At 36.8% G+C, this 72,089-nt stretch overlaps 5 protein-coding genes across 5 annotated transcripts; 3 read left to right on the plus strand and 2 right to left on the minus strand.

The window, feature by feature from the left end:
* Positions 1–887: 887 nt before the first annotated feature.
* On the plus strand, positions 888–1,287 carry LOC114078675. The gene is made up of 2 exons (XM_027919727.1): positions 888–914; positions 1,012–1,287. The coding sequence occupies exons 1-2, from the start codon at positions 888–890 to the stop codon at positions 1,285–1,287; spliced, it is 303 nt and encodes a 100-aa protein (XP_027775528.1).
* A 24,110-nt stretch (positions 1,288–25,397) lies between these two features.
* LOC107031564 lies at positions 25,398–26,542 on the plus strand. Its single transcript, XM_015232981.2, has 4 exons — positions 25,398–25,713; positions 25,808–25,989; positions 26,060–26,129; positions 26,211–26,542. Exons 1-4 carry the CDS (start codon positions 25,551–25,553, stop codon positions 26,363–26,365), a joined length of 570 nt encoding a protein of 189 aa, XP_015088467.1. The 5' UTR covers positions 25,398–25,550; the 3' UTR covers positions 26,366–26,542.
* A 119-nt stretch (positions 26,543–26,661) lies between these two features.
* Positions 26,662–36,149, minus strand: LOC107031565 (the record flags this gene model as incomplete). The annotated part of the gene is made up of 5 exons (XM_027911772.1): positions 26,662–26,920; positions 27,011–27,069; positions 32,866–32,916; positions 33,514–33,693; positions 36,029–36,149. Coding segments are annotated over 5 exons (468 nt in total), but the record flags the coding sequence as incomplete, so codon positions are not given.
* A 3,553-nt stretch (positions 36,150–39,702) lies between these two features.
* On the plus strand, positions 39,703–43,393 carry LOC107029657 (RPA-interacting protein A). Its single transcript, XM_015231090.2, has 6 exons — positions 39,703–39,822; positions 39,893–39,979; positions 41,229–41,454; positions 41,767–41,852; positions 42,489–42,596; positions 42,972–43,393. Exons 1-6 carry the CDS (start codon positions 39,715–39,717, stop codon positions 43,131–43,133), a joined length of 777 nt encoding a protein of 258 aa, XP_015086576.1. The 5' UTR covers positions 39,703–39,714; the 3' UTR covers positions 43,134–43,393.
* A 774-nt stretch (positions 43,394–44,167) lies between these two features.
* LOC107031243 (auxilin-related protein 1) lies at positions 44,168–58,488 on the minus strand. The gene is made up of 8 exons (XM_015232535.2): positions 57,781–58,488; positions 52,417–54,067; positions 52,137–52,275; positions 51,942–52,039; positions 51,723–51,788; positions 45,829–45,918; positions 45,180–45,356; positions 44,168–44,751 (listed from the first exon to the last, which is right to left on the minus strand). The coding sequence occupies exons 1-8, from the start codon at positions 58,290–58,292 to the stop codon at positions 44,713–44,715; spliced, it is 2,772 nt and encodes a 923-aa protein (XP_015088021.1). The 5' UTR covers positions 58,293–58,488; the 3' UTR covers positions 44,168–44,712.
* Between the last annotated feature and the right edge of the window lie 13,601 nt (positions 58,489–72,089).

The raw sequence follows: 72,089 nt of genomic DNA on the forward strand, positions 1-72,089 counted from the left end.
TTTAGTATCAATTAAAGCAAAACAATATTATATGTCAGTAATAGTATAGAAATTGTTTATATCCGTAAGATATTGATAAATATAATATATTTAATTGCAAAATATGATTTATGTAATTAAATGTATTCCAAGGAACGCTCTAAAGTTTGGTCCAACCTACAACAACAATTATATTGAACATTTAGTATCATCAATAAAGGATCAAGGTATGAAGTTATTCAAGGAGACCATATTTGTCTCGTACCTAAATATCCCCAGATACAACTATGAAGGTCAGATTACCAAGTGTTTATATTTGTTAGAGATTGAGCAGGGAAACTTAGATAAAAAAATTCACATTCGTCATGCCAAAAGGAATGTGTTGAAATTTAGTATCCTTGAGTTTGCTATTATTATTGATTTGAGATGTAAAGGTAATGTCAAGGATTTTACTTATCCGGTTTCAAAAAATAGTAGGTAAGTGCAAAGATATTTTCCTGATACTACCTATAATGTAAATAAACAACGCCTGGTAGACCGTTTTATGCTAGGTGATTGTGAAAAACACGATGATGCCCTTCAGATGGCTATCTTGTTTTTTGTTCATACATTTGTGTATTCCCAGCTTAGTGATACAACAATTCCTATTGAAGATTTCTTCAAGGTGGAAAAAGGTAGTTATGGATAGTACCATTGGGGACAAGTTGCTTTTGAAAATTTAATGAAATCTTTTAGAAAAAAGTACAAACCCACCAAAAAATGTATCGTTTGAATGGATTTTCGTACGCATTTCATGTCTGGATTTATGAATGTGAATCCATAATAAATAACGATATTGCTGTCAAAGAAGGAATGGTATACCGAGGATTTGCAACTGGCAAGTTGTGGATTTAAAACCCAAACTTGAGATGTTTATGGAATCAATTTTTACTGAGGTAATTACTACAATACAAAAGTTTTACTTCATTTATTTGAGTATGCAATACATTGTTAATTTGGTTATTGTCATTAATTCTTTTTTTGTTTGTTTAGATTGATTGTTGTAACATTCAGCCAATTCCCGAGGAAATAGCATCACTTGATTTACCATATTACAATTATGTACCTCCAACTCAACCAGATTCATCAATTCCAGATGGTGAGGATGTGCATCCGGAGGAGGTTCCTGGTTTAGAAGACTTCTCAACAAAATCTCCAGAGAATGTTTTAAGGAGATCATCAAGAGGTTCTAGTGCAGGAACTACCCCACCACCTCGCAAGAGAGTAAAGGTTGTACATCCACATAAATATGATTTGTCAAGACTCTAACAACCACATAAGCAACCAAAATAGTCATTTCAAACTCCATATTCACATTTGACAAAAACTGATAATGTATCTGGCATTGATGTTTCTCCTAAACATTCACTGGAAAACAAATTTGGGCAGTGAAATAATTGAAGATTTGAAGACTTTCATGAAGTTTTATGTAAGTAAACAATTCATTTAAACATTTATATGTTCACTATTAACTATTTTTTATATGTTTAATTTGATTCTAGGTTGACAACAAATTTAGAACTCTTGATAATAAAGTTGAAGCTCTTGAGGCGTTAATAAAGAGAAATCATTTTGAATTGTTGAAAGTTGTTAGTGCGAGAGATAACAACCAATGAAGGTGTTATTTTGATTTTTTAATTGTTTCTGATTTTTATGTGATATTGACTATTTTTCAAAAAAACAAAGGATACAAGAGGAGTTTCATCGCCATACATGATGGATGATTTTGTGGCGAAATATAATGTTGGTCCACAATCCAATTCTGATAACTTTGAACAACAAATCATTTCACCCATGCAAATGAATTTTGCAATTGTTGGTGATGTTGAAGAACCTGCCGTGGAGGTTGGATACAAGAGGGTTCTCTTGAAGATGTCCCAAAGGTACGTAAGTATCTGATACTCAAATTAGTATCAGATACATTATTATATTATTTAATATCAGAAGGTGCTATTTTGATTTTTTTAATTGTTTCTGATTTTTATGTGATATTGACTATTTTTCAAAAAACAAAGGATACGGATGGATGATTCTGTGGCGAAAGACAATGTTGGTCCATAATCCAATTATGGAAAATTTGATCAGCAAAAAATTTCACCCATGCAAATGGATTTTGCAACTGTTGCTGATGTTGATGAACCTGCCGTGGAGGTTAGGAAACAAGAGGGTTGTAACACCCGTATCCACAAAAGTACAAAAAAAGCAGATTTTCAAAAGTTGCTGGTGCCAGTGACGGAGCCAACTACGGACCAACAGTCAACTTACAGTCCGTCAGTCGACTCCGTCGATGGGCCAGCTGACTCCAAGTTCCAAGTCACAAACGACGGTCGACTAGTACGGACCGTCAATCGACTTACGGTCCGTCAGTCGACTCCGTCGATTGATCAGCTTACTTCCAATTCTCAGTCACAAAAGACGGTCGTCCAGTACGGAACGTCAGTCGATTTACGGTCCATCAGTCGACTCCGTCGATTCACCCATTAACTTTCAACTCTAAGTCACAAACGACAGTCGACTAGTACGGTCGGTCAGTCGACTTACGGTCCGTCAGTTCTCCGTTGATTCGCCAGCTGAATTTCAACTCTCAGTCACAAACGATGGTCGACTAGTACAGACCGTTAGTCAACTTACGGTCCGTTTGTGACTCCGACGGCTTTTAAGTTAGGGATCTTTTGGTTTTTTCCTACTTTGTTTAAGCCCTAAGATACATCGTTTTGACCCTAAATCATCATATTTTAGTCGGTTTAAGACTAGAAACATAACAAGTACTTACCTAAGTCAAAATCATAAATCAAAACTTAAAAATTAGAAGCAAGAAAGGAGAAAATGGTCAAGAACCCTAGTTTAAGAACGCAGTAAGGTTCCATCAGTTCCAGCCCCAAAATCTAAATATTTCTCCGTGGATTTCATCACAAGGTATGTGGGATTTCACTAGTGGGTTCATTTAACCCATTGGGTCCCTAGTTTTCAGTCAGATTCTTGATTCCCATATCAGGATTAGGCCTAGGGTTTCTAGATCTTCAACAGAACTTCATGAATAATTAGTTATATGTTCCAAATCAGATTTCCGTGTTATTCAGATTATTGCATGAATTTCATAACTCTAGCTATGTATTTCTTTAGTTCTTAAATTACTCAAGCTAGGTCAGATATTTCAGTTACTTCAAATATACATGCCTCAGTTTTAAATGCTTAATTACCAGATTAATTGTTGCATTCTCAATTTGCATGTTCAGTTTTGAGCTATCCAGTATTTATAGAAACTCAGTCATAATTAGTTAATTACATAATTCGTTGGGAGTAGCATAATACCGAGTTAGACTAGGATTCAGCGTACCCATTAGTCGCAGAACTACTAGCCAAGTAGGTTGTAAGTCCACTCTGTGGGCAATCAGTTTAGTGATCACGCCAGCATGTCTTTATACCTTTGGTAGAGTATATTGGACCCTCTCAATGGGGCGTACACATCGGACTCCACATTTAGCTCATGTGGTTTTATTATCGGTTATTAGTAGCTCCCATAGTTTAGTCAGACTCTCTTGCATTGACCATTTATCAGTATATTCAGTATTGAGTTTCAGCATGTTATAAATTAGTCATTGCATCTCGTTAGCTCATAATTTAGTATATCATGTTCAGATTATCATACTTGCTTTTGTGCTTGTTCAGTTATGTTTTATTTCAATTTTACTCTATCCTACATGCTCAGTACATTGAAGTACTGACGCATACCTGCACTATATATTCTCGTGATGTAGGTTCAGGTTCTCAGCATCCAAATCACGCTTAGATCGATTCCCGGTCTCCAGTTCAACAGATTCAGTGGTGAGTCCTCATTCTCCAAGGACAATAGTTATGAGTTCATTTCAGTCTTTTAATCATTTAGTTTTAGTTTTTGCTAGACTTAGATGGGGCTTGTCCAAGTATTTCTAGTCATTTAGAGGCTTACTTCAGACATAGTTAGTTTCAGCGTAGTATTGAGTTAATAACTTCTTTTTATTAAACTCATCAGTATTTCATTTATCTCAGTTATAGTGAATGGGTATTGCCCATTTTTTAAGTTTAAATTATGATTTATCTTCCGCATCCAGTTTATTATCTTTAGTATGCTCATGATCATGCCAACAGGGTTAGCTTATCACTTGTGGTCCTCGGTTTTACGTCCATTTCTCAGGGGTAGATTGGGGCGTGACAAGGGTTTTGTTGAAGATGTCCCAAAGGTACGTAAGCATCTGATATTTAAATTAGTATCAGATATATTATTCTATTTTTATTCCATTGAATAATTTAACAATGTATCTTTTTTTATGGTTGATACTTTAATTTATGAATGTAACAACCCTAAAAATGGATTAGATAAGAAATGCTTAATGTGTCAAGAATGCCTATGATTAGACCAGGGTTCACACGGATTGATGCGCGTAGAACCAGACCTCGGAACCCTTTCTACAGACAATCCAACTAACTTTGGGAGTTATTTAAGCTTGGAAAGGTTGGGTCCAACCATGTAGGGCTCTCAAATACGAAGATTTACTCGAAGAAGTCTTTACCGGACTTAAAAAGTGGAAATCTTAGGTTTGAAGGGTCTAGGGGTAAAATGGTCTTTTTCCTGGATAAGGTTAGTATCGTAATTATCCTAAATATATCATTAATTATTTAATTAATAAGGTGGAGGGGCAATTTGGGGAGAGAGGGCCGAAATTGGGCTCTTGAAGTGAAGTCTTGCTCCACCCTGGTTCGAACCTAGGTGGAAGCAATGAATTGAAGTGATTTTTATTTAAGCTATTGAATTAATGTAATTAATTAATAATTATTATTCATTATCTGATTTAAAATGTAACAATAATCAGATTTTTTTTAAATAAACAAAACCTTATTGTCTAAGTCCTAAAACTAGACTCCTAAGCGACCTACAACTCCCACTCTCTCACGTTTATCTCTCCACTCTCACGCTCAATCTCTCTTATTTTTCTCACATATTTTCTCTACCAAGATAAGATACAAAAGCAGAAAAATAAACCAAGTTCTTCACACTTGAAGAACTCACACGAAATCACAAGAAAACAAACGTTAATCGCATACTAGGTTAAGTGAGGTTGTCATTCGAGTGGAGTTGATATTGAGGAGGCTTAGACGTGTTCTTGGGTGAAGTTTTTGGGAAGCAAGTCAAGAGTTTAACGTCAAAAAGGCATGGGTTATCTTCTCTCTTGGTACCTTTCCCAAGAGACCCCTTAAGGTTTAGAATATTCATTCCAAAAACTAGGATTAATCCCCGTTGCATGTCCCTGTCACTAGCTCCCATTTAATCACAGGTTGGTTATGTTTGCTGGTAGAAAACTAGGGATGAAATGTGAGGCGTGGGAATCGAACCCACGACCTCTAGGCACTGAAGGAGAGTAAAAAAAATGAAAGAAAAGAAATGTGAGGCGTGGGAATCGAACCCACGACCTCTAGGCAGTGAAGGAGAGTCAAAGGAAATGAAAGAAAAGAGATGTGAGGCGTGGGAATCGAACCCACGACCTCCTAGACAGATTTAAGGAGAAAAATTAAAAGAAATTAAAGAGGGTTGTGGGGGTTCGAACCCACAAACCCTCGGCCAAAGGAGAGAAATTTAAAGGCAATGAAAATAAAAAGTAAATGAGGTTGTGGGGGTTCGATCCCACATCCTCTTAGTTCTATTAAGCGAAAAATGAAGAGAGAATTTTAAGGGAAAAATAAAATAAAGGCATTGGGGCTCGAACTTGGGTCCCCAAGCCGTATGGATCAAACCAAAATGAATAAAAAAATGTAAGTGTAGTTCAAGAGATTTGAAACCAGGTTCCCTTGCCCAAATTCCGTATTGATATATAAGTCATATGTGAATTAAATGTTCAAGAATAACGTTTCCTACTTAGATCGAAATAGAGATCTTGGTATACATACAAGATGCATCAGTCTTGTACCACACAATCTTAGAAAGATATGAATCACTTAAACGAACTATGAATAAAGCCTCATGGCTTGTATGTATAGATCCATAAGTCGAACATACGTTTAAAAAAAATAAGTGAACCTAAGATGTATGTAATGAAATGATGTAACCCTAGAAGGGTTAAGTAAGAATGTAAAACACACTAAATGGCAAACTGCATTGGCATATGATGAAACGAATATTATGTATTGAAATGATGAAACCCTAGAAGGGTTAAGTAAGAATGTGAAACACACAAATGGCCAAGTGCATTGGCATATGATGAATTGAACATTCACGTAAAGTAATTATGAAGAACAAATGTGCTAATATTAATGAATGTAGTGACAACATAATATGAGGATAATGTAAAAAGTGAGAGCAATCTCAAATGAGCCTAAGTAAATATTACCAAAACATACTCACCTATGAGAGTGTAAAGTTAATGAAGAGACCAGTATCTATGAACACTCTAATGAAAGTATTTAGATTAACACACTTATTACTAATGATGAGATGAGAAATCATCTATTGAGCTATGATGTCCTCATACTAGAAGCCAACTTCCATGACGTATGAGTTGAATGTAATGGAACTTTATACTGAGCACTGATAGACTAGCTATGAGCGGTGATGCCTTCTTTCAGGAAGGGCAGAGGTTCACGAAACTCTCATGAGATGAGACTGTCCGGCATATGCTGGGTATGGGTTTCCTTATATCTCCTAGTCTTCGAACCTATACTGCCAATATAGGAATCTGGCGAGGTTCAATTCCCATGTACGCATGTTTTGGCTCACTTTGCCCCGTGATTCCACCTCTTTTCGGTGTGGGGTTTCATGACACTGGATTTCATGATGCTCACATGATCTATGTCAGTTAAAAAGTTCCCAATGAATGAATGAGGCCAGCCTCAAATGATGCACATAATGAAACGAATGATACCAAAGGTGTTAGGATAGGATAATCAAAAGGTGAGTTAGACTCAAGTAATGACATTAGGTTATTCTTGGTCATTGCACAACGAACCCGATGAAAGCCTTAAACTACATCCTAGGTATAGCTGGTGTTTACACTGGCCCATGAATGAAATGAAATGTACGTATGAATGAACGAAGCAGACTCTGTGTTTGCTAAAGCAAACTCCCTAGTTGAGGTCCCATATGTTGAGCCCTCATTTTGGGAAGTATTAATGTCAAGTCCATGATTCCAAGGTCTCATGGCATACGAATAAATGATATGAACAACGTTATGTGTTATATGAATTATTATATGTGCTATGTGTACGCTGTTGTGTGCTGTGTGCAAAATGTTAAGTATGATGATGCATGTTACTCTAATGGCATAACTTTCCTAATCCAAATTTTGAAAGCTCACTCACTTTCCTAATCTCAATTTGGTAAGTCCACTGACTTGACCTTCTACAATCATGTTTTTTGAAAAGAGCTATTCTTAATCATGCATATCCTTGGTGTGTGCTTGCATATACCCATACTTAGTACAAGTGTGTTCTAACCCTATACAACTCTAAACTTTTAGGTGCAGGCACAGGTGGACGCTAGATCTACAGGGTCAATGCTGCAGCTATCCGAACGTCGAGCATTCATCCGGACTTGTAGGCCCTCATGCTTTCGAGGATGCTTCCCATTTACATTCTAGCTTAGATTGTAGAATTGAGCTAGTGGAGTATGTTCCACTAGCGTTTCTTTCCCGTTTTTGTTCAGACATTGTATTGGTGCCATTTTGGCAAGTACATATTTATCGTTATAATAAACTGCTTCTTTCCTTTGATGATCTTAATGTTAGATGGTCGATGGTGAACGATTATATATGTAATAGAATGTTTAGTAAGCATGTTACGAAACAAAAAGTTTCAAATTTTCCGCTAAAGTTAACCTAGATGAAGTAAGAATGACGTATGTAGGCTTGTCTGCGACCTCTGAAAGCTCAATGACGCCGGTCTCGTCTGGGGTCTAGATTCTGGTCGTGACAAAGTTGGTATCAGAGCACTAGGTTAAATTTCGAGAATAATAAGTTCACATCAACCACATTGAATAGTTTCTAAGTCATGGTAGTGAAGTGCACCACTAACCTAGACTAGAGAATGCATGATGCGTTGGAAAATTTCCCTTCTTCTGATCTTATTGTGCCTTTTCTATTGTCTGATTTTCTTGGTGTTATGAGCGTGTCTAAAAAAATTCTTGTTGTTTACAGAGAATGAACACTAGGAGATCTATTGGTCAGAGGAGAGGAGTAGCAGCTGCTGGGGATAATCAACTTCCACCCCAGGCTCCAGCTGAAGGAGTAGCCATGCCAGTTAACCCTGCAGGGTTGACTGATGCTGAGGTGAGGGCATCTTCGGCCCAAATGGCGCAGGCCATCGCTTTGCAGGCCCGGGCCATGACTGCGCAGGTCAACTGGCTGAATGTTCAGAGGGAGAACCCACTGGTTCGTAGCATGGCTGAAAGGCTGAGGGACTTCATGAGGATGGATCCTCCTATTTTCACAGGGTCCAAGACTTCAGAGGATCCCCAGGAATACATGGATGATGTAAACAAGATTTTGGTGGCCATGGGGACCACAGATACTAAGAAGGCTGAGTTTGCTTCCTATCAGCTCAAGGATGTTGCACAGACTTGGTGCAAGATGTGGCAGGATAGCCGAGCTTTGGGCGGAGTTCCAGTCAAGTGGGAGCTGTTTAAGACAGCCTTCCTGGAGAGATTTTTCCCCAGGGCGATGAGAGAGTCCAAGGTTGAGGATTTTATCAACCTTAAACAGGGATCGATGACAGTCAGGGAGTATTCCCTGAAGTTTGTGAAATTATCAAGGTATACCACTTCTCTTGTGTCTAACAGCAGAGACGAGATGAGTAGATTCTTGATATGGATTGTTGAGGATCTCGAGGAATAGTGTAGGGCAGCAATGCTGCATGACAGCATGGACCTTTCCCGGCTTATGGTCCATGTCTAGCAAGTGGAGGAAAGCAGGAAGAGGAAGCACACTAGGGCAGGGAACAGGTCAAGCAAGCTGAGGAGAATTTTTCAAGGAAAAGTAGTACTGGACTCAAGGATAAGCCCAGGTTTAAGAAGGGACTCTCCCACCAAGGGGAGTCAAATTCATCCAAGGGTCGCTATGATAGGGATTCCGGTCCAGAGTTAAAAGAAACAATGAAGTAGATACACCTCAGGAGAGACCACCCTGCAGGAAGTGTGACAAACTACATGGAGGAGAGTGTATGATGGTCACTAACGCTTGTTACAGTTGTGGTAAACTGGGTCACATGGTGAAGGATTGTCCGAACAGAAGAAATCAAGAACAAGGGAAGGAGAGAGCTCATCCTAATGGTCCAAGTGAAGAGGCTCCAAAGAGGCAACGATTCTTTGCACTCAAGTCTAGGGTTGTAGGGGAGGCACCTCTGGTGAAGTCTCGGTTGAGTAGCCTTAATTAGTCCTTCAGGTATTTGATTGTGTATGGTGTTTATGCACTAGTATGAGGTTAATATATTTGAGTCATCTTGTTGGTTGTTGATTTGTATGACTTACATGTTTACTTATGTTGTATTCTTTGATGAGATTAGTTTAGGAAAGAGTTCCTTAGTCTATTAATGTGAAGCTACTAGTAGGTTTCAAGGATGTGCACCATCATGTTAATATGTCAATCAGATATTCACCGATGGGGAGTATTGAATTACCTATGTATGAATACATTCTATAGATGACTTACTTATTCTTAGTAAAGAGTAGTGTCATTCGGAGACGAATGTTCCTAAGGGGGGGATAATGTAACAACCTTAAAAATGGATAAGATAAGAAATGCTTAATGTGTCGACAATGCCTATGATTAGACCAGGGTTCACACGAAATGATGCGCGTAGAACCAGACCTCGGAACCCTTGATACAGCCAATCCAACTAACTTGGGGAGTTATTTGACCTTGTAAAGGTTGGGTCCAACCATGTAGGGCTCTCGAATACGAAGATTTACTCGAAGGAGTTTTTACCGGACTTAAAAAGAGGAAATCTTAGGTTTGAAGGGTCTAGGGGTAAAATGATCTTTTCCTGGCTAAGGGTAGTATCTTAATTACCCTAAATATGTAATTAATTATTTAACTAATAAGGTGGAGGGAAAATTTGGGGAGAAAGGGCCGAAATTGGGCTCTTGAAGTGAAGTCTTGCTCCACCCAGGTTCGAACCTAGGTGGAAGCAATTAATTAAAGTGATTTTTATGTAAGCTATTGAATTAATGTAATTAATTAATAATTATTATACATTAGATGACTTAAAATAAAATAATAATCAAATTTTTTTAAATAAACAAAACCTTATTAACTAAGTCCTAAAACTAGACACTTAAGCGTCCTACAACTCCCACTCTCTCACGTTTATCTCTCCACTCTCACGCTCAATCTCTCTTATTTTTCTCACGTATTTTGTCTACCAAGATAAGATACAAAAGCAGAAAAATAAACCAAGTTCTTTACACTTGAAGAACTCACACGAAATCACAAGAAAACAAACGTTAATCCCCGTTTCATGTCCCTGTCACTAGCTCCCATTTAATCACAGGTTGGTTATGTTTGCTGGCAGAAAACTAGGGATGAAACATGTTTTCTTGATGATTATGTGTTTATATGTATGTTTGGAATTATGTGACTTATGTTGATGATTTCGAAAATATAACTACGTGTGTATGTGTGTGTTGTCGTGGCTATTGTTCATGGTTTAGGACTTGAAAAGGCATGATAGTTCTTTATATTTCATGTACACATGTTGATGTAAATGTGATGTTCATATGAGTTGAAATGTGGTTGATTTTAGGTATAATGTCTTGGCTAAACTAATACATGAAGACGCACCTAAAACGTTCTAAATGCACTACGAAATTCCCCGAAGAACTAAGGTGTAACTTGATGAAAGGATGCTGAAAAATTAAAAGAAAATTAACAGCTTCTATTGATGAATTTCGGTCAGCGAAGAGGGTTCAAAATGTTGAAAAAGATGAATTAAAACAAGTGAGGTCATGGAGGATTGAACCTGTGACCTCACCATGTTAAAAACCATGAAAATAAAGAAGTAAAAAGAAATGTGGTGAAGGGGATTCGAACCATGGTATTTGCTGGAAAATGTAACTTAAAGAAAAAATAAGAAATAAGAGGAGTGGGACTCGAACCCACCACCTCTCAATCATATTTAAGGAAGAGTAAAAGAAAAAAAATAAAATGTGAGGCGTGGGAATCGAACCCACGACCTCTAGGCAGTGAAGGAGAGTAAAAAAAATGAAAGAAAAGAAATGTTAGGCGTGGGAATCGAACCCACGACCTCTAGGCAGTGAAGGAGAGTCAAAGGAAATGAAAGAAAAGAGATGTGAGGCGTGGGAATCGAACCCACGACCTCCTAGGCAGATTTAAGGAGAAAAATTAAAAGAAATTAAAGAGGGTTGTGGGGGTTCGAACCTACAACCCCTCGGCCAAAGGAGAGAAATTTAAAGGCAATGAAAATAAAAAGTAAATGAGGTTGTGGGGGTTCGATCCCACATCCTCTTAGTTCCATTAAGCGAAAAATGAAGAGAGAAATTAAGAGGAAAATAAAATGAAGGCATTAGGGCTCGAACTTGGGTCCCCAAGCCGTATGGATCAAACCAAAATGAATAAAAAAAATTTAAGTGTTGTTCAAGGGATTTGAAAACCAAGTTCCCTTGCCCAAATTCCATATTGATACATATGTCATACGTGAATTAAATGTTCATGAATAATGCTTCCTACTTAGATCGAAATTGAGATCTTGTCATACATACAAGATGCATCAGTCTTGTACCACATAATCTTAGGAAGATATGAATCACTTGAACGAACTATGAATGAAGCCTCATGTCTTGTATGTATAGATCCATAAGTCGAACATACGTTTAAAAAAGAATAAGTGAACCTAAGATGTATGTAATGAAATGATGTAACCCTAGAAGGGTTAAGTAAGAGTTAAAACACACTAAATGGCCAACTGCATTGGCATATGATGAAACGAATATTATGTAATGAAATAATTAAACTTTAAGTAAGAGTGTGAAACACATAAATGGCCAAGTGCATTGGCATATGATGAATTGAACATTCACGTAAAAAGGAATGAGTAATTATGAAGAACAAATGTGCTAATGTTAATGAATGTGGTGAGAACATCATATGAGGCTAATGTAAAATATGAGAGCAATCTCAAGTGAGCCTAAGTAAATGTTACCAAAACTTACTCACCTATGAGAGTGTAAAGTTAATGAAGAGACCAGTCTCTATGAACACTCTAATGAAAGTATTTAGATTAACACACATAATACTAATGATGAGATGAGAAATCATCTATTGAGCTATGATATCCTCATACTAGAAGCCAGCTTCCATGACGTATGAGTTGAATGTAATGGAACTATATACTGAGCACCGATAGACTATCTATGAGCGGTGATGCCTTCTTTCGGGAAGGGCGGAGGTTCACGTAACTCTCATGAGATGAGACTGTCCGGCATACCGGGTATGGGTCTCCTTATATCTCCCAGTCTTTGAACCTATACTGCCAATATAGGGATCTGGCGGGGTTCAATTCCCATCTACGCTAGCATGTTTTGGGTCACTTTGCTCCGTGATTCCACCTCTTTTCGGTGTGGGGTTTCATGACACTTGATTTCATGATGCTCACATGATCTATGTCGGTTAAAAAGTTCCCAATTAACGAATGAGTCCAGCCTCAAATGATGCACATAATGAAACGAATGACACCAAAGGTGTTAGGATAGGATAATCAAAAGGTGAGTTAGACTCAAGTAATGACATTAGGTCATTCTTGGTCATTGCACAACGAACCCGATGAAAGCCTTAAACTACATCCTAGGTATAGCTGGTGTTTACACTGGCCCATGAATAAAATGAAATGAAGTACGTGTGAATGGACGAAGCAGACTCTGTGTTTGCTAAAGAAAACTCCCTAGTTGAGGTCCCATATGTTGAGCCCTCATTTTGGGAAGTCTTAATGTCAAGTCCATGATTCCAAGGTCTCATGGCATACGAATAAATGATATGAACAACATTATGTGTTATATGAATTATGATATGTGCTATGTGTACGCTGTTGTGTGCTGTGTGCAAAATGTTAAGTATGATGATGCATGTTACTCTAATGGCATAACTTTCCCAATCCAAATTTGGAAATCTCACTCACTTTCCTAATCTCAATTTGGTAAGTCCACTGACTATACCTTCTACAATCATGTTGTTTGAAAAGAGTTATTCTTAATCATGCATATCCTTGGTGTGTGCTTGCATATACCCATACTTAGTACAAGTGTGTAATATCCCTATACAACTCTAAACTTTTACGTGCAGGCACAGGTGGACGCTAGATCTACAGGGTCAATGCTGCAGCTATCCGAACGTCGAGCATTCATCCGGACTTGGTAGGCCCTCATGCTTTCGAGGATGCTTCCCATTTACATTCTAGCTTAGATTGTAGAATTGAGCTAGTGGAGTATGTTCCACTAGCGTTTCTTTCCCGTTTTTGTTCAGACATTGTATTGGTGCCATTTTGGCAAGTACATATTTATCGTTATAATAAACTGCTTCTTTCCTTTGATGATCTTAATGTTAGATGGTTGATGGTGAACAATTATATTTGTAATAGAATGTTTAGTAAGCATGTTACGAAACAAAAAGTTTCAAATTTTCCGCTAAAGTTAACCTAGATGAAGTAAGAATGACGTATGTAGGCTTGTCTGCGACCTTTGAGAGCCCAATGACGCCGGTCTCGTCTGGGGTCTAGATTCTGGTCGTGACAAAGTTGGTATCAGAGCACTAGGTTAAATTCCGAGAATAATAAGTTCACATCAACCACATTGAATAGTTTCTAAGTCATGGTAGTGAAGTGCACCACTATCCTGGACTAGAGAATGCATGATGCGTTGGAAAATTTCCCTTCTTCTGATCTTATTGTGCCTTTTCTAATGTCTGATTTTATTGGTGTTATGAGCGTGTCTAAAACCAATTCTTGTTGTTTACAGAGAATGAACACTAAGAGATCTATTTGTCAGAGGAGAGGAGTAGCAGTTGCTGGGGACAATCAACTTCCACCCCAGGCTCCAGCTGAAGGAGTAGCCATGCCAGTTAACCCTGCAGGGTTGACTGATGTTGAGGTGAGGGCATCTCTGGCCCAGATGGCGCAGGCCATCGCTTTGCAGGCCCAGGCCATGACTGCCCAGGTATACTGGCAGAATGTTCAGAGGGAGAACCCACTGGTTCGTAGCATGGCTGAAAGGCTGAGGGACTTCATGAGGATTGATCCTCCTATTTTCACAGGGTCCAAGACTTCAGAGGATCCCCAGGAATTCATGGATGATGTAAACAAGATTTTGGTGTCCATGGGGACCACAGATACTAAGAAGGCTGAGTTGGCTTCCTATCAGCTCAAGGATGTTGCACAGACTTGGTGCAAGATGTGGCAGGATAGCCGAGCTTTGGGCGAAGTTCCAGTCAAGTGGGAGTTGTTTAAGACAGCCTTCCTGGAGAATTTTTCCTCAGGGAGATGTGAGAGGCCAAGGTTGAGGATTTTATCAACCTTAAACAGGGATCGATGACAGTCAGAGAGTATTCCCTGAAGTTTGTGCAATTATCAAGGTATGCCACTTCTCTTGTGTCTAACATCTGAGACGAGATGAGTAGATTCTTGATATGGATTGTTGAGGATCTCGAGGAATAGTGTAGGGCAGCTATGCTGCATGACAGCATGGACCTTTCCCGGCTTATGGTCCATGTCTAGCAAGTGGAGGAAAGCAGGAAGAGGAAGCACACTAGGGCAGGGAACAAGTCAAGCAAGCTGAGGAGAATTTTTCAAGGAAGAGTAGTACTGGACTCAAGAATAAGCCCAAGTTTAAGAAGGGACTCTCCCACCAAGGGAGTCAAATTCATCCAAGGGTCGCTATGATAGGGATTCCGGTCCAGAGTTAAAAGAAACAATGAAGTAGATACACCTCAGGAGAGACCACCCTACAGGAAGTGTGACAAACTAAATGGAGGAGAGCGTATGATGGTCACTAACGCTTGTTACAGTTGTGGTAAACTGGGTCACATGGTGAAGGATTGTCCGAACAGGAGAAGTCAAGAACAAGGGAAGGAGAGAGCTCAGCCTAATGGTGCAAGTGAAGAGGCTCCAACAAGGCAACGATTCTTCGCACTCAAGTCTAGGGTTGTAGGGGAAGGCACCTCTGGTGAAGTCTCGGTTGATGAAACCCTAGAAGGGTTAAGTAAGAATGTAAAATACACAAATGGCCAAGTGCATTGGTATATGATGAATTGAACATTCACACAAAGTAATTATAAAGAATAAATGTGCTAATGTCAATGAATCTTGTGACAAAATAATATGAGGCTAGTGTAAAAAGTGAGAGCAATCTCAAATGAGCCTAAGTAAATGTTACCAAAACATACTCACCTATGAGAGTGTAAAATTAATGAAAAGACCAGTATCTATGAACACTCTAATGAAAGTATTTAGATTAACACACTTAATACTAATGATGAGATGAGAAATCACCTATTGAGCTATGATGTCCTCATACTAGAAGCCAACTTCCATGACGTATGATTTGAATGTAACGGAACTTTATATTGAGCCTTGATAGACTAGCTATGAGCGGTGATGCCTTCTTTCCGAAAGGGCGGAGGTTCACGAAACTCTCATGAGATGAGACTGTCCGGCATATGCTGGGTATGGGTTTCCTGATATCTCCTAGTCTTCGAACCTATACTGCCAATATATGGATCTGGCGGGGTTCAATTCCCATGTACGCTAGCATGTTTTGGGTCACTTTGCCCCGTGATTCCACCTCTTTTCGATGTGGGGTTTCATGACATTGGATTTCATGATGCTCACATGATCTATGTCTGTTAAAGTTAAAGTTCCCAATGAATGAATAAGGTCAGCCTCAAATGATGCACATAATGAAACAAATGATACCAAAGGTGTTAGGATAGGATAATCAAGAGGTGAGTTAGACTCAAGTAATGAAATTAGGTCATTCTTGGTCATTACACAACGAACTTGATGAAAACCTTAAACTACATCCTAGTTATAGCTGGTGTTCACACTGGCCCATGAATGAAATGAAATGAAGTACGTATGAATGAACAACAGACTGTGTGTTTGCTAAAGCAGACTCCCTAGTTGAGGTCCCATATATTGAGCCCTCATTTTGAGAAGTCTTAATGTCAAGTCCATGATTTCAAGGTCTCATGGCATACGAATAAATGATATGAAAAACGTTATGTGTTATATGAATTATAATATGTGTTATGTGTACGTTGTTGTGTGTTGTGTGCAAAAGGTTAAGTATGATGATTCATGTTACTCTAATGGCATAACTTTCCTAATCCAAATTCGGAAAGCTCACTCACTTTCCTAATCTCAATTTGGTAAGTCCACTGACTTGACCTTCTACAATCATGTTGTTAGCAAAGAGCTATTCTTAATCATGCATGTCTTTGGTGTGTGCTTGCATGTACCCATACTTAGTACAAGTGTGTACTAACCCTACAACTCTAAACTATTAGGTGCAGGCACATGTGGATGCTAGATCTACAGGGTCAACATTGTAGCTATCCGGACGTCAAGCATTCATCCGGACTTGGTAGGCCCTCATGCTTTCGAGGATGCTTGCCCATTTACATTCTAGCTTAGTTATAGGATTGAGCTAGTGGAGTATGTTTTACTAGCGTTTCTTTCCCGTTTTTGTTCAGATGTTGTATTGGTGCCATTTTGGCAAGTACATCTTTATCGTTATAATAAACTGCTTCTTTCATTTGATGATCTTTATGTTAGATGGTTGATGGTGAACAATTATATATGTAATAGAATGTTTAGTAAGCATGTTACGAAACAAAAAGTTTCAAATTTTTCGCTAAAATTAACCTAGATTAAGTAAGAATGTTGTATGTAGCCTTGTCTGCGACCTCTGATAGGTCAACGACGCCGGTCTCCTCTGGGGTCTAGATTCTGGTCGTGAAAATGAATTCACTTCCGCTATTTATGCATCACTGGTTGCACTTTCTACATTAAAACTATATATGATATTTTTATTCTTGACTTTTTTATATACTTTAATTTATGAAATAGATTTTGTTATTGAAGTATCACTGATTGCACAGTATACATTAATATACTAACAGATACTTTAATTTTACTACTCACAATGAAGGACGACATATCCAGTAAGGAACAGGCAATGGAACAGTCCATTGTGCTTCTATCCACAGCATAGCAAACAATCCTTCGGTAAATGTTAAATATTCATGATATTAAGGTGGTACGTATTAAGTTTTTAAATTATTACATTAATTATTTTAGTAAACAAATAGTATAGTATATGATATTCTCTTTATTATGATCATGGTGTCGATAAAATTAAAAAAAAAATCAAAAAACATTTTTCAAATTCAGTATTTGTTGATACATCAATAGGTTTATAAAATTATATACTACATTTTGACAACAGTTGCATCCATTTAACCCCAAATAATTTAATTTTTTGATGTTGCATACATTATTTATATAAATTTTAATATTTTTGCTACCTCATCGGTCTCCATCTCATTCGAAACCGAAGCAGTGATAGATGCACTTGCATATGGACTTCCAAAACCAGTTAATTAATGTGAATCCATTGAGTGTATTCATTCCACTACAGATTACCTGGAGTGAGGATTTTTTATCGGACAGTCAGCTACCCACCCAACTTGTTGTCAATGATCGAGCACCAAATATCGATACTAAAACTCCGGCTCAGCATAACAGGATGCCTTCAAAGGTTTTGCAGTCTCCCTATGTGAATTCTTATGGATCAACTGATAAAGGCAAGGGCAAAATAGACGACCATATCCGCTCATACACTCCATTTGATGATTATCGCATCACATCTCAACTATCGTCAAGTTTAATGCAAGAGTTCTTAGAGTGGATTCAAAAGGGACTCCTCAAAACACATGCGAATAAGTAGATTTTTATTATTAAAGTATCTTTATAAAATAATTTTTTTATTAAAGTACTTTCATTTTGACTTTAATAATTCTTATAGGAAACCTAATGAGGATAAATATAGAGGCAAATCTGCTAATTTTGGTTTTGAATATATGGATTTTTTAAAGAATTGATTTTATACCATGTCACATTCAATGAAATGTTGAAATGATCAGGTACATTATGCATTCCAATTACGTATATGATACAAATTAAAAATTTGTCTTATAATATAGACATGAACTTACAAATTTATTTTTACTTTTCTTCAATCTATCGCTTTCTTTCAAAGTGTGAATTTTATAAAAAAAAATTCCTATTTAAAAGCACATAGATGTAATTTTTTACTATATACGCAAGAAGTCAAAATCAAGAGGCTTGGATCAACATAGATATAATACGGTCAATTGCTTGTTTAAGTCATATATCAACATTGTATACAAGAGATATTATTGTGCTCTCGCAGATGAAACTCTTACTATACAACAACATATTGGTCGTGGTGTTACTATATCTGGTTATGAAAAATCTATAAAAGACATCATAAATGGATTTTTTATCCATGTTGCTTTACCTTGGCATTTAGTCGATCAGGTTTATATTCTTGTAAATTGTGAAAAAGATTTTCATTGGGTGTTGGTTGTGGCTGTTTTAAAGAAAAGTTTAGTACGAGTGTATGACTCATATATGGGATCAAGGAAAAGAGTGCATTCCGAAGAGATAAACTAGTTATCTGTAATGCTTCCAAACTATATACATGATAGTGGTTTCGTTGATAAAATGGAGAGAACTAATTATTCGTCATTGGAGAAGTTCCAAGTTACGGAAACTGATGAACTGTTGGGTCCACAATAGTCCTTTGCGGTGGAATATGCTCAAGACATTATGCAACAACAAAGCGATAGCCTGTTATTATTAATCAATTTATTTACTTACATATTCAATTCTTTTTTTAGTGTATCTTCATTTGTTTGCAGTGATTGTGGAATGTATATAGTTGCTTTTGCAGAATACTTGAGCGACAAAATCAACATTTCATCTGTTAGTTTTTTGGTGTGACTATCTTCGCAACAGATAAACACCGTTATGAAAGTATGGTACGGACAAAATCAAGGCTGGATATGTTAGTGATATCGACGACCTTACAAGGCCAAAGAGTGGCTACACTACATAGACAGAAGATGGAGTGGATAATGTAGACTAGTTAGGTTTTTATTGTGTTGAAGTTATGTTAATTAGTATTTTCTATTATCACTTCTCCTTCCAGCATAATCTTACTAAGTATTTATTAATTTGAAAGAATGTGTTTTGTCAAGAAATGTATCAATTTTAATTTTTGTTTCCAAATATATAATTTAATTTACAGCAACTCGCTATAAATTATTTTTTAAAAGTAAGATCACACAATTACTGCTGATACACTATAAACTTTGTATAACAGTATACCTGACACTATATTTATACAATTGTTACATAAACTGATACAAAATAATTTTCTTAACAAGTCGTAGTCTTGCAGTAAATCACAACGTCTGATACTATATTATCATCATATACACAATATCCATAGAATTATTGAGTATATGATACAAATTTTACTATCAAAAATAAATTTGTGTATCTTTAACAGTTGATACAAAAAATTAAATTAGTATATTTAGAATCGTTGATCAGATTGAATCATATAACACTCTATATATATTTAGTATCGTTTACCAGGTTGTTTCTGATAACAAAAATTTGTTATCAGATCCATAATATTTTTACTGTTTAGTGTTAAATGAGACTAAATAAGTTATCAATATCATTACACTTGATATAAAACAATCAAAGTCGATATATTTAGTATAACTACACATTCTGTATCTTGAAACATTCATATTAAGTTAAAATCACATCAAATGAAAAAGTTCAAATCTTATTAGCAAATTCAAAATATCCAGAAACATTATTACACATGAAGCATAAAACAACAAAAAAGAAAAATCATCAAGAATCTTTTGAAAAAAAGGTACATGTTCTTATAATATGACCGTCTTGTCCACAACGTCCACAACAATTAGTTTTTGTTGTTAGCTTTTCATCTGAATTTTTCTTTCTCTTTTTTCTTGGTCTACCAGGCATCTTTTTGTATCTAGGTGGCAAGACGACTTCTTTCAAAACACAGTCCGGAGCTGTCCAATCACTTTTGTCTGGCATTGATTCCATTAGAATTGCATAAGTATTTGTTAATGCATCGTGTTTAAAATAGAGTTGTAGGGGTGTACATCTGTAATATTTTTCTTCTTCAGAACGGCTATTGCATGCGGACAAGGTATCTCATCATGTTAAAATCTACCACATGAACAAGTTTTCCTCTCAAGACAAACAATGAATCTATTTCACCATCATAAACTGAAAAAATAAACTCAGAAGATTCAACAACCTGCAATTGTTTACAAATTAGAGATATTTAGCACGTTTTTTTTTTCATTTTGGTTAAACAATAATATAATAAAGGGAAAAGGGTCTGATATACCCCTCAACTTTGTCATTTGGAGCTGATATACCCTTCGTTATAAAAGTGGCTCATATATGCCCTTACCGTTATACAAACGGCTCACATATACCACTGCCATTACAAAATGGCTCACATATACCCTTCATTTAACGGAAGTTAATAAATTAGTTTAAAATTTATATTTATTACTTCTAATTTTAAAAAAAAAAAAACTATTTAGGAGTATATATGATTCTTCTATCAAAGTTCAAGGTATATTTTAATTTTTTTCATACATAAATTATTTTTTGACTTCTTTTATTATAACTATTTGAGTTTCTTATTCTTATTTTGTTTTTTCTTTCATTCCTTAGTTCAAAGAAAAAAATTAAACTATTTTTTTTGTGTGTATTGTAATTTAATTTCGTATTCAAAGAAAAAGTTTGGTCATGTACAATAAGTTTTACAAGAATATTAGTGAAACATAAATAAATTTGATTATCAAAATAATAATTATAAATTAGTCATTGAAACAAAAAAAAGTCAAAAAAAAATGTTTGACGAGGATTAAATTTACTCATATGGGATTATATTTTTTGGAAAAAAATAATAAAAATTTAGATTAAAATTATTATTTTTCATTTCCGTTAGAGGAAAAGGGTATATGTGAGCCATTTGTTTACAAGTAGGGGTATATATGAGCCACTTTCATAACAAGGGGTATATCAGCTCTAAATGACAAAGTTGAGGGGTATATCAGACCCTTTTCCCTATAATAAAAGATAATACAGACATGTACCTTTATTTTTGCATTTTTTGACGCGTTTGAAACCAATATTTCTTCAAATTTTCTCCCCAATGTTTCCTTTGTATAAGAAGCTATTTCTCTATTTTTGCAATTCCAAGAACCAAATAGAATTTTAGCCTCTTCCAAAAAGTCTAAAATACGTAGTTGTCGTGCATCAACAAGGAAACATTGATACATTCAGCTATATTTTAAGTCATCACTCTTCCCCGCTTCACTGTTGCATGAGACCTAGACCACCTTTCATACCCAGGATCTTGAAGAAACTTTTTTACTCTTCCATCTATTTTATCCAATTTAGCCATCAATTTTCAAAATCCTCTTTTCTATAAGCCTTTGTCATTGAGTAAAACAGATCACTTAGAATGGTCCTGCTTCTCCTAAAGTTTGAACAAACATTTTTACAGAGGTGTCATATGCATGCAAAATGAGGAACATTTGGATAAACAATATTTACACCTTTCTTTATGCATTCGTTTATATCAGATACAACACACAATTTATCCTCTCACCAAATGCATTCTTAAAACTATTGAAAGAACTATGTCCATGAACAATCATTTTTCGTCTCAACAATTTCGTACGCCAAAGGCAATATGCAACCTTAACATAGAAACACAAAACAATATAGAATAAACAACGTCTTACTATTACGTTAATAAATAAATAAATAAATTCATAAACAACATGTCATACCTGCTCCATCGAGTGTACTAGCAGATACAAATGTCCCTCGATAACCTCCACTAAGATGTGAAGCATCAACAACAACAACTGGACTACAAAACTCAAATCCTCTCATCATCGGCCTTAATGATATGAAAAGATACATAAACTCATTATATTCGGACTTGTGCATCCTTATATATGAATTTAGATACACAGTTTCCAACATATATATGTATCTTGGCATTTTTCTATATCCATCAGCAGGTTTACCCTTTATCATTTCGAATGCACGCTCTTTGCCCGCCATGCTAGCTGGTAAGAAATCTCAATGCCGTACATTTCCCTAATATCCTCAATTATATCGTTTAGAGTATGTTTCCTTTTATGATTCCCTAATTTTTGAGTTGTCACACCACTAACAAACCCAACAGTAGCTTGGACCTTACTTAATACCCTATCCCTCAATGGACATGTATGTTTACTATTAAAGTATCACACTTTGAATGTCTCAGATTTTTTCCTAACAGAGGCCTTCAATTTCCAACAGCAATCATGTGAATAACAAACTAATATGTAGCTGCAATTACATAGCATATATTAGTTATTTGGTCAGGTTACTAATACATAAATAAAAATAAAAGTACATTACGATACCTTATTTCAATTACAAGATCGAATTGATACTTTCATAAATACATTTATCACATTATGATACTTTATTCTGTAAAGTAATCACAAATTTACTCTTAAACATTTTTCATCTACCATTATTACTTTATACATTAATACCCAGAAAAACATCAAAATGAACAAGATACATTATACTACGACTACACGTAACAGATATTATTAGTGTATCGTGGTAAACATATTACAAACAAAATATATATTATTAGAACATTATCATATAATTGTATAACATACCTTTTGTTGCAGATCTTTAAACTTTAAAATTGAAGCTATTCTTTATTTGTAATTTTCCAATACAGCCTTTAGAGTTGCTTTATCTTTGTACAATTGCTTCTCTTCCACAACAGAAATATTGGTATCTGATATATAGTTTTTCACCTCCATTTCTGGTATGTAATATGTATCACCAATTTTTTATTCAACAATGCTTAGAGCCTTTGCGTCGTTTTTTCCACCTTTACACACACAATTGCACCTGTTGTTGCATCGAAATTTAATATCTCTTTAACACATTTATCTGATGTATCAATGCATAAAGGATACATTCTAAATTCCACCTCATGTTTCTTAATTTTTATGTACAATTTCAATCCCATATCAGTCCGAATACACAATGGAGACGAATTACCTTCAACAACGTATCTAATTTCGATATCTTTTTTTGATTCAACAATACCCAACCCAACCGCAATTGCTGAAATAAAATTCATGAACAAAATATTTTCCCCAACCATTATCCCGTCACTTTTGTATCGCTCGTATATAACATCACTTTCCCATGATCCAGAATGTCTTAACAAGATTGAAATATTCATTCTTGAATCTTCACAAATTGCGTTCCAGACTTATATTAAACAAAATTTGGTTGTTTTTTTCGAAGAACAATGTGAAGGTTTCACAATTTGAAATACACGAATGCCCAAATCAATTAGAGTTTTGTGCAGATTGGATGCTAAATTTGTTAAACGTCCGCGTGAATCGTGGGATAAATGTAATCCCTTTTTTTACGCTGTAACTGATAACAACAAATTAAATATTAAAGTATTTGTCCGCTCTAATTTAAGTATCGTTCTGCAATATTAAGTATCCGAATTAATATAAAAAAAGGAATTTTGGTAAATAGTGAAAGTAAGGATAGAAAGTAATTTGTCCCTTAGACTATGTGATTTGCCTAACTTTTACTAAAAAATAAGGAAAAGTAAAATGTGGGCTCTTAAATTAGCTCCCTTCGTTCAAAAGACCATCTGAAGTATATGCCTATGTTGGAAGTTATGCTAGTATATGTATATATATTTTTCTAATATTAATTGGAATCTTCCAAGTTATCGGTGAAGTGTTAAATAAATAAATTACATAGATTAGTTTATTTCATTTGACTCAAGATGAATTTAGTAACTGGTTAATGCTTCAAGCCTAGTCCTAAAAGATAAAATATCTCGACACGACTTGAAGCAGGGGACATTTGTAATCATTTAAAATTTATTAAATATAAATTTATAAAATGATTCGGATCATATTAAGTTCATAAGTATATTAATCCAAATAAATAATATGGATTAATATAAATATTTTAGTCTAATAAATATAGACTTAATTAAAGTCTAAATTAATTGATTTGGGCTACAATGGATGAGTTCAATTTGTTAAGCTCAATTTCATCTCATTCTAGAGGCCCATCTTGGCGCCACGTGTGCAAATGATGTGGCATGCCAAGTCAAATAAGAAACCAATGGAATCATGACATGTGTCCAAAATGACAAGCCCGCTCCATAAAGTTCATATGTCATGTTACTTAAATCTGATTGGCCGAAAGGAATCTTGTTCCAGTCGCAACTCTCCTATTCTAAAACTATAAATAGGGGTTCTCATGATTCAGAAAAGAGACAGAAAATTCTAAACAAAAAGCTAGAGAAAATTCGTGGTATAAACATCATTTGATTCTCTATAAAGCTACAAGCTTAAGAATTCAAGCATTAACGATCAAGATCAAGACCATCGAATTCAAAAATAAGCTAGAAGCTCTTGAATTCAAGTAAAAGTCAAGATCAAGATAAAGTTTAAGTTCATTAGAGATTTAAGAACAACTTTAAAGCCCTTGAATGTATATTTGAAAAGGCGAATTCAAAGGAATCATAGAGATTGTAACACTCGCACTTGAAATTATAAATCGATTGTTGTTATAGTTTTCCGTTCTTGATTATTATTTTCTCGACGCGAATTTTATTGTCTACAGATGTGACAAGTAGAATGAGGGTAAATTTGAAGTATTTTGGATTGAATAGGTAAAAGAAAGGACAAGTTTGATCAAGTAGATGAAAGGGTAATATTTTTGTAGCATTTCTAATAAACTGAGAGTATTTTTGTAGGTTCTCCATTTCTGAGTGAGCTAGTAAGCTTTATTTGGTGGTTGAATTAGTAATTCGAAAGTATTGTGTCCATGTATGATAATTTGTATGTTTTTCTATATATTGTAGGAGGTGATTTCTATAGCTACTTAAGATTCTAACTGACTAACCTTGAAGTTTATGCGATACTTTATCCTCTGCATATTAGCTTTGTCGTTGTTTGACTTCAAATGTAATGCTAATATGGAGTAAGTTGTTACAAATCGGTTATCAAATTACTAGCCGGATATTGAATTTATAAAACTTGTATGAAATAAGAGCAGGGTCAAAAGAGAAATTTTACAAGGGGCCGCTTCACAAGTTTAATGGGCTAAATATATATAAGGTGCTTCAAGTAGATGAGGGAGCAATATTCAGTGGCATCCCTTCTCCTAACAGTGTGTGGATGAGAAAGCAGCTTCTGTTTCTGATGTTGCCACTGCTTCACTCTCTAACCAACCTCTGCTAAAAAGGATATAAAAAAAAGATATGCAATAACAATATCCCATACATGGCAACAACAGGAGGTTCTATTTCACTTTCTAGCTTCCCTTCATCATCTTTTTGCCGTAAACCTAAACCCATATTGCCTGCTGATTCACTTGAACTAAGACACCTCAAAACATGCAAAAATCTTGTCTGCTTTGCAGCCCAAGAATCTTCATCTCTAACTGGTAATTTTTCACTTCTTTTTTTTATATATAATGAAATTGGTCATTTTCATGACGTCCTCTTATACATACAATTGATAATTGACAATACAACTAGTTGCTGAGGAGAAGAAAGAGGCTCAGACTGCTGAAGAAAAACCAAAGCCAAAGGCAAAGGCAAAGGCTCCAGACAAGCCTCTACATCAGATGATGGAGGAGAATGTTATACCTTCACTCAAAGCAATTCTTGAATCTCAAAATGACATCCTTGAGCTTGAGCTATCGTTTAATGAAAACAAAGTGAGTATCCTATTAACTTGTCTTTTGATTGTACCACAACTTTCATAGTGCATTGACTTTGTTGTTGCAGCTGGAGGGCTCATTTCTAAAGAAGGGCAATCCATATTCATTTTGGGCATTCTTTCCAGATGGACTCACAGGTATGTCTCGACCATTTTCTCTTGAGAGTTCAGATTGCTTGAAGGATTAGGAAACTTACAAGAGTTATTGTTTGATGGCAGGTCCTAAAGGTTTCTCTTTGTCCTCCTATGGTTCTGGCGCGAGCACTGTGGAACCTTTTCTCGTTGATGAGAAAAAAATAACAGCAAAGCATGTTGTTTTCTGGGTAGAGAAGCGCTTAGCTGCCCAAGGAATTATTCCTGTCTGGAAAGAATAAGTGTGTATATTGTCTCTTACCTTCTCCCTTTTCTTCTTTCATTTTCCAGTAAAAAGGTCCATTTATATGTAGTCAATCCTTGCTCTTCCTCTTCCTCTTCCTCTTCCTCTTCCATTGTGTATTTTAATATAACAAATGTACACTTGCCACATGAAATGAAATTTCACATTTCCCGAATGACAACAAAATATTTCAAGACTTGGGTTTATAAAATGGTAGAATCTCATTAAACATACAGCATATAAGTACATTGCAAATAGAATGCAACAGGCACACACACAACACAAGGAAGAGTGTCGACTTGTCAATGTTCAAGGTGTAAGCAGATGCTGTCTTTTTAAACAAGCAGTTTATCAGGGTTGATAATAACTCAAAACAAGCGTCTTACCATTACAATGCAAACGCATCAGAAGAGCCTAAGTTTGGAGAAGTTTTGGCACTTGAAGCTAATAATTAGGCATCGAACTGACACCTGTACCCTGTATTGCAAGTCAAAGCTCACTTGAAAAGTCCTGCAACCTCAGGGGAAGATACACCTCCAGCTTGTAACATCAACTGACAGTGAAAACTGAATATTCAGTGGTCATGGAGAGAGAAACAGAAGGTTAGGGTCAGGAGCTGGGACACAGCAAAACTGCCTCTTACCTGGTGCGGAAGCATAGATTGCCCCCACGGTGATCTTTCTGTATACATGACTGGCCTTTCTGCAAAAACAAAAGAACAAATGAATGAGTTGTGATCACAAGTGTGGGGAATGGACAAACCATCAAATTTCATAGCAAGAAGTGAGTGATCGTCATGCTTTCACAATAATTTTTCTGGTCTACTCCTTCAGTCTTCCACAAGTAAGCCATAGGGACAATATAAAATTTAAAAATCAACAGAAATAAATTAAAATAAATTCAACACTCTCTCCATGTTTTAACTGTGGGAACTGTTAGAATAGGAATAAGTATTTCTTACTTAGAATAGGAATAAGAATAGGAATTCTAGTTAAAAAGGTTTCCAATGTAATGTCTATAAATAGGGTCTTCATGTAACAATTTAGATGTGCAATTCAATAATATTTTCTCCATTATTTCTCACATGGTATCAGAGCATTGGTGAGAAACAAACAATTCAATTTCCGGTGACGTTTGGGATTGATTTTATCATTTTTTATTTTGTGGGTGCTGTGCGAAAACCAACACCACCACGAGGCTCGGAAATCTCCCGCGACCAAACCCCAGCCAGAACCACCGGAAAACAGCATCACACGCGCCGATCGAAGGTGGCAGATTCCGGCGAGATCAGGCTCACGCACCGGCGCATAAGGACTTATCCGGCCATAATCTTTGAGAATTTTTTCGACAGTTGGGGTCGTCCAGCCATTCCGACCCAGCCCATACTGTTTTTGACCATTTTTATTTAGATTCAATCACAGGAATTAGGGTTCCGGTGATTTTCGGGCAGTTTCCGGCGCATGAGTGCTGCTCCGATCTCTTCTTTTTTTCGAGTTTCTCTCTTTTGTTAGGGTCGTCCAGTGTTTTCGGTAAGAACCCATACAGTTATCTCCAGATCCGATCACCGGAATTAGGGTTCCGGTATTTTTTGGCAGTTCCCAGCAAAATTCCGGCAAAATCAGAATTTTTCAAGCCACTGTGGGCAGCTTCCAATATTTTCAGACTTGTGTAGCAACTTCCGGCAGTTCCCAGCGTACATACCAATCCATGGAGAATAGACGGGGGAGAGAATGTTTTGGAAAATTTCGATCTAAGTGTAGTCATTGTCATAAACCTGGACACACTCATAACATATGTTTTATTTTGCATGGTCGACCACCCAGTTATGATCATGTTGTTCTAAAGGAATATATAGAGTTCCTTCGGTATCGTGCAAATAAACAAACGTCTCCACAAGTAGTTTCGGTTGCAAAACCTAATGTTTCTGTTGCGGGTAATTCTTTTACTTGTATATCACAGTCTAACACTCTTGGATCATGGGTCATAGACTCGGGGGCTTCTGATCATATCACTGGTAATAAATCACTTTTGTCTGATATAGTTTATTCACAATCTCTTCCAGCTATTACATTAGCCAATGGGATACAAACAAAACCAAAAGGGGTTGGAAAAGCCAAACCCATATCTTCTGTCACTCTTGACTCTGTTCTTTATGTCCCTGGTTCTCCTTTTAATCTAGCATCGGTTAGTCGTTTGACGAAAGCCCTACATTGTAGCATAACTTTTTTTGATCATTCCTTTCTCATGCAGGACCGCAGTACGGGACAAACGATTGGAACAGGATATGAATCACAAGGCCTTTACTATCTTACCTCTTCTAATTCTTTAACAGCATGCTCCGTTACAGATTCCCCAGATCTAATTCACAAACGTTTGGGACACCCAAATCTATCCAAACTGCAAAAGATGGTGCCTAGTTTGTCTGGTTTATCCACACTAGATTGTGAGTCGTGTGAACATGGGAAACACACTCGTGCTACATTTTCTCGTAGTACTGAGGGTCGTTCAAAGTCTATTTTTTCATTAGTTCATTCTCATATTTGGGGTCCTAGTAGAGTCAGTTCCCCCTTAAGATTTCGTTATTTTGTTAGTTTCATTGATGATTATTCGAGATGCACTTGGGTTTTCTTAATGAAAGATCGTTTTGAGTTATTTTCTATTTTCAAAGGTACTTTTGCTGAAATACAAAATCAGTTTGGTGTTTCTATTCATACTTTCCGTAGTGATAATGCCTTAGAATACTTATCATCCCAATTTCAGGAATTTATGTCTCACCACGGAATTATTCACCAAACATCTTGTTCATACACTCCTCAACAAAATGGTGTCGCAGAAAGAAAGAATAGGCATCTCATAGAGACTGCTAACACTCTCCTCATTGAATCCCATGTTTCGCTGCGCTTTTGGGGCGATGCAGTCCATTCTGCTTGTTATTTAATTAACAGAATGCCCTCTTCTTCTATTCAAAATCAGGTTCCGCATTCCATATTGTTTCCTCAGTCACATCTCTATCCTATACGCCCTCGTGTCTTTGGGAGCACATGCTTTGTTCATAATTTAGCCCCAGGAAAAGATAAATTAGCTCCTCGTGCCCTCAAATGTGTCTTTCTTGGTTACTCTAGAGTTCAAAAAGGGTATCGTTGTTATTCACATGATCTTCATCGATACCTTATGCCCGCTGATGTTACATTTTTTGAGTCTCAGCCTTGCTATACATCTTCTGATCATACTGATGTCTCTATGGTCTTACCCATACCTCAAGTTTTACCTGTGCCAACCTTTGAGGGATCTACAGTTACGTCTACATCTCCAGTTGCAGTGCCGCCACTACTAACTTATCATCGTCGTCCACGTCCAACCCTAGTCCCAGATGATTCATGTCATGCGCCAGACCCTGCTCCTATTGCAGACTTGCCTCTACCTAGCCCACCGCTTACACTTCAAGAAGGTATACGATCTACTCGAAATACTAACCCGTATTATACCTTCAAAAGTTATCATCGTCTATCATCACCCCATTATGCCTTTGTGTCGTCTTTGTCCTCTGTTTCCATTCATAAGACTATAGGTGAAGCACTTTCTCATTCTGGATGGAGGCAGGCTATGGTTGATGAGATGTCTGCTTTACATAAGAGTGGTACTTGGGAGCTTGTCTCCCTTCCTGCAGGTAAATCTATTGTTGGCTATCGTTGGGTTTATGCAGTCAAAATTGGTCCAGATGGTCAGGTTGATCGACTTAAGACTCGCCTTGTCGCCAAAGGGTATACTCAGATATTTGGGCTAGATTATAGTGACACTTTCGCTCCTGTGGCTAAAATAGCATATGTTCGTCTTTTTCTATCTATGGTTGTCGTTCGTCATTGGCCTCTTTATCAGTTGGACATAAAGAATGTTTTTCTGCATGGTGATCTTGAGGAAGAAGTCTATATGGAGCAACCACCTGGTTTTGTTGCTCAGGGGGAGTCTAGTAGCCTTGTATGTCGATTGTGTAGGTCACTCTATGGTCTGAAACAGTCTCCTCGAGCTTGGTTTGGGAAGTTCAGCACAGTAATTCAGGAGTTTGGCATGACTCGTAGTGGAGCTGATCACTCTGTGTTTTATCGACATTCTGCACCAGGTCGATGTATCTATTTGGTTGTTTATGTTGATGATATTGTTATCACCGGCAATGATCAAGATGGTATCACCGATTTAAAGCAACATCTTTTTAAGCACTTTCAGACTAAAGACCTTGACAGATTGAAGTATTTTCTAGGTATTGAGATTGCTCAGTCTAGATCAGGCATTGTTATCTCTCAACGCAAGTATGCCTTAGACATTCTTGAGCGATAGGAATGATGGGATGTAGACCTATTGACACTCCGATGGATCCAAATGTTAAACTTTTTCCGGGACAGGGGGACCCACTTAGTAATCCTGAAAGGTATAGACGACTTGTTGGAAAGTTGAATTATCTCACAGTGACTAGACCAGACATCTCTTTTCCCATGAGTGTTGTAAGTCAGTTTATGACTTCCCCTTGTGATAGTCAATGGGAAGTAGTTGTTCGTATTCTTCGATATATAAAGTCAGCCCCTGGCAGAGGACTACTCTTTGAGGATCAAGGTCATGAGCATATCATTGGATATACAGACGCTGATTGGGCAGGATCACCCTCTGACAAACGTTCAACATCCGGATATTGTGTTTTCGTTGGAGGTAATTTGGTGTCGTGGAAGAGTAAGAAACAAAATGTGGTTGCTCGATCTAGTGCAGAATCTGAATATCGAGCAATGGCGACAGCAACTTGTGAGTTAGTTTGGTTCAAACAGTTACTGGAAGAACTAAAATTTGGCAAAATTGATCAGATGGAACTTGTGTGTGATAATCAAGCGGCTCTTCATATCGCATCAAATCCAGTGTTTACTCTCAGGAGATATTGTTACGAAATTTGTGAAGTCAAATGATCAGCTTGCAGATATGTTCACTAAGTCTCTCACATGTCCTCGTATTAATTACATCTGTAACAAGCTAGGTGCATACAATTTATATGCACCAGCTTGAGGGAGAGTGTTAGAATAGGAATAAGTATTTTTTACTTAGAATAGGAATTAGAATAGGAATAAGAATAGGAAGTTTAGTTGGAAAAGGTTTCCAATGTAGTGTCTATAAATAGGGTCTTCATGTAACAATATAGATGCGCAATTCAATAATATTTTCTCCATTATTTACGAACTACTGTACTATGACAGAAGTACTATCAGCACTCGGCAATTGTGAAACACAACAGGTTGGAACTCTCACAAGACATTGCTGAAACATTGCATGATATCATAAAGGAAGCCATGAAAGAAGCAGAGCATGATACATCCTTGTGGAACATGCCAAAATATATTTTAGAATCTCCCAGGGGTCAGACAACAAATACTAACACATCAAATGACAAACTGTCCATTCTCTACTTCCTCCACCCTCTTTTGTGGTAAGAATAACAAGGATAAAGCAATGTTAAAGAATTACAAGAGTTCCACATCGTTGGTTAATGGGATGGGTGAACTCCTTATAAGACTTGGGCAATCCTCCTCCCTTTGAGCTAACTTTTGGGGTGTGAGTTAGGCGTAAAACCTAATTTAACAAGCAAAAACCATTATGATCCCACTCCAATCCCCTCCCTCCATTTCCCCTACCAACAATTTTTCAAAAGTAATTAAAAAAAAAACATCACCGCAACATAAAAAGAAAAGGAAAGAAAGAAAGGCAAGTCCTAATTCATTCTTCATTCGTAACTTGTCATATTCTGGCCAGTACAAATTCTATTAAATTTTAAATGATGTGTACTGTTGTCATTCGAATATGCTTATTTCAGGGTAAATTTAGCACAAGAAAGCGTATATCAAACAACACACTATGTCCAACTCCTATCTCATGAACCTCTACAATATGAAAACAATTTTAGGTGATGAACATGCAGGTGATGATGTGCTACTTTTTCCACCAATATCCAATCAGAGTAACTGTGAGTTTAAAGCTTTTTACCATGTATTTCAAGAGACACGTAAAGACATAAAATTGTGGGACTATGCAATGTCACCTTAACTATTAGTAGAGTTGATTTAAATCTCCAGCTATCAGTAGAGTTAATTTACTTTATGCATCGACAAAGTATCCCATCAAGCAGAAGCTTTTTCAGTATACAAACCAGCACAGCCACACGCCTATTTCCCTGAGTGGAGCCTTTGTGCACTGTAGCTAGATTTTTACAAATATGCAATCTTAAGATTAGATGAATTGCTAAGAGATGACTCAGATCATAGTCCTGAATAAATTTTCTGGTCACATACTCTCAAGACAGAGTTGATACGGTCATCTAGGAAAAAATCAACAACAAACAAAACCACACTTCAATTCCAAATTAGTTGATGCAGATAGCTATATTTATCCTTTATATCCATTCTGCTTCATCTAAGAAGAGATTAGACCCATTGAAATAGTAAAGCAGCAGGCCACCCTTTCACTCACCAGAAGAATCATATGGTAAATTATTGTAAGCATTCAAAGCAGCCATCCAACCTACAAAAACATGCAACAGTTCATTAACATTCTCGCTTGCAACTAATTGTTCATAAGAGAAACTGCTAACACCATTATTCATCCAAGAGTGGAAACTGGCTGACAAAGAATCAAAACAACTGAAAGAGATGGTATGTGAGGCTTGCTCACTCATCTTAATTGAGACCTATCCTACAACTGGCTAATTGAATTTGACAGGCATTCTTCCCAATTAGGTCAACAAATATTGATATGGAAAAGTGGCTGGATTACAGAATTTAATCAGAAAAACAACAGTAGTTGCTCATTAATGATGGGAAAAATTATGCCATCTAAATGCATATCACCATTCATCTCATTTGCCTCACAGACAGACGTGAAGAATTCAGTATCTATATACAAGTAAAGGACTAGATCCCACATAAATAATAAAGAAAATGAAGGAAAATACATGGCTAAATATCATCACACCACACCAACTGAACTAGAGGAAAAACTGAAACCGAATGACCACAATACATTACAGCATAGGAAATGGTTAACAGAGAATATGTTAGTTACTGACAAGCTGTTATAGGAAGTAACAAATTCAGCCCAGAATTAGTCTAAGAAACATACGGCTATTTAGAAGCTGAAAAGCATCATTGCCAGAACATCCTTGTAGCGGTATTAACCCTGTCCAATGATTCTCATTTACTTGATATCTGCCACCAGCACCATCAGAAGATTTTGACCTGGAGGCACTAATTTGATTCTTCTCGCCATCATTACTATTGATGTTGACTTGTTCAAGTCGATCTGCAAAAATAAACTATCAGAGAAAAAATGTCTACCAATAGGTATAATTCAAAAGACCTCTCAGCTATTTATCCATAATATGTTTGGCAGTGGAACAAAATAGAAGTACCATAATATGCTAGGCAGTGGAACAAAATAGAAGTACCAGATGACAGAAATTACGTTCTTTTTGAACTTACATTCTATGTGGGTGGTTCAGCTTAGACTTTTAGGCAATCATCTACCTATCCCAGTTGTTTTGCCACAGTTCGGAACTCAGCCCATTCTTCTTCCTTTTTGGGGATAAAGTGAAAAACTTTAGTAATGTTTGGGCAAAACACATGCCTGTAAACAAAACCGAAAAAAGATGGTTTTCTACGAACGGCATTCAATCTTCCTATACATAAAGGAACCTTATGGGTGCACCAAAAGAAATAAGAGAGACTTCAAATCTTGGACCCACAATTGAGGAGATGTGGGGCTCACAAGGATGGATCTCAACTTCTGAAGAATGCTAAATGACTGGGAAATTGGTCGGGCATCTAAGTTACTGGAACTTTTCAGGGCACTACAGATGCTGATGACTCCCTTATGATGGAAGGGCACTAGCAACAAGAGATCTTCAGTGAAATCAGCCTATTCATTAGCTTCAAGAAATAATCATGATGACGCCTTAGAAGCAGAGTTAGAAGATCAGAGCTCCCTTTTAAGTTGTCACCCAGACAGGCCTGTTTAACTCAGGAAAAATTACAGAAGAGAGGAATGAGGATCCCAATTAAGGTTATGCCGTGCAGCATCAGAGTCTAACAACCGTCTGTTCTACATTGTGGTGTAACTGCTCAATTGTGGCAGAGTCAGAGTATAGTTGGTCTCAAATAGACAGTGCCAACAACTACAGCTACTTACTGAGATATTGGCACAATTAGGGAGATAATGTCAGGGCTCAGGCAAAAGAAGTGGTGAAATTTAAGGAAGATAATGTCAGGCAAAAGAAGTGGTGGAATTTCATTCCACCTTGTATTTGGTGGACAGCGAAGGAAAGTAAGGCCAGATGTTTTGAAGGCAGCAACAGCTCCATTCAGAAGATAAGGATGAACTGCTTTTTTGTTGTTCATGTTATGGTGCAAGGAGAAATATGTAAATGATGTAGAATCTATACAAGACATGATAGACTCCATGTGAGAAGTGCCAGCTTTTCCTAGTTTTGGAAGCTGGACATGGTTACCATCACAACCTTTGTGCTGAGTTTTCTAATACAAATGTTACTTTCTCAAAAAAAAAAAAAAGCCAACTCCTCAACTGAAACACAATTTATCTCTACATTCTCAAAGTCTCTCTTATTTCTTTCCCTCCAAACGACCCATACTAGTGCTAGTGGCCCAAGCTTCCGCATGTTGTGTCTTCTCCTTCAACCATAAATTGAATATTACCTCTTTCATCAAGGTTGGCATCACATAAAATATGTCACACCATCAAAGGACTTCCCACCATAATTTCGATGCTAATAAAATCAACAATGAATCAGGAGGTGATTGGCATCTTCACCCAAAGCAATGCACACAAAGCACCAACTGACATAGGTAACCTTCCTCTTCCCGGGTTCTCCGTCGCCAAGATCACCCCAGTCAAGTGGAAAACACATATTTAGTTCAAAAAGTCAATCTTTTCTCTAATAAAAACTTTGCACAATAGGACTTAACAACGAACACCCCCCCCCCTCCATACATCGTGGCTATCGTGCGATGCTTAGTTCATTCTTTTCCGACATCTTAATATTTATAGCCTGATGAAAAAGGTTTAATATTACAGGTTGGTTTAAATACTAACTAGGTTGGTTGTTAACATCTAGCGTGATTTTCAATCCTCTCTACTGTTATCAAAAGCAAAAAGCGCAAAAAAGCTCTTAGGTCCATTCAGGTTTTAAGCTCAACTAAAACATGGGCTTCAATGAAAAAAGATGCAAAGGGAGAAAAAATACAAATATTTATGTTTAGTCCAAGACTTATAATTTATAAGCATGAATGACAAATATAGTAACAATAAAATCGAAAAATAATTACTATAAAATGAAATATTACTTGCTTAGTGTCGTCTCTTCATCATAGGTTCATTGACAAGCAAAAGTATGCTTTTAGAACCTTGTTAACAACACTGAACCGCACATTAAACAAGGCGAAGCGCTAACACGTTTTGAGCCTCGCTTCAGGGCTTAAGTACTCCTTTGATAACACCGATCATGGCACATTATAACCAAGTGTTATCCCAGTAAAACTTAACATATGCTATGTGAATAAACTGCTGGCGGGACTTGCATTAAAAAATGAAAATGAAAAAGTGCTGTCTTTAGGAAAATCACCTAGATACCATCTCTGAGAAAGAAAGAGCCAAATAAAGCAGCATGCAATGATGATGGTCAATAATCCAAAAAGAACAACATTTTGGAGTGGGACAGTGCTGAAGTCAACTAAGGCACTAGCTCAAAAGATCAATTGGATAGTTTGCACTTACTCCAACACCTGCTAAAGTAGTTTAGAACCAGTGAATTATAAGCACTCCAGCAGACGACCAAAATTAAATTAGCGAACTTATAAAAAGAATTTTTGGGTTGTAGGTGTGTTAAAATTAGTTAGCTCCTCCAGATTTTCGCCTACCAAGTGAACGATTCATGCAATAGAAAGGGAAATCACAGAAACAAAAATCAATTCAATGAAACATGTCCAAATTTAGCAATATACACAATTATGGAAACATCATCACAAATCCCGCTGATTGGGAGGGGCATAGCGTTTAAGGGGTGCAATGTTGGTGGTGGCTGATGAATCTATGGAAGGAATTTCCAGCATTTTTTTGTTCAAAAGTGTTCACCAACTCTTTCGCCGCCGCCTCCGGTGTTTCTGTGGAAAATGAGCAACTTGTTTCTTCAGAATTTCCGGCGATAATGTCAGCCGAAGTTCACAACCCGTCGACGAAATTGGCAGATTAACGTAAGGGCTTTGGTGAAATCATGATTTGCTTTTAACACTCTGTTTGCACCTGTTGTTTCCTATTATATAATGTTAAAATAACAAAATATTATGTTTGAACACTTGCTTAATTATACGGAAAAAAAATCAATTTTTTTTTTTGGTTTAAATATAAGGTCAATGGCCTTTTTATTTCAAACTAATTCTGTGCAAAATAGGCCACAACTGTGACCAACAAACCAAATAAAAAACAACCAAAAAACAGCAAAATGGGTTAGTCCCTCCTCTGCATTAATGAATATTGTTTTTACCATCTTATCATGATTTTTCGTGTTGAAATTTGAGCTTAATCAATGATTATCGAAGTGTTTTGGTAGCTGTGAAGAGTTGAACACATTTTTTTAGATTTGTTGATCTAATGTAATGTTTGCTAGTTTATCTGTCACATGATTTGTCTCCCTAAAAACATGATTAATATACACTATGAATTTCTCATGTGTTGCTTCATTTCCTCCATCCGGTCTATGAGCTTTCAAGGTATATTCTATTCCTTGGAAATAATATTTTTCAAATTGAGCGAGTGTCACACCCCAAAATAGGGAGGCATAATTGGCACTCAACAACCTAGTTGATCAAGTTAGCCACTGAAACATATTAACTAACCAAACTGTGAGGCAAAAAGATCAGGGAGCACAACATCTTAAATGTAAAGCCTAGACCGTGAAGGTCATGACCTGTATGATAATAACTCATACAACCAATGGTAGACAAGCCCAAAAAAATAAAAATGCACGAGCTAGCTGATGAGGCCACAACTGAAGACACACCTACCTATATATATATATATATATATATATATATATATATAGATAGATAGATAGATAGATAGATAGATAGATAGATAGAGAGAGAGAGAGAGAGAGACGCCAAGTCTATAGGCTGGAGATGGAAACTTACAAAAGACAACCCAAAAAACTGTGTCCATAATAGCCTCTACGAGTGACATAAGCACTATCAATACAATGCCCCGACTTTACCCAAAATGTACAACAAACCTAACATCCTCTGATACCCCAGGAGAAGATGGAACTTACCAACTCACAACTGAACATGAATCTTAGCGGGTGGTTCGATCAGAATCTATGCCTAAACCTACTCGCACGAAATAAAAAACAGCGTCTTCAGGCAATGGGACGTGAGTACGAATAAAAATATACTGGTATCTAAAGCGAAAAGTAGTATGATAAGCAGCTACTGTAAAAGGGTAATAGAGATACCACCTGAAATTGAAACTCAAATAATCTTCATGATTGACATTTGGCCTCCCACTATTTAAATATGCATGGTATGCTCGAATAATTGTATGTCATGAATACATATATATAGATGCAAATGCATGACATATTCAACCAAATGCTAGCAACGGCGGTGTTTGCTGGTAGCTAACCGACATTATATTCGTCAACTTGTGGTCATAAGTGTCTTATACGTATAAATATAGGCAATAGGCCCCATACCACCTGCTTATAGCTCGAGAGTAGAATGCATAGCATGCCATGTCATGAATTTAAAGCACATGTATATTACCGTTGTCACGTTGCAAATCTTGGCCTGTTTGTGTACTCTTATTCTCATAATCCCGTAATCACTTATGACATCTAACCATCTCATGGAACCTCATATGTTCTTTCGAATAAGCTTGAAAACTTAACCCGGCTTTTAGAAAGATAATCTAAGCTTGAAGATGTTCACAACAAGTTTAACGTGATTTATTTAGTTCCTATACTTAGTTCTTAGATGATTTATAAAAGAAGTATTTCAAAATCAAGTGTTTTAATAGTTTAAACATTTAAGTTATGTTTGAGAGTGTTGAAAATTGTGAGTTACTTTAAAGATTTTCATAATAAACTTCAGAGGGGAAAGAAAGCTAATTAAAAATAATAAGGGTCTCATGTAATATTTTTAACACACACCACCGAAGGTTGAACAAGAATTCATACATATGGACTTATAATCAAAAAATCGAGAATTATGTAAATAATTCGGTTGAGATCCCAAAGTCTTTCATACAAGGTCTTTATAGCAAGAGAAAAGTAAAATATCACATTTAGTATTTTAGAAATTTCTCAAGAGTCGTGCTAAAATGAAGAACGGAGCTTAGCCTTAACATACCTTTCCAATGAACACTCAAATGCCCACAGTTTCTTCATAAAACTTGTTCCTTACATCCTAAGCTTCGCAAACATTATATACACACAACTGGTACACACTATAGCAATTCATAATTGAGCTTAACTCGAAAGATCTGTCATATGGCCCCAATTTGATGAAATATCCATAGAACTTCGTAAAAACAATAATAAAAACGTCCGAGATGATTACCTTAGCAAACCAAGTGTAAATCTTGAAGAAACAACAATAACTATCATTTTATATTTTCAAAAACTAGTTTCAAACGCAACTAATGGAAGGGAAAAACAATTGCCACGTGTAAAGATCATGTTTCTAGGCACAGGGGCACCCTTTAATGGTAGAAATTGATAAAAACTAACCTTCATCATGCAATAACTTCATTAGAACCTTCCTTCAGCTTTCTTTTCTGGTTAGGAAGTGAAAAGAAATGTTTTATGGGTTAAAACGTCGAGTAAGCCGACATACTATATTTTTTACCCAACCCGATTCGCGACCTGAATTCTGAACAAAAATTTTTAAACAATGATTCGTAATGATACCAATATGGTATATATATACTAACTTAGTATCAGTTAAGCAAAAATATTAGCTTTACAGATAACAATACAATATATGATACTGATTTGATATCAGTTAAACGAAATGTGGGTATGGATTGTAATTTTTTTCTTTTAAAAAAGGGTATTTCTTAAATTATTTTGAATTTTATGATCCATTTATATAGTTTTTCTAAAATATAAGTAAAAAAAAAAAAAAGAAGCATACATTGAGGATGCAAAATGCAAATTAGTCTAAATTAGCACTAAAGGCCAATTTTATTTATTTATTTATATATATAAAAAAGCAACAATTAATTATGCAGAAATATATATAGTATTGTGATTTCATGAATAGCAATCTAAAAATGTCAGGAAACGAAGAAGAGAGAGTCCAAATTCGGGCTTCTCTTAAAGCTCAGAGTTGCTTCAATAATTATCCGAAATGGAAAGAAAAGGTAAAAATTTAGTGTTGTTTAGTTGTACAAATTTTGCCAATGTTTGATTTAAGTGTTTGTTTGTTTGTAGCTGAGAGAAAATTGTTACACAAGGGTCAGAGAAGATCGAAGCCGCCTTCTTTGGAAATTAAGGTTCGCCAACAATCAGCCACATCAGGTGATTTCACTACCATGACATGATATAATTGCATTGTGTATTCTCTCCAAAGACCTTATTGGTGATAGATATCAACTAGTTAAGATGGAAGGCTTATTCATTTAGTAGGAGTAGTTTTAGTTTCTTTAGAGATTTGTATCTCACTAGGATATGTAGAGAACCTCTAATGTTAGGAAAATATTATATTTTTTATAGAGATAGAGTGAAATCTAAACCACTTAGCTTGGATTGAGAAAAAGATGGCTTTTCCTCGATGAAATGAAAATTAGATTCACGTAACAAGAGAAAGATTTCCCATTCCTTAGCCGGAAAGATATGTGGCCATGAAAGAGGGATTAAGTGGAACAAAATTGACTGGGTAGTAGAGTGCTGGGAATAGTTGTTGTGTAGCGCTTGCATATCTATGGAATATCTCATGCAACTGCTCAACATTCTTTTTGTTATATCATCCCTCTTTTTTCCCTTTGTTATATGCTAGCACCTATCTTCTTGATCAAGGCCTCTTGTAAAGTATTTACTATTTACTATCAAACAATAGAGTGAAGAGGAGGAAGACCCAGCTAAGTGGAATGTGATGGCTGATCCATGTGTAGCAAAATGTGTTTCGTGTCAATAAAACTTTGCGTACAAAGTGGTTATGTTGGTTTGACCCGTTGAATGACCATCAATATGAGAACTGCTGCAACCTTGTTAATTTTCGTCCCTGAGTTATTGTCTGGAAAAAATAATCGGAACAGCACTTGAGTTTGTTGTATGTCACTCAACAACAAATAATCTGTAAGTTCTTTCAAGGTGATTTTCCTTCGTACTGATAAGTGTAGGCTTACTTGGAGGACAACATTCTTTTTGTAAACTGAAAATTTTCTCTTCTCTAGTATGTCTTTTGGTGTCTAGGCGTATCAGAAGACCTTAGCTGAGACAGATATTTTTCAAGTGACATGTATCTTCACGGTTTCATTGCATCTGAAATTTATTTTATCCCTACATTTTCTGCTCTTTTTTTATGTATATCCAATGGAACCCTATGACTGGACTCCTATTTGTCACATGTTTGTCATTATTAATCAGCTTTTCCCTTAAAAATGGAAGTTCCCTTTTAAAATCTGTACTCGTTCAAAGGCTTGGTGTGTTGTCGGTTCTGAATGTGGTAATCAGTTTGCCTCCCAAGTCCCAACTTATCCCACTTTGTGTCTCCAAGAAAAGGTAATTAGTTTGTTCCTTGAATTTATATTAGACTATGTTGTTGCAGGATCTCGTCAAGTCATCTCTAGAGGACATAGTTTCTGACGAAATACAGAAATTTAAGCACTCATATCAGAGTGAGACTTCTGATAATTCTAAATTCTCCCTCGCACTGGATGATTCTATATGGGAATATGATGGCCTTCATGAAACTTATCAAGGTGATTGTGAGGAAATGCTGCTCGAAATGCAGAGGATTTTCTATGAAGATCTCAGGATGGAAGAAACAAAAGGTGAACGTCTTTTCCATATCATCTGGAGTTTGGTGCTCCACCTTGTTGATGGATTTTAGAGACCTCAGTTTTCTGAATAGACATAGCCTACTGTATATGAACTCAGGGAAAATGGATTCTTTATTGAGGAGCTTAAAGACTCATTTTTCCAAAGTTAGAAGGTGACAGAAAGTCGTGAATGATATTATACCAAACAGAACTAGTTATTCTTTTTTGGTTTTATCTTTTCCCGTGAAGGAGGAAGGGGGTTATTTCAGGAACTACATTTCAATTAACCTTCCTTCTGAGTTAAATTGTTATGGCTTCTCGCAGAGCAAGTTTCAAATGAAACTTGGGAGGATGAAGAAGATGAGTATTTGGCTCGTGCAGTCTACGAGCACATGAACCTCAATGAGAAGGTATGTGGTCCACAATTAAAGCCAAAATAGAAAAGCAACCTTTCAAATTATCAGTTCAGATTAGTCAAAAAGTTAAAGATGTGCATCTTCGATGTTAATTTTTTTTGTTAGAAAACCCTTTTTAGTCCCTATTTCACTAAGCAAGGAGTTGAAATTTTTTTCTTATTTGTTTCATGAGAATGTGAGTCATAGCATGGCATTGGTAGTCTAAATTTTCTATCAACTTCTAATTTGATACTTTTTACACCACCGTATACTTCCCCTATAAAAAATAACATTTCAATGACATTATATCTAATGTGATACTACCTCGATAACAGAATGTTTGGTCATATAATGACACTAGAGCAAATGAGATGGCTAATTGATTATGCTGTAGTGAATATATTAGGCAGGATTAGTTGGAAGATGGCTAATGAAAGAAAGTTGGTACTGTTTCATGTGTTTACATTTGTGCGTGAATCCTTTGTTGATGATACATATTCACTGATTCATTCAAGTTTTGCCTTTTGGCATTGTTGTTATATGTTTCAGTTGCAGATTCATACATTCAGTACAAATTCACACGGTCTATCAGTTGCCAGACACTTCTGATAATAGGTGATTTTTTTTTTAATAACTTGATGTTTCCAATAGGCTGGCAAGGAGGTTTGGTGTCCCATCTGCAAGCAAGGAGAGTTGAAAGAGGACTGTCATCATATCTATTGCTCTCCTTGTGGACTCAGGCTCAACAGAGATGATGAGGTTAGTGTTTTTTAATTTCCATGTCTTGCGTATTTTTCAGAGTTTCTAAACTTTTTTGTTATATTTCTAAACACCTGCTTCCTGATTTGAGTTAATTAGACGCCTTTTTATTTCTTACTTTCTTAGGTTTGAGTTGAAAAATATTTTCCCACCACACAGCCTTGCAGTTTTTTTGTTTTTATCTGCAAACCAGATTCTGAGCTGTCGCTGTAATCTATTATTGTGAAGTATTGTATGACATTTTGGATATTGGTGCACCATTGAGAACTAGTAAGATAACATTTGAGTTTTATGTGTGTATTTGTCTGCACTCAGGTTTAATTGGTAATTTCTGGAACATATTACAAATCTGATTAACAGAGTCGGTTTTTCCAGGTCAATCTTGAGGTGTTACGAAATAGGTTGGATGAAGCTCATTCAGACCATCTCGATCAAGGATGCAGGTTAAAACCAAAATTCTGCGTTGAAACTAGATTTGATCTGACTGCTCTGTACATAACCTGTCAGGGGTGCAGCATGTTTGAGGTTGTAATGTAGCCATTTTTTCACTTCCTTTTTTGGTGTGCTTCCCTTGATTGTAATGTGGAGTTATAGGTGATACGTTTGCTAAAGTTGATCAACCAAGTGGTGGGAACACTATTTATCTCGGTTTTGTGGTTAATCCAACTGATTCTATACAATCCTATGTTCCCTCTTCTCTTATCACACTAGTTCCATTTTCTAACTCTAGATCAAAGGACAAAAGTCTTTTCATGGCACCACGAATAATATTATTATATTTTCTTCTTCAGCCTTCATTATATGATATTCAACTGCTTTTCTTCAAGCAAGGTTTTGATGAAATTTATACTCAAAATGTAAGGGATATTGCAACCACTAAACTTCAAGGTGTGTCACCTTGGAACTTGCTAGTTTGGTGCATCAAATGCAAATATACATAATTATAATGATGTGATTTTTCATGTTATATGTCACTCTCTATAATAGTATTCTACCTACAACAACGGCATTCATTTTAGTAGTACATTCTTTATATTACTCTAATATTTTGTAAAAATCTCTATTATTTTGTTAAAATGGTTGACAAATAAATTACTTTTTATTGAAGGTTTAGACAAAAATATTTATCAATTCAAACCATAGAATGCCACTAAGAGATTATAATTTATAAGACGACCTACAATTATAAAATCCTTACATCAACCTTGATATATTTACGCTTTTGATTAATTTTAAATGCTTGTAAAATGGGTGGTGCATGATCAACCACTGGAGCCTGTTGTAAGCAATCTTACCTTGTATAAAGATTCCTTTCATTTCTTGTTCTTTGTGGCATCAAACAATTAGTCATCAATTTATTTGTAATGTCTTAGTCTCTTCCTTTTGATTAATAAAAAAGTGTGATTTTAAATTTAAAAAGTACTTTGTTTTCATTTATAACATAAAGTACCAAAAAATAATTTTGTTAATAAAAAATAAGATCTAAATGCCAAATGTCACTGAAGACATGAAACCTTGAGACAAACACTTCACTATAGAAAGGTTTGGCTGCACATACTAAAGACATTATATGAAGTTGGAAACAAAACACACGAGCTTTAATTTGAGCACCCGCAAAACACTATCTTGACAACACTGTATCTAGAAATCAAGTGATATCTTTTTTCCTCGCGGAGACAAAATTTTCACATAAATGAATGGGATATTACATAGGATTTTACATCTTGTATTACAATGCCTCTTTCCATGTTGCATACGGCTAACAACACTGACATCTCTTCCAGGCTCCAACACAAATAACTGCAGACCAAAAAGAATATTGAAGACAAATGATCACATGCAGAGGGTGACCACATGCACGCACTATAGAAGCACAACACGAATGGAAATAATGCTACTCTACACCAACACGTTATCCACAAGCCACAAGTCTCTGGCATTGACATAAATTTACACAACACACTGAAACTTCACTTCTTCATCACTGCTATAGAAATCAATCAAACGCCTCATGCTGGGGAATGCCAGATATCAGAGTCATAGATAGCAAGGACGAGCTTACTTTAGGAAAATATACCACCTCTGAAAATCACAAAAGGGACCTAAAACTGAGTCTCTAGAAGAGTTCTTCAGAATTGAATTTGTTCCACGCTTCCTGAAAAATATATAACTTGAGAATGAGCTAAAACACAGTTTTGCAGTCAAAAATAACATAGGCAGAAAAAGATATTATGATGATAATTTTTGCAAAGGTAAAGACAATAACTCAAGATATGCAATTCAGGTAAGATGATGCACAAACCCTGGCCACTTAAAAATCAACAGATTGGAGAAAGAAGTGAGTAGTCAAAATATATGGATAGTTACAACCCCCCAAATTTGGATTCTCAATAGGTTCACCCAGCCTACACTGACAATAGAACAATAGAGTCCTCATGCCTTAGAAAGGAGTAGCTCTCTACCCGCTGCTTTACAATAATGTTAATCATGACAGTTGCTGGGAACCTAATGCATGCCTTACCCAAGGAAAACAAAAAGAGCAATTTATGACAGATTTAAAATGCATTGATCACAGTTCAATACCTTCAGTAGGTCAAAAACCTTCTCGGCAATATACTTTTGTTGAAGGTTGGCACCTTTTTGCTGCACCTTATCAGGATGAATACAAAGGGTTGCTTTTCTATATACTTTTTTGACAGAGGCACCCATAATCAAATCGGTCAAGGACACAGGCTGCCAGCCACATTCAGGCCAAAGCACCTAATGAAAAATAAAATAAGAGAAATTCACATCATAAGGAAAAATAAAAGTTGAAGCTACTTTGAGCAACATTTCATTATTATTAGGAAGAGCAGAAAGTTCAGATATTTGAGGAAGTAGAAGATAGTCAGCTAGTAGATCATAACCTAATCAATACTAGATCAAAAAAATTATGATCCGTGACTTTGAAATTGCAGTCTCTTTTGCTTGAGAATTTCCATTTTAGAAAGTAGAAGATCCATTTCCTTTTTACTCATGGTGTTTAAAGTGGGAGGACAGAGGGTAACTATCTCCAAGAAAATAGTAACCAAACAGAAAAAAGACAGAGTGAGCTGTTTGTGAGCTTTAACTTTGGCTCCTAGGATTCTCTTTTAGAAGAAACACCAGTGTTCCTTCAGGTGGCAGAGGGTTTATTGGGAATGGATTACTTTGAACAAAATATTCACAGAATTTGTTTGGAAACTGAACGCACATATTGCAAAGTCGATAGAAGTGCACGCAGATTTCCCTCTTTTCCAGCAGCCCATCGCTTGATCTCAAAATCTAATGTTTCGGAAATTCTCTGCAACAATTAGTAAATCAATGAGATTAAGGAATGAACAGAAAAGTCAAAGAGCAAAGGATGATGATACAAATATAACTTAAAAAGGAAAGAAGAGAAAGCAAGCTCATCCATAGCAACGCTAGTTCAACCATGAAACCAGCAAAACTTGGCTCATGTCAGTTCACTAAAAATGTCACATGTTTAAAAGCAACGAATCACAGAGCATAACAAGTTTCCTTGCACTAATTATCGTTGTACCCAATATATAAGTATCGCTACTTAGGTTTTGCATATTAACACAATCAATCAACTACACCTCACTCCAAATTAGTTGACTTAACTGTATGATTTATTTGTGTTGATTCTTGCTCTATTTGTCTTTTTCATCTTAAACTAAAAATATTATAAGGCAATGCATGAGTGTGCTTCATGCAGCAACAAAATTCTCCAGCTAGTCAGTTGCTGATTATAATGCCTGTATTACTAGGATTTTCAGTAATACTGTAATAGAGTCAACTTTTGGTTATGAATAGTAGCTAAGCTGTTTAGTCACCTTACATGTACGTATATTCTATAAAGACTTTGAAGCTGGTGTCTTACGCATGACATTAGCAAGGTAAACCACTTTGATTCTCAACTCGTGGGAAAACAGAACAAGAAAGGTTGTACGTACCCTATGCCCAAAAGAATATTAAAAAAGAGCCTATTTAAGAAGCTTTGTAGGAGAGGCTAAGGAAACAGACCCATCAAAAAGCAAAAAAGATGTATAACCCTAGAACAAGTTCTCAGGAATTCTCTAAAACTAAAAATCACCCTGTATCTCAGACTAATCCTTACGCGAATGTCCAATCTTTAACCAGAGGAAAAAGACTCTTAACAAACGACATACTCCTATTGTAAGCATAGAAACCATCCAAATGTTGGTATCACCTTCACAAATTATTTGCTTCCATTACATCTGTTCTTAGCTAGTCTTCGTTGGTTAGAGAGATTACAAGTCCATACACCATGTGATTTTAGTTTTATCTCATCATCATATTTATCTTTCCATATTCAATCATTATTTAGTCACATAGAAACATGACAAATCATTTCTCGCAAACTTCTATCTTTTATCCTTTTGTGTGCTACCTGCACTATCTATCAAATGCTTTTTCGTTCTTGTCCAATTCTATATCCATATAGACGTTTGATTTCCACTGCATTTATTTTGTGGACAGTGTTGGTAAAGGCTCGTTTAAACACTCAAAGCTTATTTTGTTTCGCCTAAGCGGTTAGGTATATGTCAAGGTGCTAAGGCATGTTCACCTTTATCAGTTTATTAATGGGTTGTCTTTAAGAGAACTGCAACATATATATAGCTTCATTATAGTTTTTTTATCCTCGTGTAAGCAATTATTATTTGTGTTTACAATTACATTCTCTTGCATTACATTTCTATTTATCATTTTTTCCTCTCAAGTCCATGCTTCATTTGGCTTTGCGTTTAAAACTCAAACAAACTTTGGCCTTTCTTCACACTTTACAAATTTGACTACTATGTTTGCGTGTATGTTGAGCATTAAAGGCCCAACGTTCACTGTCTGGCATTTCTAGTCTCCATATGTTTTTCTGAAACTGGTAATGTTGTATTTCTCAGCATTAAGGTATGTTGGAGACCTCCAAAAATATCTCCATGTTGTATTCCTCAGCATGAGGTATGTTGGGGACCTCCAAAAATATCTCCATATCATAGATAAAACTATTTAACATTCCTTTTTGATGAAGTAATTTCATTAAATGACATCAAAGTATTATACAACATTCCACCAATGCAATCATTTTATTTCAATTCAATGTGATGCTTCTTCAACTATTAAGTCATTCTCTTGCAACTCCTCAAGCCTAGAAGTGTTTATTAGTTACTATAATCATATACTGAAATATTGAAACTTACGTGCAACTTATGCAAAGTTTGAGGCAGTTTCGATGAAATGGTTAAATTGGAAACAGAGGGATGCAAAAACATCTGCCTTGTTAATATCAAGAATGAACTACAGACATAATGTCATAAACTAGTCATTAGAAAATAACTCTAATACAGTTCTTGATAAGCACAAAATTTTAAAAGAAAAAGGAACTCGAGAAAAATACAAAAAATGGCCTCTTGTGTTTGAGGGTAAGTTCAAAATGGTCATTATATATACTCACTGAGCAGTTTTGTACTCAAGTAAAAGTGAGTACTTTTGGTCATCATCAAATATTTAACCAACTCCACATTTGAGGTGTAGTTTTCGTCTTCCTTTTTTTTTTTCTATTTCCGGAGCATGGTGCAACTTTTGAGATGCAGTTTCGGCTACTTTACATCTATTTTTGGTATGATGCAAATTTTTGTGTTCTTGTTTCTTGGATTTTACAGGACTTTCCCGATTTTTTTTTTGACAAAGGTAACAAATTTTTGTATAAATCTTCAGCACTAAGGCTGGTGTCCCAAAAATTTACATCACAGAGCTACTTACAACTGAGTAGGCTCAGCAACCCCAAAAAAAAGAAAATCTATCTCTAGGTCCTATCTCATCTTACAAGAATCCTAAGATGTCTACAATTGCTACAGGATCATCTATATATTCCGAACTACACCAATAGCAAAAAGTGATAATGCAGTTCGTTTTAATCCTATGCAGAGAACTGCTAACACTTTCAAAACATCTCGAATTTCTCTCCTTCCAAATGGTCCACAGTATCACTGCTGGGACAATTTTCCATCTGTTTTTGTCCATGCTACCACTCCCCTCATAGTTCCAGCTTACTAGAGCCTGACCTTTTAGGCATAGTCCACCTTATGCCTCTGAAATTAGTAAACAAGTTCCATAGTTGGCTAACCACTTTACAGTGTAAAAAAGATGGTTGATTGTCTCTGCCTTTTGCTCACAAAAAAAACATCTTGGACACATTTGTATGCCCTTCTTCATGAGGTTTTCTTGTGTTAGAGTAGCCTCTTTCACTACCAGCCAAGTGAATACTGTCACTTTGTAGGGAATTTTTACTTTCCATATAAGCTTCCAGGGCAAGAAACTAATTTGAGACCCCGTCTGAATCAAACTCTTATAAGCAGAGCTAACTGTGAATAAACAGTTGTTATGGCACTTCCACCTGAGAGTATCATCTCCTTCCTTTGGTCTTGTATACTGATCTAAGGTGCCATAAAATTCAGCCAGTCTTTCCACATCCCAATCTTGCATCAGTCTTCTCTATGTCGGGTTCCATCCTTGAGGAGTCCATACTTCTTGTAGAGTAGACATTTGTTGCTGATTTAGAAGGTACATATCTGGGAAAAGTTGCTTGAGACTGCCTTTCCTAACCAATCATCATCCCAAAACTTGATCTTCCTTCCACTCTTTACGTTGAAGCTTGTTCTTTTAAAAAAACATACCCCAAGTTTCTGATTGACCTCCACAAACTGATCCCATAAGCAGAGAAAACCTCTTTGGGCTTCCAGAAATCTTCCTTCTCATATTTTGCTTGGATCACCCTCACCCACAATGTCTGCTCTTCTTTAGGGAATCTCCACAGCCATTTCATAAGCAAGCTTTTGTTATGTTTTCTCAAATTTCTGATGCCTAAACCGCCCTACTTTTTTGATAGGATTACAGTCTTCCATTCAACTAAATGAAAACCTTCGTACTCCTTTTCTCCATTCCACAAAAAATTCCTCCTTATGGCATCAATTCTTTCCTCTACTTTGGCTGGAATAGATCTAAGACTGAATTGATCAAAACTAATCTCCCTCCTCTTGACAAGTATTTTGCTTTCCATCTAGACATTCTCTTCTCACATCTCTCCACCACTCCATTCCAAATCTCTTTGACTTTGCTTTTTGCTCCTAGGGGCATCCCCAAATAGATAGTTGGCAACTGCCCCATCTCTCCTCCCAGGACTTCTATAAGTTGTTGAATTCTATTCACCTCATTGATTGGGAGTTGCTTCAAAAAGGATGAGTATTACCCTCAGAATCTTGAGTTGTTTCTCCTCTGCATCACAAAAGATAAGAGTATCATCTGCATATTGTAAATGTGTGACTTCCACTCTTGCATTCCCATCCTTTGCAACACTGAAACCCCTTATCCAACCATTGTTGTGAGCTGTCTTTATCATGATACTTAAACATTCCATCACCAATAAGAACAAAAAAGGTGAGAGGGGATCACTTTGTCTCAATCCTCTGTCCGAAGGGAAAAAACCTTCAGGAGACCCATTTATCAACACTGAAAATTTGACAGTACTTATGCAAAATCTCATCTCATCCACCTGATCCACTTCATTCCAAATCCCATCCTCTGCATGATTCCAAGCAAAAAGTTCCAATTGACATGGTCATATGCTTTTTCTATATCCAGTTTGCACATAATTCGTGGAATCTTGTCATTTATTCTTGAATCTAAACACTCAATAGCAATGAGAATTGCATCCGTGATTTGTCTACCTCTCAGGAAGGCCATCTGTTGTGTATCAACTAGCTTATGCATCACTTTCTTCAATTTTTCTGTGAGAATTTTAGATATTAGCTTGTAGACACTTCCTACCAGACTGATTGGTCTGAAATCTGTCAACTCCTTGGCACCATACTTTTTTGCAATGAGAGCTATGTATGTTGCATTAAAGCTCTTCTCAAAAATCTCATGCGAATGAAAGTTTTGAAAAGTTGCCATCACATCTTCCTTCACAATCTCCCAGCATTTTACAAAAAAACCATAGAGTACCCATCCTGACCGGGTGCTTTGTCAATGACACAAGCTTTAAGTCCAAACATAACTTCTTCCTCTTCAAAAGGTTTTTGCAGTTCTTGTTGTTCTTCTGCATTAATAGGACTTTCCCGATATTTCTGGTTAAATATATTTTGATACAGCAACACACCCAGTGTAATCCCACGAGTGGGGTCTAGGAAGGGTAGGATGTACGCAAACCTTACCTCTACCTTTGCGGGATAGAGAGGTTGTTTCCGACAGACCCTGGACTCAAAATAAATATAACTGATGCTGGAAAGATATTATATAAAAATACAACTTGATAATTGTGGCAAGAATATGAAGAGGTATGATGGAGATCTCATTAAAAGGAAATGACTTGTTAAACGTAGTAACCATCAAGTTGTTTTACAATAAGAAATTATTGAGGGATATACTTGGTAAATATGTCTCTCTGGTAGGAATACTTCTGTCTTTGATAAAATAGCTTTTTGCTTCTACTTTTTTCAAGAACCAAGATTTTTTAGCTTCTTCCCAACCGTAGAGAACTGTCTTTGCTTCTACTTAGCACTTCTACTTGTTGGTCGAACACCTCAAATTTCCAAAAAAAAAGTGTTTTTGGCCTCCAAATCAGTTGGCCGAAAAGGCAATATGTGACAATGTAGTCAGGCTTGCTTGAGAAGTGTTTAAACCTTGATATTAGGTGCACAAAATACTAACCGCTTTGCCTCACTTTGGCAGTATTTGAATAGGCACCAAGACAGTAAGGCCCTTGCCGCATAGCTCATCGGCTCTATCTTGAAGAGACCAACACTAAATAATATATATTTCAGCTATTTGTAACTTCTTCAATTACTTTATTCATATAATTGATGTTTCAGCTTTTAGCAATTATTCTCCAACTACACATATTTCATTTGTGCCTTTCTCCATTAAAGCACACATTTTATTTGTGTTTTGGGCTTAAAGTCCCATCCTTTGTGCATTTACACTTTTCTGCCTTTGATAACACTTCTATGAGAGACAGAGCGAGTATATCGGCTGCAACTGAATTCCTAATTATAGATTTTGCAAGTTATTTATCAAAACAAAACTTACATGTCTTTCTTCCTGATCCCTCTGCACTTGAAGGTCGCGCTGATTCTTCTCAGCCAAAGCTTTAGCCTGAGCACATACATAACAACTATGAAGAAATACATAGAACCTATTGTGCAAACAGCGAAATACTGATATGGTACATGCTGAAATCTGTAATCAGAAAATTGTACTGAATATCCAATGACTAGAAGGAAAGATATAATTTGTCAGGACGCATACCGCACGCTCCTGAGTACGTTGATGGCGCTCTAGTCTTGCTCTTCTTCTTTCTTCAGTTTCCCCTTCAACACCTTGGAACTCTCCAGATGATGCAGAAGCTGGTGAAGTTCAACAGTGCATAGTAAAGCCGCAAGAAACAGCTTAAAACCAAATCAGATGCATAATGTTAGATCATGAAGACACAAAAGAGAGTACCTCCAAAAATAGAAGAAAGATCATCCACGAAACTAGTCGTGGAAGATGCTTTCCTAATGTTGGAGGACGCTACACCAGCTGTTGATTTTGGCCCTTCAGGTCCTGCCTTATTCTGAAACGGCGAGTCAAATATGTTGTCCTAAAATGGAACGAATAAAGTAAAAAGTCAGCAAGAATGAGTGACAAATATATATCATTGCTTATCAAAACAATTAACAAAATAATGAACAGTACTGTTGAAAGAACAATAGGCTATATCTTAATGGTGTTCGCTACTCACACTTGTTCTTGTCTTTGGTGCACTACTGGCTCTACCCATACTAAAAAAGGATTCAAGATCATTATCATTCCTTTGTTGGTTCATTCTTGCAGAAGCAGCTGCCCTTTCTCGAGCCTCTGCAGCTGCCCTTTCTCGAGCTTCTGCAGCTGCCCTTTCTACTGCTGCTCGTTCTGCTCGCCTTCGTGCCTCAGCCTCGGCCATTGCGGCAGAAGCTTTTTCACGTGCTTCTTTTTCCCTTGCATCTGCAGCTGCCTTTTCAGCTCTTTCTTTAGCATCTGCTGCAGCTCTTTCCCGAGCTTCTGCTTGTGCTCTCTGAACTGCAGCCTTTTCAGCCCGTCCTCGAGCTTCAGCTGCAGCCTTCTCCACAGCAGCTCTTTCTGCTTTTAGACGGGTTTCAGCAGCAGCTCTGTCACGTGCCCCAGCTGCTGCTCTTTCACGTGCTTCCCTAGTAGCCCTTTCTACCGCTTGCCGAGCCCTTTCTTTTTCAAGCTCCCTGGATCTCTCCCTTTCTCTCTCAAGCTTCTTTTGTGCTCTTTCTTCCTCTTCCTTCTCCCACTGTCGCCTCTCATTTTCTAGTCTCTCCTTGTTTCCTTGAAACTCTCTTTCCTGCACTTCATTTATTGCTTGTTCATCCCTTTCCAGATGTACAGCTTCCTTACTCTTAGCAGACTTTGCATATTCTCTTTCTCGGACTTCCTTAGCATGTCTAAATTTGGCCTCAGCTCTATCCATAACCTCCTTCATTGCAGCTGCTGATGCAGCAGCTACAGAGTTTCCATTCATCTCTTCTCCAGAAAGAGCATCAGCATTTTCATCAATACTACTCTTAGACCAACCCCTGGCGAAATCCTCAAGTTCATCCAACTGTGAGACTGGAGGGCTTTTAACAGCAGGACGAACCTGCTTAGGACTCTGAGAATACTGGTAGTGATTAGGGGAAGAGGAGTAACCCTCACCCTTCCTTGCATTTGAAGCGGAAAAACTTGCTTCTGACTTTGAACCGCGCCGTGGTATTGGAGGCGGTGGTCGCGATGGAGGTGGAGCACTTGTAGGTTGTGTGAAAAGAGGAATCTCTGATACAGTAAGCCATAAATCTTCAGAAGCCTGTACTTGGTCCTCTGATCTTGGGGATGTATCCACTTGGAAGTTTGTTTCGTGAAGATCATTATCTGCATACAGAGGAGGAGCAGCTTCACCCAAAGATCTCAAAGGATCTTCTGAAGGCATGTTAAAATGGGGAGACTCTTGAAAACTATCCCCAGGCACTTTTTTCTGCGAGTGACTTTCAGAATATCTAAATGGCGGTGTCTCAATATTTTCTCTCGAGGGAGAGTTATGTGCATCACTCCTTCCTGCTCCAGCCTTTGATGGGCTTCTGTCCTTCCCTCCTGTCTTCTTCTCAGGGGAAAATGGATGAACAGGCTTATTAAAATCATCAAACACCCCTCCACTAACTGATGAAGCACCAATTTTCGCCATTCCAGATTTACCAAGCTTACCAATCTCTTCCAGTGGATCTGAAAACTCCCCACCAGAAGAATTTGCTGGCACCGAAGTTGACTCTAGCATGACAAAAGGATCATCCAGCATACTTGAGCTTTTATTTGAATTTTCAGCTGGTTTGGAAGGATAAGTTGAATCTGTAAATGACCTGTGGTAAAAGCACCGCTTTTATCATAACATAATCAAAATGTAATACAACAGAGTTAAAGCAATTTACTTTATGCATAGGAGTACATAGGATTTAATCAAATCAGTAACTCTAATTAGCAAATGATATGCAAATATTAAATTTTCTCTACATGCCAAATACAGTTTATTTATTGTGGTCCAGTTCGGCAACCTCCCTGCACAATCTTGTTTTCATCCTACACATACCACTTACAGTGAACAATTGAATAATCAATTTCAGCCAACTCTGGTAGCATGAAAGAGAAGCATAAACAATGAAAATCTAATTAATTAAATGAAGAAACGTATTTTGAACAAAGACATCCTAACTACTAAATGGATTCATTTGAACCACTAATCGCCGCAGCTGACAGGACTTCAACACCTCTACCACAGAAGTTGCATTTTTGCACTTACCTGTTGGACTTGACTAGAGCTGGCAATTTCAGCCCATTAATCCACATTCTAGTGAAGTGGATCACTTATATTTCAGTTGGGTAAACATGGGCCTCCATCTATTTCTAACTCATACAAATATGGACTAAGCAGTGTTTTGGGAGGCGAGAAGCGGAAAAAAGCAATGAGGGCTTGCTTCACAGAAGCGAGAAGCGTGAAGCGAAGCGCGTACTTTTTTTAAAAAAAAGCGACATTTAGTATAAAAATAAAAAAAATATTAAATAACTAAATAGAGGTAATATAGTCTTACATTAAAAGAAAATAGATAGTAATACTCATAAGTCATAACATATAAAGCAAAAAATCAAAAACATAATTAAATCACAAAGACTCAAACTCCTATTCTTCAACAAGATCCTCAAACTCTTCAAGTGCCATAACCAAGGGTTATAATTGGTCATCATCTTCTTAATCATCAGAAGTGTCAAAAAAAAAAGAGCTGCTAGCATACACATGATCACAAAATAAAAACGAAAAAAAAAGCAAAAGAAATGAAAAAAAACAGAGGAGAGGCAGTCAATAATTGTGAATAGAAACAGAGCAGATCACAGCACAGATGAAGAGAAGAAGAAGAAAAAACTACAGCAGTCGCATCATGAAGAGAAAAGAAACTCACAGAGATGAAGCAAAGGCGAAGATTGTATATTTCAGGAGAAAAGGAACTCACAGAGATGAACTAATAAACATCGGTTAAAACTTACCTGTAGTCGCGGTCGAGGTGTGAAGAGAGACACAGTCTCAGCCGCGGTTGTGAAGAGAGAAGAAGCGAAAGAAGAGTCGTGAAAGAAAAATTAAGTTATATTGTATATTTCAGATTTTTTTTTTTTAAAATAAAAACCTAATTTTTTAAAAAAATAATTGTCGCTTTTTTATAAAAAGCGCGCTTTTGCCTTAGTGTCGCTTCTCGCTTCTTTATCTGAAGTGAGCTCCTTTTTCAGATCGCATTGCCCAGGAGAAAGAAGCGCACCGGTGTCGCCTCGCTTTGAAGCACGCTTTTCACAACACTGGGACTAAGTATCCATATTTTACTAGAAAACCAACCGAAAAATTTCATTCTAATGTTCATATGCTGTTTGCATATACAAGATGATCAAAAACGTTACATAACGAAAGAATTTCCATACTTGTAATTTTTCACAATTCCCCTCTGCAGAAAGATCTATTTGCTCTTTTCCATTTCTGATTTTCTTTGAACTTCTTATAACAAATAAAGAAGAATATTTTTCTTGTAGCCAAACGAAGCAAGCTCTAAATAAAGACAGAATGAAGTCACTTCAACTTATAATATCACCAAGCATATTCCAATCATTCCCTAATTGTCTTATATTGTTAGCCTATCAATAATTCCCGCCAAAGCTATATTTTCATTGATAAGGTTTTTCTAATTACTCCACTTTCTTTATTTGATTAAATACTAATATACTATAAAGAAAGTACTGAAAAGAGTCAACATTTTCGGTCTCTCAAAAGTTGATAAATACTGATTTTAATCCCTATGATACCAGGCGAAACATATTAAAAACTTTCTTGAAGGAATTAAAAAGTTTTAAGGAGTTCATATGTTATTTTCACTTTTATAAGATCCTTAAAACTTTATTCCTTATTGATAAAATTCAAGGAAATAATTTCCAATCCAAACACACAAAATTAAATGGGAAATGAAACACCATAAATTTAACGAAGAACAATTTTATTGTGCCTTACTAACATACAAACTTGAGTTGATCATAGATGCATAAATACAAATATCAAGATCTTCTACTATTTACAAAACTTCAAGAACTACTATTACAAAACTTCAAGAGCATGTATTAATCCACTAAAGAGGGAAAAAGAAACAAAAAAAGTAATGTATTTACTAATTAGTTCCAACATAATCCGTTTTACCAGATAAACAACAAAACTAATAAAGCTTCAAATTAACAACATGAAAACTGCAAAAAAAAAAAGGAACTGGTGCAATTAGTGATTTAGTTCTATCGGAGTAACAACAACATAATACTCAAATATATGAAACATGAAAAAAACAAAAATTCAATTCGTTTTAGCTCAAACATTTTAAATCCACCAAAATCTGCTCATTTGTCACAACAAGAGGTGACAATGTTTCACCCAACCAACATTAGGAAAATCAGGAGCATACCCCAATAAATGGAAATTACTCCATAGATTAGCAAAAAAGTTTATGAAGGTTTCAATTTTCAAAGACTATTAATGTGTGAGAGATTCCAAAATTCCATATGGCCAACCAATTCTTCATATAAAATGCGACAAGGTTACCATGTCAGCCCTCTAAAGCAATATTTACACCCTTAAAGTGGTATGCACGTCCACCAGAGAAAGCAGATGACCTAATTATGTTCTCATCTTGAGCAGTACACAAGTTTTTACCCTTTTGTATGATTGTAGAGAAGAAAAGTATTCGGACTTCAACTCCAAAACCCTCTCCATGCCCTCCAAAACAAAGGGGCAATAAGTAGATAAGATACAAAACCATTTTCAAACTGCCAATCATAATAAGCAGGCAGTATACACACAATCATCATTCCATAATCAATACTCTCTTCTTCTTTTTTTATGACAAGGGAAACCCGCAGTCGCTACCCTTTGATTGCGCACAGGATAAAACCCCTGCTCCTATGCAATAGCTCGCAAACTACATAGGAGAGGTAACCCACACTAGGCAAGCCCGGTGCAACGAGCTCGACCCAGAAGGCAAACCCCTTGCTTTCGCTGGCAAGGGGTTTCGAACTTGAGACCTCCAACATGAAAGCCCCAAGCCCAAACCCTGGGCCAGCCAATACTCAATAGATGAGTCGTAATCAATACTCTCTAATACATGTTTATCTATGCAAATCCTTAGCTGCGTCACTTGAAGTAGGAACACATTGCTAATTTCATCTAATAGCTCTAGTATATCAACAATACATTTAATAACTCTGAGGAGTATACTAAGTTCTACACATTAATGGGCCCATATAGATTTCAAATTCTATGATATCAAGCAAGAAATTCAAATAATCAAATTCTGAACCACTGATCTCCAGCCTAGTAAGATTTTCATAAGAAGTGCTTGCAAATATATTTCATGCAACTGAATGAAATTCTGTTTTTGTTCATGACCAGGCCAGCCACCATGTTGCTCCACTTAAATACAGAACTTAGGTAGAACAGCAAGATCACATTTGTTATTAATTTCTAATTACACCAACTATACAATCTGATATGAGAAAATACCAGCTACTGGTGCCAGTTCCAAAGCCAGCTAGTAAATCATCGAACTCTGTGGAACCAGCACTGCTCTTTGGTTGTGCCACCTTCTCATTCCTCCCCAAATTCCCCAAGAGATCATCAAAATGAGTGTTTTGCTGAGGCGGAGAAGTCATTGTAGCAAAGACATCGTCCTCAAATCTTAGTGTAGATGAAGAAGATAGGGATTTGCTCTTTACTCCCGGTAAGCCGTCAAATATATCGTCGTCGTACACTGGCTTGTCATAGACAGGGAAGGAGGAGGTCTTGATGTTATCATCATTGTTGTTATTGTTCTTGGCGGATACGAAAATAGAATCGTAATTGTAATCGCCAGAGTTATTGGTATTGGTGTATTTAGGAGGGCCACCGAAGATATCGTTGAATAACATAGGATCAGGATCAGAAGAAGAAGTTGATCGGACGTCGGATCTCATTGGTGCGGATTTTCCTGCGTGCCGAAAACCCAAGTCTCGAGCTAACACATCGAGGTCATCCATTGGTTAATATAGATCTGATACTGCCCTTCAAAACAGGCCAATTGCCGCCGGATGGATCTGACTTGGTTAGGGTTCTATCTGTCTTGCTTCTTCTTGCTATGTCTCTTCCTCTTCCTCCACCTCCGGCCCTGTGCTTCCCTTTTTCCCCTCTCTCCTCTCTTTCATTTCTTTCTTTTATTTCACTCATGGAAACACCCTTCATCCTTCCTAAAATTTATACTCTCTCCCAAATCTCTCCCAAATAAAAGACTATTTTTTTACCAAATCTTTTCCTAACTACTGCTTTTTACTTTATCGTTACCTAAAAAAAAATATATGTTAAGTTAGTTGTTTATGTTAACTTTTACTTAATGTCGTGATGAAGATGTCACGACTCAAAATTAAGGACCATGATCGGTGTTTTGGGAGCTAGTCTAAGCAAGCCTCATCAATATTCTATCTAAAATTGGATAGAGTTTCTCCTATTTTTATTTCTATCTATTCTTTCACTATCTGAGAATTCAACAACACATTGCCAAAACAATACACAATTTTTGACAATAAGCTATTCGTGATGTAATGAAAGAATACTCATGACTCTAATAAGGAAAATTACTAATAGAGCGACTCTAGGAGTTTTAAAAAAGAGAAACAATAGAATTTCAATAAACTTCACAATATGGGGCCCACCAAGAATTGGCAACTCACACGCTCTAATTAATGAAATCCTCGCCAACATGATGAGTTCGAGATTTGGACTAATTTAGAGCTTAGTTTATATGGTGTCATCAAATGCTTATTTTGTGCAAATAACTGATGTTAAATCCTTGATCTTCAGGAATAAGGATTGAGGAACAAATCAAGGACGTTAACAGACAAAAAGAAACAAAACAGGCTGAAGAAATAAAGATGGACAAGCCTGAGGATCGCCAAGAGCACACCAAGTGGCACATCTGACCGCCTAAAGTTCTGGTGTGCCAAGCCCGGAGGAATGAAACTAAATCGACGAGAGAAAGAAGCAGTTGGCAAATGATCAAGTAGTTCCGCGGTGCAGTGTTAGATCGCTCAAAGTTACAGACCTTGAGGATGCTGAGTACCAAGGCAAATGGGCGACGGAAGATAGCAAAGGGCAGCTCTCCGAGTGGTTCGGCGAGCCCAACTTATTTCGCCGAGTGACTCTTTGCAACACATTTTTTGTGACTATAAATATATTTTTGAACATCTAGTTTCGTGTCGATTATTGAATCTTTTCATCAATTACTATGGAGAACATTTATTTGGAATTTTTTAGCATTTGGAGAGAGTTTTCTCTAGTTTCCCTAAACTTTGAAAGATAGAAGAAATTCACTTTTGAGAATTTGGAAGTAGGTCTTTGAAAATCTTTAAAGTGGAGCATTGTAAGGGAGAAATCACTTTTATCCAGTTGATGGATAATCAATTTGGTAACGATTTTTACCTTTTTATGATATCTAGCTAAAAACCTAAATCGGGGTGTGATTATGTGATTATGAGCTGATTTAGTTTATAGGTATTGCTAATTTTTAGTTTAAATGCTATTTAGAAGTGAGTTGAATCATTAATTGTGGTTTAATTTAAGGGTTGCAGTTGGAAATATCGTTCTATGTTGTGTTCTTGGCTTGCTAGAGAGAGAGGTTTTAGAACTAAAATTATTGATTAATGGTTTGTGGGTATTGGGTTGACCCTAATTCAGCTTGAGAGAGTGAATCCTAAACTCAATCCCACATATTCAACTCTCGAGAAGGTGTGGGTTGCTCTTATTTTGCATGCTTGTTGATGTTCAAGAGAAATCACTTGATTCGTGGCAAGTTATTCGAGAGAAAGTTTACCTCCACTATAGCCTAGTGTACTCACTAATATCTAGCTATTTACTAATAGGTGCAATTACCCATATATCTATACTATCCTATAATTGATCACATCCCAAGAATCTTTCTCAATATTGTTCATTTGTATTTTTATGACGGTTGTGTGTAGTTGATAATCAAAACCAACCCCCCTCCCCATTTGACATTCGTGTCACCTCTTAATTTGAATGATGTTTTTATTCAATATTTTTATTCCTATAACCGATTTGAACATGTTCATACTTCTCAATCGAATCCCAAAACATATACTGCTCCTTGTGGTATTCGACCCCAACTCATTTAGTTAGGTCATATACTGATTCACGATCGTTGATGTTTAAAATTGGATGAAGTGTCTTTGGAAACATTAAACCCTAATCAAAATGGTGTCGCTTCCGGGGAGTGGTGTTGTTTGAAATTCTTTTAGTGAAGTTGAATTTTATTCTTTTTAGTCATAGTGAATCTACTTACTTTTAGTTTTGGTTTGTGTGTTGTTGTTTAAAACAAAGGAAATGAGTGTCAACGGAAGCAATGGTAGCCAAGTGGGCCACCAAGATGACATGAAAAATCTCAATGATGTTAATGAACTGAATGTCAATGACCCAAATTTAGTGGGTGGAGTTGGTGTCATTTGCTTGCCTCCAGTTAAAGGGAACATTGCGTTCCACATTACAAGCACCATGTTGCAGCTCTTACAATTGAAGGGCTTGTTTGGTAGGTTGGCTCATGAGGATTCCCATGAGCATATAAGGAACTTTGTTGATGTTTGCGACTGTTCTCCTTTAAGAACACATCTTAAGAGTCGGTCTGGTTGAGATTGTTCCCATTTTCTCTAATGGGAGAAGTGTTTAAGTGGTTGACTGAGTTGCCAAGAGATTTTATCACCTAGTGGGAAGAGCTCATTGTTGCATTTCAGGTGCGACTCTTTCCTTCTTCGAAGATGATGACTCTTCAGGATAACATCCAAAGATTCAAGCGTTTGGAGCGTGAGCCAATCCATGAGACTTGGCTAAGATTTAAGAAGTTGGTGCTACAATGCCTAACTCATGAATTGTTCTTCAACATTTTGCTGCAATACTTTTACTGAAGCCTTGATTCGGTGAACAAGGGAGTGACTGACCAACTTTCTGCAGGAGGTTTAATGCAACAACCTTATGTTATAGAAACCCAACTCTTGGATAGCATGACAAAGATCAATTGAGCATGGTACACCCGCAAAGATCAGGTTTCCCATCTCATTTTCAAATTCACAAAGGAACAACTTAAGAAAGATCAGGGACAAAAACATGGCAAAGATGATGACTCATCTGGACATCTTGGCCAAGAATGTCATGGGTGCTGGTACAATGAGTGTTAGTGTTGTTGGTGTTGGTGGTCTCAACCCTAAAGAGGCCACGTTTGAAGCATTGTACAACGAGGAATTAAATTTCTTAGCCAATCAAGGAGGTGGTTATCATGGTAACTACCCTAGACCAGGTGGAAACTAAGATTGGAACAGAGATGAGGGCTGGAGAGACTATGATAGAGAGTGGGGGGATCATAACCCCACTTGGAAGGAAAAAGAAGGGGAGAAGGATAGGTGTGGTCCTCCCCACGAGCGTTTAAAGCTCAAATATTCTAAGGGTGGCCGGAGGATATGCTCTCACGGTCCGATAAAGTTTTGAAGGAATAAAGGAAGATGTATCGACCCTCAACCAGATGGTGACCTCTTATTCCGTCTCTATCAAGCAGTTGGAGACCCAAATGGGCCAGATTTCTTCGCATATTTACCTAAGACAACAAAGGGGGTTGCCTAGTGATACTATGTCAAACCCCAAGAATGAAGTTTGAGTTGGTTCTTGCGTCGTGTCACAACGTTAACTAAGGCGTAGCTTAGCAGGCAACCCAAGTTTTTATAGCTTTATTTGTGTTTTTGAAATAACATTTGTTGATTATGCAAGTTAAAGTGTGGAATGTGTTTGAATATTACAGATTGGCAAGCCAAGAGTTTAGTCGGCGACTCGCCAAAAAGGTTGGCGAGCCCGACTTGGACCACCATTGGACTCAAGAAAATATAACACTGGAGTCTATAGAACTCGGCGGGCTTATGGACAAATTGGTGACTCACCGAACAGGTTGGCAAGCCTGAGTTTGTCTACCGTTTGGACCCCTAAATTAACTGGAGGTCCTATAAAAATTAGCGAGGTAATTAACCACACGGTGTGTCGCCGAGTGGATCGACGAGGATGACTAATATTGCCGAAAAGGCGCGAACTGGACAATTTTGTAAAGGCCAAAGGTAATTTCAAACTCTTTCACATTCCTTCACTTTTAACTTCATACAATCACACCTGCACTTAGGATTTTCAATATTTTTGCATTTTATCATTTTTTGGTCGTTGATCTAGTCTTCGGAGTTGGAATTTTTTGTTGCCTAGCATTACAAATTCATATTTCGGATAAAGATTGTTTTTTTGAACCCCAAACTCGTAATTAGAAGTAGAAATCAATTGCAATTGTTTAATTCTTATTGATGTGTTCTAGGCCTTCTCTAAAATCATATATGTGGGCTAGTTGTATTTCATATTCTCATAATTACGTTACAATTGCCTAAATGGTTGATTTCCACTATTTCATGCTTTAAAATTGATCATAAACTTGTGGGTTGTGTTAATTGTTGTTGGGTCTTGTCGGGTGAAGTCTGAGTAACCCAAATTATGTTAAATGGCGTGTTTTGCCCAATGATGGAGCATTTGACGTCATTCTTTAGGGCAAAAGTCATCAAATGACTAATTTTGGCCAAACTGGGGAAGTCTAAACACCCTGTTGGCATGGGTCATATGGGTTCGGGCTTAATTGAGTATGTATGTTGTTTGATTTTGTTTATGGGGGTTGCCTGTTTAATTTTGGGAGTCGGGGTTGAAAATGGGTACGTTGGGTAGTTTGGTGAACTGGGTCGAGCTCGCTGAACCACTCAGTGTTTCGCCGAAGTCCCCCTTTATCGCCTTTAATTTCATGCTTTGATTGAGTTTGGTTTTGGAACTTTTGGCGATTTCACTCAGCGACTCGCCAAAAGTCTCCCTTGATCGCCCTTTCTGTGCCCCTAACCCCTAAAACATACTGTAGCTTCCGGCGGGCTAGTCTGAGCTCGCCGAGTGGTGTAGGTGATTCACTGCAGAAGGACTCAACTAGAAGCATATAACACACAACATCATAGTCAATACATTCATAGTCAATGCAACAAACTAACAGGAATACAAACTATATATTATTATGCATATTTAGCAGCACAAGCAACTCTTTGGAACAATTTCCACAATTCAAAGCACAAACTTATTTCTTCATTTTCTCTTCATTTATGGAGGAACTACCTTCTCCAACATTAGACATTCTCGTATACATCATTTCTATACACATTGAAACCATTCTTCATGAAAATAGAATATAGTCAAATTTTCAATTACTTTATGGTGAGCACCAAATCCTTACAGGGAAGCATGCTTAATAATTCAATAATTCATAGCAATTTATTATAATGGCAAGAAAATGTGAGATACAAGACCATATGAACTCATCTTAAAACATAAACATAATCTCATGGAATGCAAAATGCAATAAGAACAATGAAATTCATCTTCAACTGGACTCCTAAACACCATGCAACATGCTATTATGACATTCTAACTCTCAAGTTTGAATAAGAATAAAAGGAAAAGATAAAGGTATCAACTACCTTGCTACTCAAATCATAATCCCCCACTTAGGGCAAATCCAACTAAGACAAAGCAAACAACCATAAAGAATCATGACTTACCGAGCTTTCATTCCGGATTAGTCTTCTCCTTTAGATCCGAGTGCATAGAAACAATTCATTTTTGAAGCATTAGAATCTGGACCACCATGAGGGATTGGTTGACCTCCTTCCCTTTTGGCTTGAGGTTAGGGAAGTCTCTCATCTTATGACCCTTACTACCACACCCAAAGCAATCTTCTATACCGGCAAGACACTTACCTAAATGTTTCTTCCCACAAGTAGCACACCTAGACCTCTCAAAAGCATCGACACCTCCTTGGGAATTTTGTTTGGGAACCCTATCCTTATATCCATGGAAGGGTCTTGATTATGGAACCTCTTCTTAGACTTGAGTTGACTTGGTTCATTCGACCTAGTCCTCTTCCCATCTCTATTTATCTTCCCAAGCTTGGACTCCTCAATTTGTTTAGCATACACCATGAGCCTAGAGATATCCATATCATTAAGGAGCATTGTCGTACGACAGTCCTTTTCCACCAAGCTAGATACCTCCATTGCGATTTTATTCATTTTAGCCCTAAGGTCGGCTACCAAGGTTGGGGCATGCTTAGAGAGTTGGGTGAATTCGAGAGAATACTCCTTCCACTCATACTCCCTTGACGAAGGTTCATGAATTCCACCAAATTTCTCTCCCTCAACTCTAAGGGGAAAAACCTATCAAGAAAAGCCACTATGAACACTTCCCAATCTACCAGACCTTCCCTTAAGGGTCTCTCATCCCTCTATTGCTCAAACCACACTTGAGCCACATCTTTGAGTTGATAAGAGGCTAGATCCATTCTCTCCCTAGGAGTCACACTCATAGCATCCACCACCTTGAACACATCGTCTATGAAGCCTCGTGGATCTTCATCCACCTTGGTGCCATGGAAAGTAGGAGGGTTCATCCTCATGAAATCTCGAATTCTAGAAGTGGGGTTACTTGCATTTGGTTGAGGTCCAACTCCTAGGTTAGCTTGGTCAACCACATGATTAGTGTCGTCTTGAGTTTGAGTCGTCATGAGTTGGGTCAAGACCCTAAGAGCAACCCTTATCTCCGCATTAGTCATGTCCCTTTCAACATATGGAGCTTGAGGACCTTAGGCATTGGAGGCATTTAGGGCACTTGAGGTCCTTGAGGTTTTTGAGAGGGAACCACCTCATTCACATTCTCTTGTAAAACTATAGGGACTTGCTCACCATGGGGAGAGATCCTCTCATTAGCTACTCCTCCCTCATCCCTTCTAGCGTCTGTCCTCCTCGTATACATATCCTATAAACACAAGCGAAGAGGTTGAGAAAAGTTAAAACGTTTGTGAAAGAATTTTGAAAAACTTTAAGAACTTATCTTGACATAAATTTCGATTTCGTGAGTTGACTTTTAACTTCTTGGCTTGACTCTTGACTTTCCTTAAATTGAATTATGGATTCAAAGATCATGATTTGTGATAGGATGTAACACCTTGACAAAAATACAAGACTCATGAAAAAGCCTAACATAGGTGTCATAAAGTCTAAACACTGTTTCTAAGTCCATTTTAAAAGAATATAGGTCATTTAGAAGGTTTAAGAACCAAATGTCCAAAGACGTCCGAGAAGTTGGTTCAAAGAGGTGTTAGTGTGCCTTAGCCTTTTTACTAACTTTAAGAAGTCGGAAATGTACGGAAATGAGTGGAAAAGTAGCTAATGGGTGTTTGGAGTGGTTTCATGATTGAAACGTCTGGGTATGACTTCCCAAGGACCAACCAAGGGCCCTCGAGGAGAACCCTTTAGTTTGATGCAGCACTGACTAGCAGTGTGCATCGATAGGGCAGACTATGGTCCGTAAGTGGCTCGACGAGGCGTTGAAAGTCACCGTCATCCCTCACTTAGAAATATTGTGAAGGCCCTTGTTTACCTAGATACTGTTACACTCAACGGAAAGGGACGACGGGGCGTCATGGGCTCGACGGGTCGTCGAGGCCACCGTCATCCCATACTTAGAAAAAATTGGAGGAAGCCTTGCCTGCAAAGTCTCTGATAGAGACGACAGAAGTGGAGGGCGGAGGGGGGGGGCTGTCCATCGACCCACCGACGGATCGTCGACGGGGTGTCGTCGGTGAGGGTCGAATTTCATTGATGGATTTAAATGATTTCATTTAAAATAATTAAATGGTTTAGGGGTTAGATAGTGATTAAAGGGAAACTAATTAACTTAATTAATCCCCTCTATAAATACCCTTAACCCTCATTAACCTAAAGCCAACTCTCAAAATAAACTCTCTTCCTTCTCTCTTATTTCTCTCTCTATAAGAATTCACCATTGAATGCTAGCAAGAACTAGGATTTGGGGGATGGAAAAGGGTGTATTCTTCATCAAATTGTTGAGAAACATTAACGTATGGGTTCTATTCACCTTTGAGATCATTTCCTCAAAGGGTTCCTTCAAAATAGATTTCAAAAAAAGTTGAGTTTTCTCGTGGGTTTCATTCGATTACGAAACTGAAGTTATGGATTGAGTTGTTAGTGAATTCTTAAGGTTATATTGAGTAGATTTACATGTAATTCAACTTGTTTATGATAATTGTTTATGGTTTGGTCAAATTGAAGAACATGATCCTCTATCCCTAACCCTAGGTAGTGATCTTGACTTATGTTGTATAATGATCATTCAATTCAGTTGGTTGTTGATTAGATTAATATCCTATGGTGCTATTATGTTTGAATTAAGATGAACTATAGGCCTATCATGCTAGTTCTAGAGATGTAATTTAGGTTATGAATTATATTGTTAAATTAGCCTATGTATCTTGTCTCAAGTTGTGATCTAAAGATGAATTCTGTTATAGAGATGCAATTGGCCTTGTTATTCTATTGATTATCACTGTGTCATGATGTTACTCCCCAAGTTGGGTTGAGTTATGGGTTGATGGTAAGACCTTGATAATAGACTATGAGAAAGACTTGGTAAGTCTTAGAATCTTTATCTTTACTTTCAATTTTGATTAATTGTTGTTAAGCTATGATATTACATTGGAGTATGCCTTATATTAAGATTATAGGGTGGTATGATGTTGAATTGAAATGTCTTGACTATGTTGTGAGGTTGATTAAGGTGTATGTGCTATAAGGATGGTGAAAACTATAAATGTGCCTTAAAATGTTATGAAATGCTAAAGTGTTAACCTCACTTATATGAATTGTGATGAAAGGACTTAAACTCATACAATTCTTATTGAGCTATTGATGATGATGATTATACAAGGTGTAGACCCTATGGCCTAAATTAAGTTATGATTGATAATTAAAGGCTTAAAGACATTTCAAAAAGGGACTCTAGCTTAGCACCGAGTGAACTAGATAGAGGAGTGTCCCTTCCTACATAGGTAAGGTAGGAGCACTACATCACTCTTGAGATTGGAGATCATAATGCATGGCGCATAAAGAGGATCCCAACTAAATTTCCTAGTTCTTGAACTATGTTTCCCCCATAGGAATACTAGCTAGTGGATCCACGTAGTTGCTATGTTTTATGTTTTGGTACTACCTTGGCAAGTAGTCCGCCTTCTTTCGGTGTAGGGTTTTATGACACCGGATTCCACACTAGTTCATGTGGTCTATGTCGGTTAGGGCAAGATGTTCCCAAAAGTTAAAACGAATTAAAGGACTTGAACTCTAACTTGGATAACCTAAGGGGTCTAGCTTAGTCTAGGTAGGGGTATGGGACTCTACCTAGACATTGCACTAGTTAGTCTTGAGGGGAGTCTTAGGAGGAGGTTCTTATATGTTTATGTTATGATAATATATGATGTATAAATATATATGATGACCATGTCATATTTTTTATACTATATGTTGATTAGTTCATTTATGAATATGCCTTGGCTTATAATGATAATATAAGATGAAATGTAAGCATAAATGCCATGAAATGTAAAGTTGGAAGTGGTCATATTTTCTTGTTAAGGATACTTGATTGAGTAAGGTTATGGGGCTTTGCTTGGTCATTGCACTTGTTGACTTAATAAGAACTTGTGAGTAGTGTCATGCTTATTATGATATGCTTAACTCTTATTCATTCTTGTGATATTATTCCTTGATGTTAGGGTTGTAGTAACTCATGATTTTAAGTGTGTTGGGATAAGTGTTACTTGTTGGGATAGTAAGCATGTTTGGTTGATTAGTATGATTTACTTGACTTTCCATTAAGCCCAAAAAGGGGTAAAATAGCATGTTTTAATAAAAAGTCCCCTTTTAGCATGTTTTGCTTGTGTATGTGCATAAGATCTCATACATAGTGGATGTGGAGTACTAACCCCATGTTCTTCCCTTGTCCCAAACATTTTAGGTTCCGGTCGTTGAAGAGTTTGGAAGGCGTTATCATTAAAGGCTTAGATTCTTCCTTTCATCCAAGTAGGGTAGGTCCTCAACATTCGAGGGCAATGTCATCTTCTAGATTTGGTATTTGCTATGAGCTTATTGACTCTATCATTCCTTTCCTTATCAATTGAATATTGTACTTCCGTATGACCTATATTGATGTAAGGGCTATGCCCATATTGTGATATTCGTTTAGATGGTATGAGACGAGAAAATTGTTGAGACTATTTCTATAATCTTTATATATATATGTGAAATAAAAGTAGAAGGCTATGTAACCTTCCTATATGAAGGGTCTATGTATACTCGATATGAATATATATTATGTGTATGGAGAGGTCTATGTAAATCTCCGAGTAGAGAACGTAAAAGTTTTAAATTTTTTCGCATTTTTCGACCTATAAATGTAATGACATCAACTAAGAGGCTAGTCTTAGTCCTTAAAAAGGACGACAACTCCGGTTACGTCTAGGAGGTAAACCCGGATGTGACATAGGAAAGATCTGATGATGTTTATGAATGATTTTAGGTAGTAAGAAGAAGGTTCTTTAAGAATCTTGGATATGAACTTGAATAGAAACCTTGAAACCCTAGTTTGAAGGTAAATGATCAAGAAAACCTTTTTTGAGATTCTTGAATTACTTTCCTGAAATCTCCATGACCAAAAATTATGATTTTCATTAGTAAAGATGAAAATATGATTGTTTTGAACCTTTCATTAGTCAAGAAATTCGTTTTGAATTTTCTTGGAGGTAAAAAAACAAAAACAACCTTTTTAATGTTTTCCCATCGACTAATTCGTAACAACACTCTATAGGTTAGTATAATAGTCATAACTTTGTACTTAGAAATTGAGTTGACGCGAAATTGGTGGCGCTGGAAAGTAGATTCAATCACTTTTAATTGGATGTGAAATGGCTCATGTAACTCCTTATATTCTAAGAGATATGGTCATTTTAATTTGACTCAAGTAGAATCTTACATCAAAACTCAATCCATAAGGTGACTTCAAGAACTCATCAAGAACTTAAATCCTTAAATTTCAAGAACAAAATTACGTTGAATAAATCATGATTGGCGTGTGGGTGAATGATCCCAACACTATGGATGCTCACATACCTTGTAGGGATCACCCCCGATGAAATTCACAAGATAAACTCGACGATCTTGACGAATCTTGAACGTTCTTCTCATTCGTTCTCTTTTCTCCATTTCTCTCAAAACTCTATCTCTTTGATAAAAGTGTAAACTGATCTAATTTAGCTTAGACCCCTAATTAATAACCAAAATGTATTAAAATAAAAGGGTAGGGAAAATACCAAATTACCCTTCTAAAATTCGGATTGGACTTTCGTTTTCCAACAACCTAACATCCAAAAGACATAACTTATTCATACGAACTCGGAATTGAACAAACTTGGCGGGCTGGAAAGATTGTTACAAGGGCTTTCCAACCATATATTTAAGTACATCTAACTCATACTGAGCTAGAATTTATGGCCATTTGAATTTTGCCAAAAAACTCACTTTAACTTATTTAACAAATTTCTAGATTTTCTCTCTTTCCAAAAAGAACTATTTCTAATTTCTAGACTTCCTTGTTGTTTCTCTTTTTTTTTGCAAGATGTTACAATATCTCTCCCTTGGTAACATTCGTTCTCGAATGAAATTACTCCTACTAGGCTAATGGTGATAACATCTAGTTCAAACACCCAACAAGCAAATGCGACAAACAATATGCTCATTCATAGTTTAAAGAGCATTAAGAATATAATTAGTACCTTGATCTGCATTTTCTACGAATTCAAAGAGATGTGGATATCTCTTCTTCATATCCTCTTTGACTTTCTAAGTAGCTTCCTAAACAAATTGGTTCCTCCAAAGGACTTTGACTGATGTTATATCTTTTGTTCTCAACTTGGCAACTTGGCGATCTAGAATCTGAACAGGAATCTCCTCATAAGATAAGCTATACTTGATCCCAATATTTTCGGTTGGTATGATCAATGAAGGATCGCTGATGCATTTCTTCAACATGGAGATGTGAAACACCGGATGCACCGCTGCTAACTCTTGTGGTAGCTCCAACTCATAAGCTACATTGTCAATCCTCTTGGATATTCAATAAGAACCAATATACGGGGAACTAAGCTTCCCCTTATTACAAAACCTCATAAAACCTTTCATGGGTGAAACTTTTAACTATACCCAATCATCTACTTCTAACTCTCACACCCTTCTCCTAACATCACTATAGGATTTCTGACGACTCTGCGCCATTTTCAACCTCTCTTGAATCACTTTCACCTTTTCCATAGCTTGATGAACTAAATTTGGTCCTATCAACCCTGATTCACCAACTTCAAACCATCCAATAGGAAATCTGCATCTTCTCCCACAAAAAGCTTCATAAAGAGTCATTTGGATGTTAGAGTGGTAACTATTATTTTAAGCCAACTCAATGAGAGGTAGGTCATCAACTCAATTAACTTCGAAATCAATCACACATGCCCTCAACATATCTTCTAAAGTGTGAATAGTGAAGATGAAATACAATACTTAAGTTCACCTTTGAACCTAAGCCTTTTTGGAATGACTTTCAAAACTGTGCAGTAAATTATGCACCTCTGTATAAAATGATGGATATCGGGAATTCATGCAGTCTAACTACTTTTTGAAGATACAACTTAGCATAATCTTCTACCGAATGAGTAGTCTTAACCAGCAAAACAATGGGTTGATTTGGTCATGCAATCCATAATCACCCAAATAGAATCATGTTGCCTGCGAGACCTTGGTAAACCTTTGATGAAATCCATGTTAATCATCTCCCACTTCCATTTCGAAAGTTATATATTCTGAGCCAAACCACCAGGCCTTTGGTTCTCTACTTTAACATGCTGGCAATTCGGGCACTCAGCATCAAATTCAGCAATGGCTTTCTTTATATAATTCCACCAATATACCTCTATCAAGTCACGATACATCTTTGTGGAACCCAGATGAATGGAATATTAAAAGCTATGAGCTTCCTCTATAATCCTCTCTTGGAGTAGAACCACCATTGGCACACACAATCTACCTTGATATCTCAATACGCCATCTCCCCCTTGTTCAAAAGCTAATACCTTTTGCTTATGAATATTCACCTTCAATTCAAGTAAAATGGAATCTCGGTCTTGCTTTCATTTTACTTCTGATACTAATGAAGACTCAGCCCCATTCATCACAACTACTCTTCCTTCTGTGGAATCCATTAGTCAAACTCCTAATCGTGCAAGTTATGAAACTCTTTTGCTACCTCTTTCTTGTCTTCCTCAATATGGGCGGTACACCAATAGAAAACTTACTCAAGGAATCAACAAAAACACTTGCCTTAGCTGGATGGTAATGAATACTCATGTCATAATCCTTGAGTAATTCTAGACACTTCATTTGTCTGAGATTAAGCACTTTCTTAGTGAACACATATTGAAGACTCTTGTGATTAGTGAATACATCAACATGAACATCATACAAATAATAATGCCATAGCTTCAAAAAAAATACTACGAAAACCAACATGTACCTTGAACTATCTGAAGGCATAAGTTATAACTTTGATATTCTGCACTTGCATGCAATCGAAACCAACTCTAGATGCATCACAATACACCAAAAAGCCTTGAGTACCTTGCGGTAAGGTCAAAATTGGAGCACTAGTCAACGTTTTTTTCAATTCCTAAAGTTTTTCTCATAATCTTCAGACCATTGAAACTTCACTGTTTTTTTAGTCAACTTCGTCAAAAGAGAAGAAATAGACAAGAACCTCTCTACAAATCT

The sequence above is a fragment of the Solanum pennellii genome, chromosome 9, assembly GCF_001406875.1.
Source record: "Solanum pennellii chromosome 9, SPENNV200".
Classification (NCBI taxonomy): Eukaryota; Viridiplantae; Streptophyta; class Magnoliopsida; order Solanales; family Solanaceae; genus Solanum; species Solanum pennellii.

Bases quoted from the DNA above. Each gene is read 5' to 3' on its own strand.
- LOC114078675 (XM_027919727.1), top strand. From the start codon at position 888: ATGTTTATGGAATCAATTTTTACTGAG. The intron at 915-1,011 runs GTAATTACTACA...TTGTTTGTTTAG, and splicing joins TGGAATCAATTTTTACTGAG to ATTGATTGTTGTAACATTCA.
- LOC107031564 (XM_015232981.2), top strand. From the start codon at position 25,551: ATGGCAACAACAGGAGGTTCTATTTCACTTTCTAGCTTCCCTTCATCA. The intron at 25,714-25,807 runs GTAATTTTTCAC...CAATACAACTAG, and splicing joins AGAATCTTCATCTCTAACTG to TTGCTGAGGAGAAGAAAGAG. The intron at 26,130-26,210 runs GTATGTCTCGAC...GTTTGATGGCAG, and splicing joins CTTTCCAGATGGACTCACAG to GTCCTAAAGGTTTCTCTTTG.
- LOC107029657 (XM_015231090.2), top strand. From the start codon at position 39,715: ATGAATAGCAATCTAAAAATGTCAGGAAACGAAGAAGAGAGAGTCCAA. The intron at 39,980-41,228 runs GTGATTTCACTA...ATGTTGTTGCAG, and splicing joins CCAACAATCAGCCACATCAG to GATCTCGTCAAGTCATCTCT. The intron at 41,853-42,488 runs GTATGTGGTCCA...TGTTTCCAATAG, and splicing joins ACATGAACCTCAATGAGAAG to GCTGGCAAGGAGGTTTGGTG.
- LOC107031243 (XM_015232535.2), bottom strand. From the start codon at position 58,292: ATGGATGACCTCGATGTGTTAGCTCGAGACTTGGGTTTTCGGCACGCA. The intron at 54,068-57,780 runs GTATTTTCTCAT...CTTTTACCACAG, and splicing joins GGAACTGGCACCAGTAGCTG to GTCATTTACAGATTCAACTT. The intron at 52,276-52,416 runs GTGAGTAGCGAA...GTTCCATTTTAG, and splicing joins CACCAAAGACAAGAACAAGT to GACAACATATTTGACTCGCC.